This window comes from Labeo rohita, chromosome 20 (assembly GCF_022985175.1).
Source record: "Labeo rohita strain BAU-BD-2019 chromosome 20, IGBB_LRoh.1.0, whole genome shotgun sequence".
Taxonomy (NCBI): Eukaryota; Metazoa; Chordata; class Actinopteri; order Cypriniformes; family Cyprinidae; genus Labeo; species Labeo rohita.
In genome coordinates this window covers 23,459,402-23,531,490 of record NC_066888.1, presented here as the reverse complement: position 1 = coordinate 23,531,490, position 72,089 = coordinate 23,459,402, and the positions used below count along the sequence as shown (strand labels likewise).

At 34.9% G+C, this 72,089-nt stretch overlaps 2 protein-coding genes across 4 annotated transcripts; one reads left to right on the top strand and one right to left on the bottom strand.

Annotated features, from left to right (window-relative positions):
* Positions 1 to 24,192: 24,192 nt before the first annotated feature.
* cnih3 (cornichon family AMPA receptor auxiliary protein 3) lies at positions 24,193 to 56,753 on the bottom strand. Of its 2 annotated transcripts, none has more exons than XM_051137847.1 (6): positions 56,206 to 56,753; positions 51,178 to 51,246; positions 44,098 to 44,145; positions 32,349 to 32,461; positions 31,015 to 31,158; positions 24,193 to 24,569 (listed from the first exon to the last, which is right to left on the bottom strand). In XM_051137847.1, the coding sequence occupies exons 1-6, from the start codon at positions 56,281 to 56,283 to the stop codon at positions 24,542 to 24,544; spliced, it is 480 nt and encodes a 159-aa protein (XP_050993804.1). In that variant the 5' UTR covers positions 56,284 to 56,753; the 3' UTR covers positions 24,193 to 24,541. The 2 variants fall into 2 exon arrangements, with proteins under 2 accessions (XP_050993804.1, XP_050993803.1); XM_051137846.1 differs by having other exon boundaries at positions 31,015 to 31,162; positions 32,350 to 32,461.
* A 1,185-nt stretch (positions 56,754 to 57,938) lies between these two features.
* LOC127183281 (spermatogenesis-associated serine-rich protein 1) lies at positions 57,939 to 62,590 on the top strand. Of its 2 annotated transcripts, XM_051139216.1 has the most exons (7): positions 57,939 to 58,008; positions 58,489 to 58,611; positions 58,995 to 59,119; positions 59,318 to 59,485; positions 59,712 to 59,823; positions 60,506 to 60,568; positions 61,633 to 62,590. In XM_051139216.1, exons 1-7 carry the CDS (start codon positions 57,998 to 58,000, stop codon positions 61,754 to 61,756), a joined length of 726 nt encoding a protein of 241 aa, XP_050995173.1. In that variant the 5' UTR covers positions 57,939 to 57,997; the 3' UTR covers positions 61,757 to 62,590. The 2 variants fall into 2 exon arrangements, with proteins under 2 accessions (XP_050995173.1, XP_050995175.1); XM_051139218.1 differs by lacking the exon at positions 60,506 to 60,568.
* Positions 62,591 to 72,089: the final 9,499 nt, after the last annotated feature.

The window sequence follows — 72,089 nt, the reverse complement described above, 5'->3', positions numbered from 1 at the left end:
AAAGTGTACAATTATGAACGATTTAAAATTATTAAATATACAGCATTAAACAACAAGCATTTGTGTATATGCGGTAATTAAATTCCCCTTTGTTTCTGTTTATACATTTTGTTACAGCCAACCTTATATTTGTGCGAGATTTATGAACGCTACATACAGCCGTTTCAGGAGCAAACAATACAAAGCAATGAATAACAACTTGACTCTTTGTAAAACGATATAGGGAGTCTTAATGCTTTGTGACTCCATTAAAAGCTGATTAGCACCACCGAAATGATGCCCGCAGCATATGTTTGTCCTTTATCCTCGACCGTGCTCCACACTGCCCCTATTCCACACGTAGTTAGTCAGTCTACTAATGTGCTGTTGCTCCACAATGAGATGGAGCGTCACAGGGAGAGATAATGACAGTCTGCTCCTGCTCTCCATTACCACTGCTCCGCCTCTGGGGACTCGTGGAGGAAATTGTATGCAGAGTGGCTTGCCGTCTGACTTTAAAGCTGCCGTACTCGGCCTTCTGCCACTTTCGATCCCACGGATAATGACATGATGGCTGTGATCAAACTTTTCATTTAACTAGGATCTGTATCGCAGAACTTTTCAAAGAGGCTGTGTGTTTGACTGGGAAAAGAGAGGCTGAGTGTTGTGAAGTACATTGTGAAATGCTGTGGAGGACTATTAGTGTAACCAGATGAGACAGAGAGGTTTTAGATATGCTAGATATAGACATGGGGTGAATAACAATACACGTCCATCCTAAATACTATGCGAGATCAAAAGTGTGTTGGAAATCACAGTAGGATTCAATGGAAAATTACATTTTTCTTCTAGTCTTATTATATACATTACTCCAAAAAACTTTCTCTTCACAAAGTCTGCATTTATTTGATGATAAAACCCAGTAAAAACTGATTTTGCCCTTCCAAATTTTCTCCTTTAGTTTTCTCAATATTGTGGCACTGAATACGAGTGGTCTTTAAAAGAATAAAGCTCATGTCATTGTGTTAGAGCAGATCACAGAAAACACTCTGTTTATCCCTTGGAAGTTCAATATAGACTAACCGGATGGACAGTAAGTAGAACTGGAATCACATAAGCCCTTGTCCAATGTTATCGTTCTTTCCCGTGAGATCCCTATTAAACCACAGCAAACCTCCTACACAATCAATGTGAATGGGAGTGAAGAGAAGGCTCACTTGAACATCTCGCCAGTGATCAATGTGACCTGAGAACAGAGGGATGAATCGATAGATGATGATTTCTGATCCATCAGGGAAATAGCTGGAGTCTTTCCACCCGCTTCCTGCCCACCAACCAATTCGTGATCAGGTTGATTTTGCTGTGTGTCAAAAATAATCTGGACTTTTTCTTCTGGCACAGTAAAGGAATAATAGAAAAAATAAAATGGATGCTTTTTTTTTTTTTTTTACCCATTATTCTTATTATTAAGTTATTATTTTAATAATTGTAATTAAACAATTAAATATGCATTTGTTTTACTCTTGGAAAAAGTATTATTTTTCTTCTTCTTCTTCTTCTTTTAATATTGTTACTATTAATGGCAATAATAACAGTAATACTTATATGAATAATAATAATAAAAAAATAAAATCTTGTAAGTAAATAATTAAATATGCATTTGTTTTACTCTTGGAAAAAGTATTATTTTTCTTCTTCTTCTTCTTTTTCTTCTTCTTCTTCTTCTTATTTAATATTGTTACTATTAATGGCAATAATAACAGTAATACTTATATGAATAATAATAATAAAATAAAATCTTATAAGTAAATAATTAAATATGCATTTGTTTTACTGTTGCCTACATTTGCTTTGAAAAAAAGTATTATTATTATTATTATTATTATTATTGGCAATAATAACAGTAATACTTATATGAATAATATCAAATCTTCTTGCCAAATGAAACGGAATTGTGGAAATTTAAACTACTCTCAATATTGTTGCTTGCTGTTGATTATTATTATTATTATTATTATGTAATTATAAATTAGATTATTTAATAACAATAATTAAATGAATAAATAAATAAGTAGTAATTAAATACATTTTGATATGAAAAGCATTGTATTATTATTATTATTATTATTATTATTATCATCAATACTTATAAAAACATTATTATTATTATTATTATTATTATTATTATTATTATTATTATTATTATTATTGTATTTGCAAAATAAAACTTGTCAAAATTCTTATTAATATATTGGTTATTATTATTATTATGTAAATAGAAAGTAAATTAATGAAAGAAATAAATAGAAATTAAATAAATTTAGAAAAAGCATTGTTGACAGAACGTGACAGTGTTGCTATTATTATTATTATTATTATTGTTGTTGTTATTACAATAATAATATTTATAAAACAACATTATTATTATTATTATTATTATACAATTATGTAAATATAAATGAGATTATTTAATAAATAAATAAACAAATGTAGTAATTAAATACATTTAGAAAAAGCATAGTTATTGACAGAGCGTAACATACCAATAATTATTACAATTTTTATTAATAATTATAATAATAATAATAATAAGAAGAAGAATTCTTAAAAAAACAACATTACTATTATATAATTATGTAAATATAAATGAGATTATTTAATAAATAAATAGTAATTAAATACATTTAGAAAAAGAGTTGTTATTGACAGAGAGCGTGACAAAACAATAATTATTGCTAATTAATAATAATAATAATAATAATTCTTAAAAATAACAACAATATTATTATTGTTATTATTTACAATTTAAAATAAATTGGATTAGAAATTTTAATTCTTATTAATATATTGGTGTTTTTTCATTATTATTATCATCAAATACTATATTATTATAATAATTATGTAAATATAATGAAAATAAATATAAATAAATAAACAAAAATAAATAGTAATTTAATATATTTGGAAAAAGTTGACAGAGCGTGACAGAGTGTTGCTATTATTAGTAGTATTATTATTAATAGCAATAATAAAAACAAATACAACAATATTATTATTTGCAAAATAAAGCAAATTTGTTTATAAATGTAATGTCTTATTAATATTTTTGTTTTTGCAATTTTGTTGTTGCATATTATTATTATTATTATTATGAAGCAACAACAATTTTAGTTTGCAAATAATTACTATTACTACTACAACAACTAATGTAAATGGCAAAATCTTTTTAACCTTGTCTCAGGGATTTTTTTTTTTTTTTTTTTTTTTTTTAATAGATACATTGTGAGTCGATAGCTTATCCTCAAATGCCATGATTACAGCTGTATTGCTTTAAATAGATGTTCCTCAAAGTCTAGCCTCATGCACCTATACATGTACTCTGGCTTATTTGAATGCTCCGTTATCTGCCCTGAGAGAACATTGGCTTTCTGCTTCACTAGGCCCAGTCATTACAACAAAAATATATCCTGTGGATTGAATACACTTGACTGCTCACATCAAATTGTATCCCTTTGTCCAAACACATAAGCGCATAACATACCCTCAGAACATGATACATATTTATTGGCCCATCCCTCTCAATCAGCAGACACTGCAATGTCACTGCATTAGTCTTATTTAAAGCAAGTCTGGAAATTGGGGCAGGCTCTGAAGGGTGTATGGTGGGGGGGGGGGGGGTATAAACATCAAACAACGCATATGATCCAAAAATCAAACACTTTTTATACACTCAAAATCGGATGTCAGATGGATGCGTCATGCTTGATGGAAAACTATTCGCTGCTCCCTTCCTGACGGGCACTAGTGTTTGTGTGCAGTGGGATGCAAGACATCGATGATAAACAAAAGAAGCAAAGAAAATGATCATTTCCGCATACCACTGATAATTGCCTAAAGCGCAGCACTAAGTATAATTAATATGTGGAAATAATAAAAGCTCATGTTATTAATGACAGAATTGGATTAGAGATTGCTCATTCAAGTCCTGCAACAAGAAGGCCATCTATTTATACTGTTCCCTCAGTAAGCTGGCTTTAAATCTGCAGGGAAACCTACACACAGACATATCGCATATTGTTTGTGAGAATCCACTGCTATAGAGAAGCCAAAAAAAGCACCGGTTCACTGTAGAAACATGCTGTTACTTCAGATAGTATTAGAGAAACAATGTATGGTGAATGGTAACAATGGCACTCACATTTTTGCGGAAAAAAATGCACAAGCTCTTTAAATGAGCGTTTTTGGTCTCTCTTCAGAGATCTTGATGTTATTGACTGTATCCAATAATCAATAATGTTATAATATAATAATTAGAGAGCAACACAATCACTCAAATCAGGGTTTTTGACACCCAAAATGTTGTTTACAGGGTTGCAAAAATTGCAAACCTCATATAAAATGAATAGAAAATAAAATGGCTCATATATTATTTAGTTTGACCCCCTGAGGGTACAGAGAGTTTCAGGCCATCCTTTGTACTGTACACTCTTTCTGCAGTGTTCTTTATTAGAATCTATGGTTCCATGTAAAACTTTAACATCCATGGAATCTTTCCAAAAGGTTTTTTTTTTTTTATTTTTTTTTTTTATTATTTATTTATTTATTTATTTATTAGATTATTCAAATTTGTTTCACACAAAAAAAAAAGTTTCTTTTAAGAACTGTTCGGAACCTTTATTGTTAAGACTATTGTTGCCAGTTGCCCAGCAAGCTTTGAGACTTGTTGAGTACTTATACTCATAGAGTTATGAGTATAACACAGGTGTGTTCTAAGGTACACTGTAAAAAACAATTTGTTGAGTCAACTAAAAATAATTTGTAACCTGGCTGCCTTAAAATTTTAAGTTCAGTCAACTCAAAAACAGTTTATTCAACTTGAAATGTTATACTAAGTGACAACTTAGATATTTGAGTTGAATCAACTTAAATTTTAAGGCAGCTGAGTTACTTACCCATCTGTTAAGTTTAACAAACACAAATATCTAAGTTGTTACTTAGTACAACTTAACATATCAAGTTGAATAAACTTATTTTAGTTGACTGAACTTAAAATTTTAAGGCAGCAGGGTAACAAATTATTTTAAGCTGACTCAACAAATTTTGTTTTTTATTTTTTACAGTGTAGTTACAGCTCCAGAATTGGGTTTTATGTTGCAGTTTTTGTATGTTTTACCATTGTTGAGCTATCTAGTCCTAGTATTGAAGTGCTGGTTTGTAGGGCTCTGTAAAAAATATTGATTTCTTGATTTAATCGATTCTCATTTTTACGAAACAATATTGATTCTTAAATTATGTTTTTTGAGGAAAACAGTCCAGGATTCTCCATATAATGGACTGATATGGTGCCCTGAGTTTGAACTTCCAAAATGCATCAATCAATCAATTAGTCTAGCTTGTTTTCAGTTAATGAACAGAATAGTGTAGCGTACCATTTCTCAGTGGTAGTGTAAAAAAACACCCTTTTTTACCTTGTCAGAATCAGCCCTTTTCAGAGCAAGCCGTTTTTTTGCGTTTGCCTTTAAATTCTAATGAGCTCTGCTCACCCCGAAAGTAACGTTAATCCTCTGCATCTTCAGCAGCTCAAATGTCAGGAGTAAATGACGTCTGCTATGTTCATTATTACATTTAACAACAGAACACTATTCTTGTCTTCCCCTGCACCGGCGTCGAAATAATGGCGGTCGGAGTGTTCACAGCTCACTCAGGGTGGGTCTAAGGTGAGACGGCCGTGTCAATCAGCTATCATTGGAGCGGCCTTGGTCGGTGTGACGTCACACAGACAAGATGCTGAGAATGGCTTGGTTTAAAAAGGTGATATTACTTATAAAGATTAAAAAAAACCCACTGCACTGTAAAAAACAATTTGTTGAGTCAACTTAAAATAATTTGTTACCTGGCTGCCTTAAAATTTTAAGTTCAGTCAACTCGGAAAAAGTTTATTCAACTTGAAATGTTAAATTATACTAAGTGACAACTTAGATATTTGAGTTGAGTCAACCTAAAATTTTAAGGCAGGTGGGTTACTTACCCATCTGTTAAGTTTAGCAAACACAAATATCTAAGTTGTTACTTAGTACTACTTAACATTTCAAGTTGACTAAACTTATTTTAGTTGACTGAACTTAAAATTTTAAGGCAGCAGGGTAACAAATTATTTTAAGATGACTCAACAAATTGTATTTTTTATTTTTTACAGTGTGGGTGGATTTTTATCATTATAGAGTGGTTGTGTACGTACACATTTATGCTCAAACAACATGTAAAAGTGAGTTTTGCATCCGATGACTCCTTTAAATATAACATTTCATGAAAGTGATTTCAGTATAAACTTTACATGAAAAGTTGATGTTTGAAGATAAAGGTTGCAAAATTTTCTCAGATCTCGATAGAATCTTAACTTGAGTGAATCTACAAGAGAAAACTGAAGAGAAAGCTGCAAATCTTACCATTTTTGTATATGAATTTTATTGAGAGAGGCATCTTTATGACGTTCTACTGTGATGAATAATGATAGAATAGAGTAGGGATTTATTTGTTGTTTTGTGGCTAGGAGCAGCAGACATGAGGAGCTCTCAGATTGATCTTCATGCACAGCCTGAGGAGATCAGTATGAGACTGCAGATGCCACATCCAGTACTAATTAAAACCGTTAGTTGCTCAAAGCATGTGAAGACTCGCTATATGAATATTGCTTTCTCATCGTCACCTACATTTTTGCTCATGTTCCGAGACATTTTTCATCATATGCATGTTCCTAATACAAAGCTGTTATAAAGTTAGATAACTTGTGCAGTAATTACACTGCCTTGTTTTGGAGAAATTCAGTATCATATATATCCTCCATGGAGAAAGCAGTCCCAGAATGGATTAAAAAACAGCACTGCTTTTACGCTTATTCAAGAATCATACTGTTAGCTCAACAATGTGCTAACATGAAATTCTACTGAGCTGAACTGAGTTGAGTCCTATGTTTAGAGCACTTTCTATATAGCAGCATCTAGGTTTTGAAAAATAACTTGTTCTTTTGCTTTCTTTCACAAGTGTTTCGCAGTATTGAATAAAAAATGTGCAAACAACAAATTTGACTCTTGGCCACAAAACCAGTCATAAGTAGCATGGGTATATTTGTAGCAATAGCAATTATGTTTTTTAAGGAAAACATTTCAACATTTTTCTCCATATAGTGGACTTCTATGGTGCCCCGAGTTTGAACTTCCAAAATACAGTTTAAATGCGGTTTCAAACGATCCCAAATGCGGTTGTAAACGATCCCAGCTGAGGAAGAATGGTCTTATCTAGCGAAACTATCAGTATTTTCATGAAAATAATACAATTTATATACTTTTTAATCTCAAACACTCATCTTGTCTTACTCTCACTGAACTCTGTTTTTTTTTCCGGTTTATGACAGTTATGTCATTAAAAAACTCATAGGGTTCAATATCGTCCTATTATCGCTGTTTTACCTTTTTTGTTAAGGGTGTTTGATCTTCTTTGCGTGTTCACTTTGCATAGACTGGGTCGGTACTTCTGCAGCGATGTACGATGATTTTGAAAAGATTTTTGAAGTTGAGGAAGAAAATACGATTGGAGTTTTTCGACATACCCTATTTATAAGTATTTAAATTGGATTTTTTAAAAATGAAAATAACCAATCGTTTTGCTAGATAGGACCCCTCCTCCTTGGCTGGGGTTGTTTACAACCGCATTTGGGATGGTTTGAAGCCGCATTTAAACTGCATTTTGGAAGTTCAAACTCGGGGCACCATAGCAGTCCATTATATGCAGAAAAAACCTGTATATGGAGAAAAATCCTGTACATTTTTGTTCTGGAAGTGGAGTTCTCCTTTAATTTGTGGGTAGTAACATGCATTGCTAAGAACTTCATTTGGACAACTTTAAAGGCGATTTTCTCAATATTTAGATTTTTTTGCACTCTCAGATTCCAGATTTTCAAATAGTGTCTCGGCCATGTACAAATCTCAATTTAAAAAATTGACTCTCATGACTGGTTTTGTGGTCCTTGGTCACAAATTGTACATTACACTTTTTTAAATGAGGCCCAGAAAGTCAGCTTATTATGAATTTATTTTTTTGTTTAGAGAATGATCAGCTATTTAATTTCACGTAAAAACCCACAGCAATAGTGCTGAAATGTCAGATAATCTTAAGGTAACAATGAGCTTTACTAGAATTCTTATACTTTATACTTGAGTTTGACCGGTTAAAGATGCTTTAACTAAAGCCTATTCGATGTGATGAATAATATTAGCAAATAAATAAAAAGGTAATTTCTTCCTTAGCCAAAGTCATTACTGACATAATGCCACTGAAGAAACTTCTGAATATGCTGCATTGTTTGAAGACAAGATTAATTCGAGATCCTCAGTAATCTAATTCTCACCCTGACCGGAGGATTGTGTCAGTTGGCAAGCACATTAATTCTTTCCCAAAGCAATATTACACTCTGCCCCATTAGACATGCAGCTCAAACGGCATCAATAGCATATTATTTATACTGTAAAGTGAAATTTGTGTGCCTCAGACATACAGTATGTTGTCCATGGCCCTTTCAGTGTGCCTGCATTCATCAACATGTCATGTCGGGAGCTGTTGCCCTATTCCCTGGCGAGTACATGAATATTTAGAAGCAGCCTGGGTTAAGGCTTTAAGGCAGTAATAAGGTCATTTCCCCGGCATGATACCACCCCCTTGTGCGTATGTGTGTGTGTGTTTATCTGGTAATGAGGTTGACTACTGTCTCTGACGTGGTGTGCGAGTTTTTAAAAGCCATATATACATACCAGGGATCCACAAAGTATCCTTGTACTGTTCGGCAGAATGAGTGCTTTTTGTTTGGCGGTGGGAACAGAGCAGTAGGGGAGCGTCATTAGAATATTTGAAGGAGCGTGTAAGCCTCAATACAGGATTGAACGGCAGATGCTCAGCCTGGTGCTTGGATGAAATGGAGGGTAAAATATTAGATACTGAGTTTAAAAGGTGGATTAATTGGTGATTTGGTTAAAATTGAAGATGAAATGAAGATTTAAAAAAACAGGTATTGGGTTAAAAATCCAAGTAGCATTTGGTTTGGAATCTGATTTAATGCAGTGTTGTTATTGTCACTTTTATTAATTAAAATGAGGCTAAAATAAAATATAAATATGAAAAATTAAACATTAATATAAATAAAAGGTATTTTATATATATATAAAAAAAGTAATTAACTAAAAAAATTACTAAAATGTAAATGAAAATACAACAAAAGCTAATTCAAAATATGCTATAATAGTGCATAGTTTAATAGCATAATACTAAAATAACACTAGTTTAATTGGTAACACCTTACAGTAAGGTTCCACTAGGTAATGATAGTTAATGTATTATCTAGCATGAACAACACATTTATTACAGTATTTATTAATCTTTGTTAATGATATGAAAATACAGTCATTCATTGTTAGTTCATGTTAGTTCACAGTGGATTAACTAATGTTAACAAGCATAACTTTTGATTTTAATAATGCATTAGTAAATGCTAAAATTAACATTAAGATTAATAAATGGTGTTGAAGTATTGTTCATTCTTAGTTCTTGCTAAATAAAGTAGTTGACTTATGTTAACTAATGAACCTTATTGTAAAGTGTTACAGTTTAAGTATTCAGTCTTGTGTTCAGTTAACTATATGCAAGATGGAGTGGAAGTTATATGAGTTTATAAAAGCACAGAAAAGTGTATAAAATGTATTGATTTTCATAATGGTATGGCCAGTTGTTTAGCCCATCTATCACAATAATAATAAACAGGAACACCTACTATAGTGACCGGTCATATGGTGAACTTCAGTTATAAATCCAGTCATATTCAAAATGCATAATCTACTTTATTTTTAATATATACACTATCTGTCAAATGTTTTTGAACAGTAAGATTTTTAGGTTTTTTAAAGAAGTCTCTTTGCTCACCAAGCATGCATTTATTTGATCCAAAGTACAGCAAAAAAACAGTAAATTTTTTAAATATTTTTACTATTTAAAATAACAGTTTTCTATTTGAATATATTTTAAAATGTAATTTATTCCTGTGATTTCAATGCTGAATTTTTAGCATCATTACTGAAATCATTCTAATATTCTGATTTGCTGCTCAAAAAACATGTATTTTTATTATTATACTGAAAACAGCTGAGTAGATTTTTTTTTCAGGTGTCTTTGATGAATAAAAAATAAAAAATGTTAAGAAGAACAGCATTTATCTGAAATGGAAATCTTTTGTAAAGTTTCAAATGTCTTTATCATCACTTTTTATCAATTTAAAGCTTCCTTGCTAAATAAAAGTATTCATTTCTATAATTTCTTTCCCAAAAACAACACAAAACAAAAACAAAAACAAACAAACAAACAAAAAGCTCCAAACTTTTGAATGGTATAGTGTATAATGTTACAAAAGCAGTTTGTTTCAGATAAATGCTGATCTTTGGATCTTTCTGTTGTTTCAACTTTCAACTGTTTTAAATATTGATAATAATTGTAATAATAAATAAAAATGTAAAATATATTCAAATAGAAAGTCATTATTTTAAATAGTAACTCATAATATTACTGCTTTTGCTGTATTTTGGATCAAATAAATGCAGACTTGGTTAGCAGAACAGAATTGAAAAAAAAAAAAAAAGACTTGTAATTTGTGTTGTTAAAATGGTTTACAAATGTCCATTAAATTCCAATCGAGGCTCCGGTAATTGCATGGTTCACTGTGCTGTATGGGTGTCATTAATCAGCAGAGGACTTTGTGTCCTGTAGGGGTGATGGGATGTGACATGTCACGTCCCGTGGATCAATCCCATGGATCAATACCATCACTACGGAGATATAGATCTCAATTTCACCGCCTGCAAATGGCAAATTAAGAGAGGCAATTTGACACCTCCCACTGTGCCTTAGCATTCCTGAATCCCCCTGTGGAAGACTGAAAAACTGCCATTGTAACACACATCGGTCGTTAGAAATGGCCATTTCTGTGCACTGCAGTTTAGCAGAGCGGTGTTTCTGTATCAGAGTCATTAACAGCCTGCTGCATGGCAGAGTAATTTATTAAAAGCATTTCAAAGGAGTTCTTTTTTCCCTTTTGGAAAGCTGAAAAATTGTGGGGCACAAAAGGGAGTTGAAAGGCTGGCTTGCGGAAAAGTCGTTCTAAAGAAACTCCCCCACATGATCCTGCACTCTTTCAAGCCTTTGAAGCTCCACGGCTGACATCACTGAGGCTGGTGCACACACTTGAATTATTCAGCTTTTCTGTCTTCGTTCCTTGATTTAATCACTCCCTTGCACTTATTGATAACTTTGTGTGCGTCACTGAAACCAAAAAATCTGTCAGAAAGTATCTGCACCTTTCCATCGGATTCCATTTTGAGCGAGAAGTGGGAGACATTTTAAATGAATCAAACAAACAGCGGGCTGTGACTGTGTGGGAGAGTGGATGGTGCAAGGACAAAAGCTTGCAACAATGGAGCTGCAATATTGATCCAGGCAACTCTTTTGAATGACTTGGAGTCATTGTATCACCTTGTTTATGTGAAGGGGAAGTGTGGGTATGTGTTTGTATGTCAGTGAGGTGTCAGGTGTGTGAGATGGCAGGCTTTGTGTGATTTTGTGTCATTTTAAGCCTTGAGGCTAAGATAGCATTTCCCTCTCAAAAGTTCAGTCTCAAATTCTTAATTTAAAACTAAAAATACACAAACAAAAATCTAATAATGTATAGTGTTAAAGCGATAGTTCACCAAAAAATGAAAATTCTGTCATTAATCACTCATGATCATGTTGTTTTAAACCCGTGAGACCTTTGTTCGTCTTCTGAACACAAGAAGATATTTTTGATGAAAACAGAGTTTTCTGACCCTGCGTAGACAGCAATGCAACTGACATGTTCAAGGCCCAGAAATGTAGTAAGGATATTGTTAAAACATCCATGTGGTTCAGCCTTAATTTTATGAAGTTAAGAGAATACTCTTTGTGTGCAAAGAAAACAAAAATAACAATTTATCCAACAATTTCTTGTCTTCATTCAAAAAAAGCATGGCGAAGACTGACACAGAAGAGAAGAAATTGTTGGATGAAGTCGTTATTTTTATTTTAGCCTGTTATATTTTGGATTGGATTGAAGATGAACAAAGTTCTTATGGGTTTGGAACGACATGAGGGTGAGTAATTAATGACAGAATTGACATTTTTGGGTGAACTATCCCATTTAATAATTGTATTATACATAGGACAGCTGAATTATTTACCTGTTTTTCCAGTGCAAATAGTGACAGACAGTACAGGTCATTGAGTCATTCCAGATGAGATGTCAATCTCCATCTCTCAGTGAAACTGCACCTGTCAGAGAAATGTGTAGACAGTTTAAGGTCATGGAGGCACACCACATGCGCCCAGTAATGTCTTCTGTGTACCCATCATGATTAAAGAGCATTTCCTAACCAGCCTTTTCTCAATACAGGTCTCAGATATCACTATTTAGATGAATTGCAATGATGCCAATAACACACATCAGTGGAAAAAAAGGAAAGTTTTTTTCCCACAAAAACTGGCTCGTCAAGCCAGCGAGAAACTCTCACACCCTCGCTTTTTTTGTCCCTCAGTGTTTCTAAATTAATCTCTCTGCATTTTACTAATCCGGTGCCACCAAATGTATTCTGCATCACTCAAGACATTCATTCGACCTCAATGAAAGCTAAGATCCCCCCTCTGAAAGCTGCATTTCCTTCAAACCAATTGATGAATAATGAGTGAATGTGCAAATGTGTTGGTCTGCTGTTGCTTTTAATCCAGCTGTAAGAGAGGCGAGAGGCAGAATCCAGTCGGTGACTCATCATCATTATCTACATAAACATGTTCTCAACATCATCTGTAGGAAAAATTAGTCCTCAGAAATTAAGCATAGATAAGGAATGCTTACTTTATGGATTGAAGTATGAAGGCAAAACTGAGAACAGGATTATGTAAAGTTATAGACAGCCAAGAAAAGATCCATTAACGACTAAACTTCTCAGTTCTTTTTCATATTAAGCTGCATATGGCTATTCAGTTTGTAGTCCTAACACAACATTTTTCCGAAATGTTTTAGTGGGAAATGCTTTAGCATTTTTTTAAAATGTTGCTACTTGTTTTAATACATTTAGAGAATATTCAAACGCAACATTCCCATAATGTTTGCAAAATGCTAAAATAGAATGTTCCCTTAAGGTTAAAAAAGAAAATACGTTTAAAAACTTGGACATTCTGAACGTTCAGTGAACATTCCAAAATTACTCACTGGGAATTAGGGCTGCAACAATTTCGAGTATTCGATAAAAAAAAAAAAAATCCTTGACTGCATTTTGCCCATGTATTACATTAAACCCATTTAAAAATCATCATAATAAAGCATAATGCTATTAAGAATTCACAAACGCTACGATTAAATTAAATAAATATATGGGATGCAGGTTTAATATATGCACTTTATTTACATGCGTGTAATAAAAAATTTGTGTCCAAAATAATGGTTAGTGACAGCCCTACTGGGGATGTTAGCAACCCAATCTTAGAGTATTTTTTGTTTCTTTGTTTTTGTTTCTTGTTAAACAGAAATTACACTAGTCATTATCACAAAATACCCTTCCTTCAGAGTGATTCCAGATCTGATCATACGGCAAAGTGTGTTGTGAAAACGCTAGAGAGAAAGAGAGCTCCGTAGATGATGGTTTTGACCAGGGGAATTAAAATCCTTCTCTTATCGTTGCTTTGAAGGCTGAGTTGTTTGTTCAAGCTCAGATGAGTTTTCTGTGCTGGGGTTCGGTGTGGACATGGGGGACAACTGCAGATCCCCAATAGCTGCTAACATAGCTTACAGCTATTTCAGGAATTCTTCAAGGCCCTCCCCAGCAGACAATTTGTTATTAGATTTGTTTATGAGTACAAAATCCCTGAATCGGTGCGGTTATGAGGACAGAGGTCTAACTCAAGAGCATTCAGGGTGTTTTCTCAGAAGAGGCAAGGCAGGCAGTGCTTCGTCAATAAAACTTGGATGAGAAATAATTGACAGTACAAAAAAACATACTGTGACAAAACAAATATTATGAAATTTGAGCTCAAATAGTGTAGGAAGTGTCTCTTTTGTCTCCCATAAACTCACTGTGTTCATATTATTTTTTACGCAAAAAATAAGTAATGTTAATATAAATATTCAGTATTATTATAATATAGGTTGTGTATATGTGACATTCAGTGCCTTGCGAAAGTATTCATTTTTTTTTCACGTTTTATGTTGTAGCCTTATGTTAAACTGCTTTAAATTACTTTTTTCACAGATCAGTCTACACTTCATACACCATAATGACAAAGCACAAAACAGATATGTGACAACACTGCAAATTTATTAAAAATAAAACAACAAAATAAGTACTTTGCATAAGTATTCATATCCTTAACTCAGTACCTAGTTGAAGCACCTTTACAGCCTCAAATCTTTTTTGGTATGATGTAACAAGTTTTGCACATCTGCATTTGGCAGTTATCTGCCATTCTTCGCCTCACCTCTTTACCTCTCAAGCTCTGTCAGGTTGGATGGGGGCAGACACACATTTTCAGGTTTCTCCAGAAATGTTTGATTGGGTTCAAACCCAGGCTGTGGCTGGACCACTCAAGTACATTCACAGGGTTTTCTATAAGCCACTCTTGTTGTGTGCTTGGGGTCATTGTCCTGTTGGAAGGTGAACCTTTTGCCCAGTCTGAAGTTCAGAATGCTGTGGGACTGGGTTTTCATTAAGGCTTTCTCTATATTTTGCCATAGGGTATGAATACTTATGCAATGGAATAATATAAGTTTTTTATTTCTAAAAAATGTCAAAATGTGTTACAAACCTGTTTTGTGCTTTGCATTATGGTGTATGGAGTGTAGACTGATGTGGAAGAAAAAGTCATTTAAAGCAGTTTAACATAAGGCTGCAATGTAAGAAAACGTGAAAAATTGAATACTTTTGCAAGGCGTTGTATTTTTCTGCAGAATATTTTCCATGAGTCAGTGCTTTAAAGCAATGGCTAAACGCAGAGGTAAATGTTTTAGAATATTAAACAGGTGCTAGTAGAGAAGGGCATGGAGAATTTGAATGTGCATCAGTGCATGAGGAGGTGATGTTTGCTTGCCAGCGCCTTGTCTGTTCCCCTCTGCTGGCCAGTCTTCAGCCCTTAGTTCTGGGCAAGCTGACAGAGAATTATTTGGACGGTGGGCCAGGATACCACCTCATATGAATATTGAAAACCAGAGAAATCCCCACTGCCATATTTCTCAGTGACATCCAGAAGTCTAAAACAACTAGTAAAATTGCTTTTATTTTTTTTTATTTTTTTTAATTTTTAAATAATAATAAAATAAAATAAGTAAAAAGTAAATAAATATTTTCTAGCATTTCATATATTTTAAATGCACTCATTTAAGTACAATTTTCACATGACTATCTATCTATCTATCTATCTATCTATCTATCTATCTATCTATCTATCTATCTATCTATCTATCTATCTATCTATCTGTCTATCTAAAAGTTTAGATTAAAATCATAGTGAAAAAATATAATTATAATGAATTATTTCAAATATATTTCTAATGCTCAGTAAAGCTGTTTATTTGATAAAATAATTGCTTATTTTATTAAAAACACAAATTAAGATATTTTTGATGAAATTTAAGAACTTTCTAACCCTGCATAGATGGTACTGTCGTGGATGGTGGCAGAGACTGTCAGAACAGAATTGTTGAATAAAGTTGTTGTTTTTGTTTTCTTTGCGCACAAAAAGTATTCTTACAGCTTCATAAAATTACGGTTGAACCACTGATGTGGACTATTTTAACAATGTCCTTATCCTTTCCTGGGTTTTGAATGTGGAAGTTGCGTTGCTGTCTATGTAGGGTCAAAAAGCTCTCGGATTTCATCAAAAATATCTTAATTTATGTCCCGAAGATGAACAAAAAACGTATGGGTTTGGAACGACATGAGGGTGACAAATTAATGACAGAATTTGTATTTTTGGGTGAACTATCCCTTTAAATTATTAACAGTTGTGCTGCTAGGAAAGGACAGCATTTATTTAAAACAGGTTAGAGAGTGTATATATACACTCTAGTCTGTTCTGGGCTTTATTTTGCTTTCACATGCTTGTTTATAGCATGACAGAAGGCACAAAAATCATTTATAATCCGTGCACAGGTGTGAGCAGGAGCATTCCAAGAGTATGGCAGCCAAGAGATCAGACTGGCAGACTCATAGAAGGCCACAAACCATTACACAACACACACATACACACCTTATGCCATCCTTTAGTGAAAATTAAATCTGTCTGAACAAAGCTGTTACTGTAAATCCAATCAATACATCTCCACTTCAGCATGAATGAAAGGAAGCGTGCTGTTTCATACAGTAAAGGACATCGGTACAGTCTGCTTAAGTGCTTTCCTCTCCATCGCCCTCCTACATGCTGTGCAGGTGACAGAGGCAGTCAAAGGACGAGGCTGAAGGTTAAGACAGAGTCAAGAGGCAGCACGAATTGACCATAATTAACAGAGTCAGGGAGACTCACGCATCTGCGCCGTCCTCCACCAGATTCACTGAGGCATATCCACACAGGAGCCGGAGCCAAGAGCCCAAGATTAATGCAAACAGCCACTCTCGTTATAGAGGAGCACGTCTGTTAGCACTGCTAATTGTTATTAATAGCTGAGAAGACTGAGGAATGTGTTGAGATCGAATCGAAGGCCTCATGAGAACATTTTATAATTTTGCTTCTCATGCCAGCGGAATTTTCTCCGAACTGCTCATTTATTAGGAATCGTATGTCATTTAGCAGGTCCAGACGGAATCTGTGTATATATATATATATATATATGTGTGTGTGTGTGTGTGTGTGTGTGTGTATGTTTGTGTGTGTAATGGTATACATTTGTCACTGGTTTATTTCTGTGGATGTATTTGTTTTTCTGACTAGAAAGTCTACGTGCTCTGACTACCCCGGTAGTTTAATATGCACATCCTCATGAGTCAGACGTCCCTAGTTTTTTTGCTTTAGGTCACTGAATAACCCCATGCACCCACATGCATTTAATAAAGTCAGATGGCCGATTCTGCCCTTTCTCAACCCACTGGAACAATATGTGGGCAACTGAGAGGCGATTTACTATAACTGGATTACCCTCATTCACACTTGAATTAGGGAATACTGTATATCAAAAGAAAATCAGCCCAATTCGTAACTGTAAGCAATGTACATAAAATTACTGCAATAAAAATGACATTGATAAATCTGTATGTATGTATATGTATTTATACAGCAGTTCTGTCTGGTCCTCAAATCTGATTGGCTAAGAGGAGTGCGATATTCTAGTGATATTGGAACCGTTTCAACGATTGTATCACTCTGCTTGTGGTATTTCTCACAGCGAGTGTCATGGCAGACGTCCAAATACACTATAATTTTAGAAACAATACTGTTTTTGTGTCACATAATGTAATTTTAAAGGTTTTTAGGCGAGAATGTACTTGTTTAGACTTCAAATATGGGGTTTGTTAATAAAAATAACATCTATTCATCTAGATGTGAGCTCCAGGGGTGTCCGTTCAGCGCTCATGAACCCGCCAAGAGCAGCCTTACCTCAGCCAGATCTTCTGGAATTTGCCACTGATTCTGATGTTTCCGTAGTGGTTAAACAAGAGATATAATTCATTTTGGGTTAATTTAATGGCAGCCTTTGGTCTCATTAATCATTATTTGTTCCAGAGCAAATAGTTTTGGCTGAGGTCAAACTCTCATCACGTTATATTTTATATAAATTTAATGCTGTATATCAGAGCGTGCTGCCTTTGTACCTTTGACTGAATTGCCTAGCAACTTCACGATACTGTTTTTATGAGTGAGTCAACAGTAAAGACTTTTATATTGAAAGAGAATAAAACAGGGTTGTAGACAAGGAAGTTATTTTTACTTTCTGCGACACCTTGTAAAACAACAGCGTGGATTGCATGGTTAATGTACTACTGAATACGTTGTTCTGCTTTCTAAACCATGGAAAAAACATGTGGAAGCTGCTAAATCATATAGAGAAGGAAAGGGTGCAATATTTTGACAAACTAAAGTTAATAGGTGGTGTAGATACGTACAAGCAGTATTAAGATATTAGCTAAATATCTCACCTACCTGACTGGAAATGATAAGAACACACACAAATGTTGTCAAGATTCTTGCCATGGAAATCCTGGTTCAGTTTGGCCAACCTTTTGTTCCTCAGACAGTTTTTTGGTGAACATCAATGGGCGATTGATGGCGTGTCGTGAAAACACTCTATACACTGAGCAGCGCTGTCATTGGAAATCACCCTTAACAGATGAAAGGATAGCATTACAAAGATAAAGCTTTCAAACTAATGTTTTATTGTGAATATGAGATTGAGCTGAAGAAAGAATGCTGTATCAGATGCAGGTAATCACACTCGCTCAGTCCATCTCTCTTTCATAATACTCCACATAATACAGTGAGCTTTTAATACACTAATACAATAAGTGTTCAGTGAAGCAACTCAGTGTTCCTTCATTAATACTTCTAAAGTGACATTTTTTTGAATTAGTAACGGTGGTTTGGGCTCAGATGTTAAACTGTAAACTTCTGATTTGAATCTGTGGTGGAAGGAAGTAGTTCTGCACAAAAGAGGGTTTTAAAGACACTCCGCTGTTATTTCTTATGTATTTACACACTCCTGCCTGTTGTATAAATGCAATATCACACTCATAGCTGTGCGAAATGGCTGTATATCGGCACAGCTGTGATTCTGCCTCAAATGATATTGCTTATATATGTATGTGAGTGTGTGGGTGTGTATGTCTTTACAAAACTATTCTGCCGAATGACAATATTAGAGGATTTATAAATACAAAGTCAGATTGTTTGGCAGAGAGAGTTGTTTTAGCTTGTTTCAGGTTAGAGAGCTATACAATAGGAAGTGCCTTTGTATTGTGTTAAATGGGTTAGATTGTCGAGATCTCAGGTTTGGCTCCGTTTTTTAAGCTGGTGGGAGGAAATAAATGTTCTGTGCAAACAATAGAGAGGCCAACACTGCGCTTTCCACCTGATGGTGTTGTTATCGCCTTTCTACATCCCTACTGGCGTGTTTCGAAATGGATTTTTAGATTCAGACACTGAGAGCTGGGGAATCATCGCAGAGGACAACATCCTCTGATGTCTGCTCAGAACTCTCAGCATCATTTTTTAGTTTACTCAGTGGACCAATTTATGCATCATATACAGGCATCGGTGTTGTTATCTAACTAGAAAGGATCAGAGTTTGCTCTCTTTTGCAAGGATCAGCTTTTATTTTCTCGCATTCCTCTGAAATGGTGCTCATCTGTCTTTAACAACCCGAAGCTATGATTCACAGGCTGTAGCTGAAGCTTGTTGACAGTCAGCACTGTTAGTTGAAAATACACCCAATAATAGGGCAAGAGAACCCTATGGATTTTTTTTTGTAGATTTAAAAAAAAAAACATAAAAGTTTAAGATAAAAAGGCAGTTGACAGTTATATTTAGTTAATAGAAAGTTAATATTGACTAACTTACACTACCAGTCAAAAGTTTTTGAACAGTAAGATTTTTAATGTTTTTTAAAGGTCTCTTTTGCTCACCAAGCCTGCATTTATTTGATCCAAAGTACAGCAAAAACAGTAAAATTTTGAAATATTTTTACTTTTAAAATAACTGTTTTCTATTTGAATATATTTTAAAATGTAATTTATTCCTGTAGTTCCTAGGCTGAATTTTTAGCCAGTCACATGATCCGTCAGAAATTATTCTAATTTCAGCCGATTTGCTGTTCAAGAAACATCTGCAGTTTAATCTTACTGTTGTAGTGTATATTTTACTCATAATGCCGTAGATGTTATTATTACTTGCTATTGTTATATAGGACATGGGGAAGCATAATAAGCTTTATTGGATTCTTTATCCTGTTTTTAAGGATTATCTGGTACCTAAGAGGCTGAAGCCTATTAGTAAGTCAAGAACAAAATCTTTGTGAACAGCTGCCAGATTAAAAAAAACACCAGCACCTTGGCGACTGTTTTTCTCTTGGGTAACTATTAGGTTTTATGTTGTGTTGCCAGAATGCTGGCTAGATGTGCCAGCAATCGCCGGCTGTGCAAAGTTTTGCAAAAAGCTTACACAAGCCAAACTAAACCAATATGTATGCGTTTGTTTGTGTGGCCAGGAAGCAAGGTGAAAAAGTCCTGAAAAGACAAGGCAGGTAAAATCCATGCTCAGCTGGCCTTCTGGGTAATCTGTGCTGACAGCCTGGGCATCTGAGAAACCCGGCAAGCTGACAGGTTGCCCATCCAGCACTGTGTGGGGGACAACCACACTTGTCAAAGCATATAATGTGCAAAGCTCTTCGCTCGAGGGCAGGGATATTTTCTGAGTGAGGAACACATGGAACTCTTAAGAGCAAGGATACTTCATGAAAACGATTATTTTCAGCAAACTGTAGTTTGAGATACGCAGCACAGGTTGAGCTCCCATGAGTCCATTTAAAGCCAAAGCCAAAATTCATCACTTATCTGGTGCCGCAGCACACTGACCAGGGTCAAAAATTGGTGTCGAAAGGGTGGCAAAAAAGCTCTTTGAGTGCCAAGACCTGCAGACATCTGATGACGTTCATTTCACGGCTATAAGTGGCAAAGTGTTAGATCGCTGGCAAAGGGAGCCGCATCCTTTACAAACTGTAATTACGGAGCATGTGGCAGTGATTTGGACGGATAGCAGGTGGAGCAGGAGGACAGCCTGTCACCGATCTGTCAGCCAGTCACTGCCACACAGGGCTTGGCTCCGGAAAACGCAGATAATAGTCGACTTACGAGCGGGAGGCGACGTTCCCTGAAGAGGAGACATGTGAGAGACGGGGGCATGTGTCAGTCCGAGGTGAATGTTTTTCAGAGAGTCACTCCGGGGTGAGGATTCAAATGAGGAGATGTGAGAAATGCTTTGTGGGTAATTGAGTGAAATAACCACATATGGATCATGAACCGCATGGCTGATGAAATTAATATGATTATGGAGTGAAAAAATAAATGCCTCCAGTGTATACTCTCTAAAAAATGCTGGGTTAAAAACAACCCATTTTGGGTTATCTGGCAACCCAGCACTAGGTAAATATTGGACAGAGCACATGCTGGGCTATTTTGACCAAGCTGATTGTCTTAAATGTTTATACCAAACATGCTGGGTTATTTTAAGTTAACTTGTTTAAAAATTATTATATTGCTGGCTTAAAATGGACTGAAACTTATAAAAAAACAGCAATAATCAAAAGATGAACATTTATTATTAAGCAAGAACACACCCTGGTGCAAAAACCAGCATATGCTGGTTTAAGCTGGTCCTTAGCTGGTTTATGCTGGTCCTTTGCTGGTTGATGCTGGTCATGTTGCTGGTCAAGGACCAGCATAAACCAGCTAAGGACCAGCATAAACCAGCAAAGGATCAGCTTACACCAGCATCAAAACATACCTAACCAGCATCCCAGCATCAAAACATACCTACCATAATAGCCATATGCTGTTTTTTTCACCAGGGATGGACAACATCGAAGACAAACTGAATTTATTTGGGTGAATACAGCATAGTATACAATATTTTAACTTGTTTAACAAGCATTTTAGACATAAAATTGTAACATTTAAAAGTAGCATTTTAATATTAGTGTATTCAACCGTTCTTTTTACTGGAATAGCGCTAATTCTCGTGCCGGTGTGTCACTGAAATCTGAGCCGGTGAACAGCTGGGCTGCTGTTCACGGGGGTAACTGTGAGCTTGAGACCGTGGCCTTGCGTTTCACTCATAGCTAAAAGATGCTGTGAATGACTCCAAAACCTGACCATAAACAAACAGTACTGACACTAGAGAACATCAAATTAAATTAAACTCAGTACTATAATGAATAAAATCCATTTATTTTATGTAAGGCAAAAGGCGTTTCTATTATGTGAAGTGACCACTGCTGACGCAGCCGACTGACCTCTCGTCCTTATGTTGCATTGCGTAAAATAATACAATTTACAGTAAAGAGTTTATAAATGAAATAAAACCACAAGTTTCCAGGGGCATCAGAGCTCGTGTTAAAGGGCATGCCAAATGAAGCCTCGATTCGAGGCTTGTTAACGTAGAAATCCCTTTCGTAGAAGCCTAACTTTCTGTCCAGTCATATGTGCGATTCACTTTGCGTGTCCTAATGTTCGACCCCCAGATCTTACTTTGCCAGTACATTTTCATTGGGATCTATTTAATAATTACATTCTTAAATACCCAGTCATACAAGTAATATGAAGAATACAAATTATTTAAGGAAAATTAAATATATGCCATATGCAATTAATATATGTGTACATTATTCTTTTATTACATCATATTAATATTTGTACTGGCAAACCTTTATTTCACTGAGGAAGTGCACCACGTCGGCGGCGCTGAGAACCGCTCAAAAAGCCAGCGTTCCAGGAGTGCCAGGTTTTCACAAAACCTGCCCAACTGCTACTCAAAGCTAGCCCAGAAGTAGCCCAATTGCATTTCGAGGGGTTGTCCCTCAGGACAAATTGCGTTCGGGGCGTAAAATACATGTTTTTTGGCAGGATTCTCCTGGTAAAACTACCATTCCAGGGTCTAAATATTACAGTATTGGGGTCGCTTCAACCCGCGGACATGAAAAACAACCTGCAGCAACAGTGTTAAAGTAACACAATTTTGGCAACACAATTCTGACTGTGACTCAGTAGCTGGGTTGTTTCATCGGACACAGGCTTAACCCAGCAGTTAGGTAGAAAAAAAAAATAGCCCAGCATTAAAAATGACCCAGCAGCTTACTTACAGAAAAACTACCTGGATTAAAAATATTAAAAACAGCCCAATAAAATTACACTACAAGTTGAACCCAGCATTTGGGTTAAAAAATAACCCGTCACCTGGGTAAATATATGAAAAACAACCAAATAAAATGACCCAACAGGCTGAGCCCAGCATTTGGGTTTAAAAAATAACCCAGCATTTTTTAAGAGTGTGCGTGTGATGCATGCATAAGAAAGCACTTGTAAAGCACAGTTTTAAAATAGTCTGTTTTATTTCATATACAAATTTCGTAACTTGAATGGGTGAACACGTCCACAATAAGGATATAGAAAATGTTTGGTCATCATATGTGTAACTACATAAGGCATACAAAAGACAGCAGGCTACATGACAGCAGCAGAGTATAGTACTGCTGGGGACTGGTATTATTATCCCCTACACGGCAATGAAAATGATGTAGTGTGTCTACGGCTATTTTCAGTACTCTGCATTATATATGGTGCTCATCCAAAGCATCTCGTAGATGTCTTGAGGGGTTTATGCTTATATGCATCATGTGGTTACTCTAGATGGTTAGCCTGACTGATCCAACACTGTTAGAGTAAAAGCTGTAGAAAGTAGTAGTCAGAAACACTGATGAACAACTGTGTGTTGGAAGATCTTTTTTTAACAAACAAAAAAAGATAGATAGATAGATGATAGATAGATAGATAGATAGATAGATAGATAGATAGATAGATAGAATAAACTAAATATCTTGTTTCAGTATTGCTGACCTTGTCGTATAACAGTAATACAGTTAATATAATAACGATAATACAAAATGAGAAAGTGGAATTTGTAAATCATGAGCTGTGGTTTTAATTTCTTCCCTAGAATGAAAATCTATGATCGTTTGATGCACTGTAATATACTGGAAGACTCGTACTGGGTATATAAATATGACTTTTTTTCCACCACAACCAATAACTGTATCTATTGTGCAAACTCATAACAACCTTGTGCAAAATTGTGGAAAATTGGCTCTTGTTTTCTATAATAAAGCCTCGATATCAGCATTTGTAAATATAAAGTCCAAAAACATCTCAACCGACACCAATACACAAAAGCATTACACAAAGTTCTCTATGTACACAAGTAATGCAACACATACGTGTTTCATATTAAAAACGCTTATTCTAGGAGTGCACAGATACACATAAAATATATCACAAAAGCTTCTCACACGTAATCAAACTCAGTGGCCTAGTTGTGTGACTGGTAAAAATAATGAACATTCTCTGATCAAGCTAGCTATAGTTTCCTTTCGTTTGTTTTATCCCGACATGAATTTGAAGCTACATATAGTGAGTGTAAAGGTTGGCAGGTTTTGTGCCTCAAAGTGGTAAAGGACATGTTGTGCTATGCCTGAGACAATCTGTGCAAATGTTACTGTGAGCTTGTGAAAAGCGCGTCACACCAGGTCCATGAGACATCTAGGGCGTTGAGTCAGATCTGTAAACAACACTGGGTTCTTCTGATACTCTGGGAAGATGGGGTCAAGTCTTCTCTGTGGGTTCAGACACTGCACTGTGTTGAACTTGTGTCTCTTGTTTCATCCAAATGTAGTTTTCGGAAAACTGTCTTATGAGCAGTGTTGAGAACTCTGTTATGAGGTCACCAAGGAGTAGATCATACTGGAAGACAGAAAAAACAGGCATTACTGATATTGTGTACAAAAAGTTAAAAATCAAAAACTATAGAGTAAAACCTGATGAATTCCAATGACTGTTGTTCCAAATCACTAACAGCTTACACAAGATCTTGGTTGTGGGCCATTTTCAAAGTTATTTTGATCTGTTTATTTGAAGGTGGCAAATGAGCTATTTAAAATGCCCACAGAAGAAACATCAGAAGTGGTTCATCACGTGCACTCATAATTTTTTATTATAAGCTATGATTAATTAAATCAGTCAGATTTCGGAGTTTATGATTTATCTTAAAGAAACATCTGCTAGAGATACAATGAGATTCATAAATAACAATCCAAACAGAAGAACAACCAAAAAACCAACTAGATTTCTACATTTTCTGAAGAAAATGAGTGCTTTCTTGTGCAGAAAGTAGAAAGATTGAAAGATAGACAGATGGAATTAATTTTGAAGGGGACATCGGATGCGAAATTCACTTGGTACATGGTGTTTGCATATAAATGTGTCTTAGCAGTGTGTGGACACCAGTGTTAATTTTAAGATTTAGTCTTAGTCATAGTCTTTTGGCTAAAATGCTGTTTGGTTTTAGTCATATTTTAGTCATCTGAATTGTTTTAGTTTTAGTTATTTTTAGTCGACTAAACATTATATTTTCAGTCGACTAAATCTACAGTCTACAATTTATTCGGCTGAAATCGAATGGGTTTAGTAACAGTGTAATGCATTTAAGCATTTCTCAAAAATTCCCAAACTCATTATATAGGTTTAATATTAAGGTATTATCATGATAGACACTGATTTAATGGTACCAATGGTTATACAGGCTGATTATGCATTCTTTATAACAACTTGTTTACCACATTCTTCATTCTTTCAAGCAGATACATTTATGTATATAAATAAATTTAGATTAATTTTTATTAGGTCTACTAAGTGATTCAGTAAGTCTTCACTAAGTCTTTCTTTTGTTGCTTGATTAACATCAATGCCACAGACAATATCAACTAAATTAGGCTGCTGTACCTATTAAAAAAAATGAGTGCAATATACGGATACATATTCCATATTCTCCCAACTGTTTACATTCACCTAAGACGTAACCGAGTGTGTTTACGTGAATACTCATCAAAATGGACAATTCCACATAATATTGTATGTATTTCTCTGTTTATGTGATGTGAAAGAGTACTTGTACTCTTTGTGAAAGAATTGTTCTCTTTTGTGTCATCAAATTTATCCATATTTCTCCTCTTTTCTTACTCCCAGATATTGACATTTTTAAATGTTTTATGAGACTTGCAGCAAATGTATGCTAGCTTATGTCCTGCCGGATACAGTTTAAATGTATGCATCTAACCTCCTAACCATGCAGCAGATTTGTTCTGAATTAATCTCTTTCCAAATTGGCCCTCCCTAACATTTTTATCTAATTTTGAGGATGATGAAAATTTCAGTAGATTTTCGTAATATTCATTCAACACGAGTTTAATTTTGGTAATGTCTCATTTTCGTCGGTGAAAAAAATGTTGTTGACAAAAATTATTCGTCAGTGAAATTAACCAGCCTAAAATGATAAAATCCATTCACTATTTTTTTCATCACCAAAAAACCTAAACAGTCTCAATTATAAAGCCGTTTTGATTTTCGGAGCAATATGATGTTGTACTGCCGAGGCCCTGCCCACGACCGCTGATGGACTGTCCTGTATTAGCATATTCCCGCACTCAGCCAGTTGTACGCAGTCTGCTATTTTCTCCACACTCAAGCAGCTGTAGCGACAACGTCTCGTAAGCAATGCAGGTGTTTTGTAGTTGGATGTAAAAGTGAACATAAGAGTCAGTTTTTCCAGACATCAGAGTTTTGTTTTTGATGGTAAGACGCCACCGAATACACAAAAAAACAAAAGAGAGATGCTGGGTGATCAGTAGCTCATTATCATTTAAAGATACATGCACTGAAACAGGTCACTGTGAACAGATCTGTTTCTGATAAGGTAAAAAGGGTGTTTTACGCAACCACAGAGAAATTTTAGCCAAAGTATGTTGCAGACGTTTCATGAAGACCCTAAAAAATCATACTAACTTGTGGAAAATGGGCATCCGATGTCAGCTTCAATTAATTTCAGAATATTTTATTAACTCCATTCCAAACATCACCCCCATCCCATGCACTGAAACGGGGACTTCTACCTTTTTTTGAATGTTTTATGAGACATGCAGCAAATGTATGCTAGCTTATGTCCCACCGGATCAATAGGCTATGATACAGTTCAAATCACCAAACAGTGTAAACAGTCTCAATTATAAAGCTGTTTTGATTTTCTGAATAATATGATGTTGCACTGCTCAGGCCCCACCCCCACGACCACTGATGGACTGTCCCGTATTAGTATATTCCCGCGCTCAACCAGTTGTACGCAGTCCGCAATTTTCTCCACACTCGAGCAGCTGTAACGACAATGTCTCGTAAGCAATGCAAGTGTTTTGCAGTTGGATGTAAAAGTGAAGTTTTTGTTTTTTGATGGTAAGATGCCGCCGAATACACAAAAAACAAAAGAGAGGGGCGGGGTGAGCAGTAGCTCATTATCATTTAAAAAAAACACTGAAACAGGTTGCTGTGAACAGATCTGTTTGTGATAAGGTAAAAAGAGAAATTTTAACTAAAATATGTTGCAGACATTTCATGAAGACCCTAAAAATTATACCAACTTGTGCAAAATGGGCATACGATGTCAGCTTTAATTTATTTCAGAATATTTTATTAACTCTATTCCAAACATCACTCCCATCCGGTGGATTGAAACGGGGACTTCTCCCTTTACGCACGTTACTTTCTGATTCTGTGAAATGAGCATGTGCCTGTGGGTTCAGTCATTCTGTCAGAGAACGGCTTTAATTAGTTCATTTCTCCCTAGCTAACAACAAACACAAAGATGCATTTTGTCCTCGTATTATCCGGCTGAAACCGCAGCATTCATCCTCAGCTGGTGTAGGCATGAAAATATAAGGCGAGACTTCAAAGCAGCTGACGCTATGGAAAATGACAGCCTCACCAGCTTGAGGATCACTCCGGGCAGGTCATGTATGATATGGATTGTATTTATTTAGAATGCACTGCCATATGTTGATGTATGTTGTATTTCTGTGCTGACTTCACACTAGAGGCCATTTATGTCATGCCAGAATGCTGTCCACAGGCATTAATACATAATAAGGGGTTGCCCTGATAAAAACTGCATAAGCTGTTCTTGGCTCGCTGTGTCTTATTATCTTCAGTGTGTGGGGGTTGGAAAAGTAGCGGCGTGGATCCTTTTATATTCCTAATCTTTTTTAAAAAGAAAGCAGATCTATTCATTCTCTATTTATGCTGCATATAGATTTAACTTCATCAGAAAGTGCTTTTTAAATGTTGAATCTCATGATTTTATTCAGTGCACACAGCTAAAGTCTCATCTCAAATCTAAAGATATTTTAAAACAGCGTCTGCGGCTTATCTGTATCCTGAAAACACGTTTTCAATGTTTGTGTTGAAAGTGGAAGATCAATGAAAAATGTATTTCAGCTATGATCATAGATATGATCCTGATGGAGCCTGAGGCGAACAATGTTCCTAATGCCTTTGCAATCTTTGTGAGGCTTCAACACATGAGAACTAGTATTATGTATGTGCCTAAATCTCTCTCTTTCACTTCAATCGGAATGGCACACTCCTTTCTTGAGTCATTAGGTTTGAATGGTGTTTAGAAAAAAGAAACGACAAACCTACTATTGTAATTGGATGGGTGATGGCCTGGTGAGCTGATATTGGATTTGCAATTGATTTGTAAGATTGATTTGTAAGAGGGAGAACAACACTGTGGTTATTACGAAGGGTTGGAGTACAAACGAAGTTTGAAGATCAAGCCACAGGGGTTAAACAAGGCAAGACAGGCAAATGGAAGCATTCATCAAATCAGGGTCAGTCTAATTAAAGGGATAGTTCACCCAAAAATTAAAATTCTGTCATTAATTACTCACCCTGATGTCGTTCCAAATCTGTAAGACCTTCGTTCATCTTCAGATCACAAATAAAGAATTTTTTTTTGAAATCCGAGAGCTTTCTGACCCTCCATAGACAGCAATGCAGCCACGTTCAAGTCGCAGAAAGGTAGTAAGGACATATTAAAATTGTCCATGTGACATCAGTGATTCAACCTTAATTTTATGACGCTATGAGAATTTTTTTGTGCACAAAGAAAACAAAAATAATGACTTTATTCGACCATTTCTTCTCTTCCATGTCAAACTTCGATGCACATTCACTAAAGTACCACACTCTGCATGAAACCGGCATTCTGAAGATTTTCGGGAATGCGCGTCCACAAGTGAAGCATTAGAGATGAAAAAATTGTGGAATAAAATCTTTATTTTTGTTTTCATTGCGCATTCTCGTAGCTTCATAAAATTAGTTTAACCACTTATGTCACATGGTCTAATTTGTCGATCATTTTGTTACTTTTCTGGGCCTTGAACGTGGTAGAACCCTAGCTGTCTATGAAGGGTCAGAGACCTCTCAGATTTCATCAAAAATATCTTAAATTGTGTTTTTAAAGTGAACAAAGGTCTCACGAGTTTGGAACAACATGAGGGTGAGTAATGACAGAATTTTTGTTTTTTGGTAAACTATCCCTTTAAAGGGGTCATCGGATGCTAAGTTCACTTTTACATTTTGTTTGAAAATTAATGTGTGTTGGCAGTGCATGTACAAATTTACCCTATAATGGTTTTTAATTAATCTGTAAAAATAATATCCCCTTTTTCAAATTGAGCCATTCTCAAATGCCTGTCGTTGTGGCGTTACACCCACAGAGGCCTCTCCCTCCATAGTTGATTGACATGAGCGTTTTACCTCAGATCAGCTGTAACAGTCCACCCTCTTTGTTTTCGATGCCAGAGCAAGGATGTAAGTTAGACAAGAACATCTCCGATTGAGCGCTTGAGGTGTTGTGTTGCTGGATGTAATAATGAACATAGTGGTCGTCATTTACTCCCGACATTTGAGCCACTGAAGATGCAGTGGATTACATTTGTTTGTGAATGCACCTCCTGATCTACATATATCCGTCTATGTTCGCGCGAATCATTCATGATCCAGCTTCACTTACAGCAGAAGTGAGTTTAAGGTTTTTTTTATTAATCTTTGCAATCGCCTTTCCTAATAATGTGCTAGTTAGCAAGTTTAGTGGCTAAATGCGGCTTAAGTAAACAGACTCGTCTCTCCACAGAGAGAAGAGAGGGGCGGGGCGAGCAGAGCTCATTTGCATTTAAAGCAGCCTCGACCAGAATGAGATGATTTTTGCAGAGCTGATTTTGGCAAGGTAAATAGGGTGTTGAGAATTTTTAACCAGAGTATATTATAGACTTTTCATTAAGACCCTAAAGAGTCATATTAACTTGTGGAAACCTGGCATCTGATGACCCCTTTAAGAAAGTAGCAATAAAAAGCAAGCAATTAAAGGTAGGGTCAAAGGTCAAAGTTACAGAGACCATTGGTGAAGACCCTTGGAATATGCTGTGAAGTAAGACCTGTGATGTTTCCCAGTACATGGCACAATTAAAGAGCAGGTGAAGTTTAAGGTGCACAGGATGGTCAGATTCACAGAATGGCATAATCACTGAGAAGAAAAGCTCCAACTCACTACCGCCACTCCTCAAGAGTGGGTGAGTACAAAAGGTGCTGGACTAAAAGGCTGTATTTTATAGAATTTCAAATAGCAAATAGGGCTAAATAATGTAGAACATGGCTGATGCACAATTGCCTTTGATCTGACAAAAGGTCATAAGGCCTGTTCGCTCGAAGGGTAAACCTTTATAGAATATGTGCGTTTTTATATGTGTACATTAACATTTAATGTGACGTGATATACAGTGTGGAGAAAAAAAGGAATACAGAAATTCTACCCAAAGGCATGTTGCTGGCGCCATCCAAGTGCATAGAGTCCTTGTCAGTTCAAATGCTTGTTTAAGTATACATTGCTACTATACTGTAGGCTTAAGGTATATAGCTTGTACTACACACAATAAAAGGCATATTTGGGTGTAATGTTAAAAAAATCTGTGAATACACTGCACATAACCCCATTAGTAGGCAATTAATTATTTCAGTTCACCCAAAAATGAAAATTCTGTAATTAATTACTCACTCTCATGTCGTTCCAAGCCCGTAAGAGTTTTGTTCATCTTTGGAACAAAATTTAAGATATTTTAAATGAAATCTGAGAGCTTTCTGACCCTGCATAGACAGCAACCCAACTCTACAATAGCAAAGATGATGACCAAAGATCTTACAAGTTTGGAACAACATGAGGGTGAGTATTTAATAACAGAATTTTCATTTCTGGGTGAACTATCCTTTTAAGTTTGGTTGAGACAGCTGCTGTGTACCTACTCACCAGTAGAGATAGTAGAAGAACGAGAGGACAAAGAATGACATCTTGCACCAGGCTTCTTTTTGGCAGAATTTGAGTGTGTCTCCGTTCATGACTGATGCTGGATCGTAGAGAAGCTCCTTAGTGTCTGTGGGGCTGTGAAAGTACCTGCCGAATATGGGAAAAAACACAAGCCGGGTAGTGCGTCTTGAAACATTAAGTGCACCCTTATTTTAGTTTTTTGTTTGTTTGCTTGCGTATTATTTAATTTAATTTAATTCATTATTTTATAATTATTTTAATAATTGAATTTTACTTTATTTTTATTTATTTATTTTTTTGTCTAATGCAAATGGTTTAAGCCTCTTTATTTTAAATATTTCTGTCAATCAAGGCAGCCTTTGGAGTTGGATGACTTAAATATCATCTGTAATTGTAAGACAAGGAAAAGCGTTACCCCTGGTGCAATAATTCTATTAGGGAAATCAAAAACAAGGAGTGGAGGCTTTAAGCGCATTAGGAGGAAAAACGTGAAGGAATTAGAGCAAAACAGAAAGCAGAACAGAGTGACAGTGCGTTATAGCAGCATCACTGGATCTGAGGAAAGAAAGGTAGATTTATTGCAAGAAAAGCAATAGATCTGGTAAGGATTGATAGTGAGTTCAACCAGCTAATCAGACATAACTTTATAACAATAATCAAAATCCATCATTACTATTGCACTAATTAAGTTTAGTCTTTCATCATTCTGTGAAAAAAAAAAAAATCTATCATATTCTGAGAATGCTGGCAGTCATTGACAACAGCTCTAAACATTCAGTATCAAACCCCGAAGAAAGATTTAGAGCTCCACTGCAAAATGACTGAAACTCATTTTATCCCAGTTATGATTTCCCCAGTTGTTTCACTGTGTGATGAAACATTCAGTCTGCTATTATTCATCTAGAAAAATGTAGAAGACTAATGCGCAGTGACAAGATTAGAAAGACACTGTGGCTAGAAGCTTTAATATAGGAAAATTAAGAAGGGGATTGATCGGAACATTGACAATAGTGATGCATGTAAAGCATCCATACTGATTTACATAAAAATATTATGTTTTTAAATACTTATTTATTTAATTATTTATAGCTCATCATCATTCATTCAGTTAAACTGTACTGTTAATAATGGCTTTTTATTTTTCCAAGTCTATAATTATTTGTTTTGTACTTGGAGGTATATTGATATCAGAAGTATTCCTGTTTATAGAGCCAAGGGCTGTTGCAGGGGCAGGTGTGATTTCTCAGGACAGCTGTTTTAGTGAAATCTGTCAGGCACATAGCTTAAGAAGAGTAAAGGCTGGTTCAGGTGCTCACCTCCATGTGTTGTAGAAGAGGAGAGGGATATTCAGGCCTACAGTAAGCCACTCCTGAGCACACAGGAACATGATACAGAAGAGTCCATGGATAGAGTACTCTGGAAGCACCAACTAAAGAGAACACAGATAAATAACTCAGTTTCTTTCCTTGGGTATAACAAGACAGTGCTCTGATTTAGGTCGGATTTTTGCAGGCAGATTCATTCTTAAAGGGACAGTTTGCCAAAAAAAAAAAAGGAAAATTCCGTCATTATTTACTCATTCTAATCTCATTCCAAAGTTATTTTTTTATTTTTTCTACTCTTTTTAAGAGTGACTAGGATATTTGGCCATGATTAATTTATAGAGAATAGGCAGAATATTTTGAATAGCTTTAAGTCAGGGTAGCAGCATATTTAATTTTTGGCAAAAATGAAAATGAGGCTGTGAGGGATGGAAGTACAGTGCATTTAATGTTTAACTTGCAAACTGTCCAGCTGATCAATTGTCTATTTGAAAAACATTTCAGTAGACAAAACTCAGAAAATTATGTGATCTAGGACCTTTATACAGTTTTCTTTTGGGTTAAATTTAATAGGGCATCTAATCTGATTAAGGTCTGTTGTCATTTTGAGTGAACTATCCCTTTAAGAAAGGAAGTGACTGTATTGAATTCACATCTGTTGCTCTGGAGAAATTTCAGGAATCAGTGAAAAATGCATTGGAGTTCTGATATATAAGAGAGAAGCACAGAATTGTAAATTTTTCATGGAAACTAAGAAAGAGTACTTGATGAAATAAAATAAATCAATAAAAACTTATGTGATCACTGGAGTTAACATTGTGAGTTTGAGGACATTGTTTCTAGGTTATGTTAGTTCACCTTCAGCTGAAGAAGAACAGGACAATTTTTGGCAACACTGCTGTGCCAGTTTGCTGTAAATGGACGAGAAAGGGGACTCTTAGGGCAGTTACTCATTTGAAGTATGTCTAATACCCAAAATACTTCAAATGTGTTGCCCATTCACAGTGGGAGTTCCTTTGTAGCAAAATCCCATACAAGCACTGACAGCTGAATAAAAACACAATAGCCACAGCAAACATCAAATAAACTTCAGTTAGACTGTATAGCACATCGATCACCAAGTATATATATCTAGGACTTAAGGCCTTGTAATATTGTAGCCATTAACTCCAGTTTATACCTGACGCAGACTGAGACTTGGCTTCAGTGATTCATTTATCATTTAAGACACAACATCCTAAGGCACAAAGCTTTCCTGTGGCGTCCTTTCACAGCAAGCTAAAGGAAATGTGGTTCAGGCCAACATTTACGCAAGAGGGCTCATTAAAGTTTGACCTGTCCTAGCTATTTAACCTTATTGGCGCAAAAGCCCAAAATATTCCTTCACTAATACAAAAATACCCTGGATATAAAAGGAAAACGATAAATGCTTTAGATAAAAAATGTCTTGTCCTGTGTAATTCCTGCGTGTGCACCACATTCTTATCTTCATAACAAGAAGATAAATTAAAAAATGTACAGAAATGAAAGAGTTTAACATATTAAGACATACATAGATTCTAACTATTACTCAAACTGTTCCCCTAGTGTGTTTATTAGCTTTAAGCTGAGGCTCATGGGTAATTTCCTATCTGAATTCTAGCTGAATTGTGAACTGCCGTTGGCAAAGCAAAGTTTCTCCTCTGAAACTGGCTAAAACTAAACTCAACTCTCCTCACTAGAATAAATGATATTCATTTATTCTCCACATGGGAGACTCTGGAGGGTTTATTGTTAGCATGTTGCTACGCTAATGCAGCACTCTATCAGTATTCTAATCAGTCTTATTATTTTTTATATTTATATTATTTACAATTATTTATAATCATCAGTATAATCTTAGTTTTATTATTTCCCACTGAACTTGTTGCATTCTGCATGAGTGTTTGTAAAGCTGCCTTCAAATTTGGCTTTACTTATCTTATAAAGCAGCATAATTAATTTATTTGGAACTGAGGGTGGTGATGAATGCTGCATAATTAAGTAAATATGGACTGGCAGCTGGGTTAGGAAGGGCCCATCTGGAAAATCAGTCTTTATCGGTTAGACTTCAGGGCTTCTGAACATCTGACTAACTATAGGCACAATATTTTGTCCTTCATTTCAGTAAACAAAAACAGCAATTTTGGGGTGATTTTATGTGTGATATATGTATGACATTAACTTTTAATCAGCAGGCCAGCTGCAACACTTAAACCAGCATTAAATATAAAATTGCATGAATAAAGCCATTTTCTGTGATCAGTTTGAATATTAAGAAAAGGAAACGCTGTCTATATTATTTCAGATAAAAAATAAAATTAGGGGTGTCAAGTAATCAGTCAGTTATTCTGACGATCAGTCGGGTAATCTGATAAATATAATTATTCTTTGTAGTAATTAAAACAGACTTAAGCGAACAATAGCCTTTAAAATTACTTAAAATACATATATAATAGCAACATTATGCAGTATAACAAATGACTGCAGAGGGTGCTAAAGGCCTGACGATTGTTTTTTCACTTTACTGCTTGAGCTAATCCTTGTTTAATATTGACTAAACAACATTTAATGTAAATATCCACCTAATCTTTAATATTTGGCCATTTCTTTATGACAGAAATGCCACAGCTGATGTAATTTCTTGAATATATGGACATCAAAATAAGTAAAGTGTAAACTCTGAGTGAGGGTTTAAACTTTTATTTTGAAATTGCGATGAACAGTTAGTGTATTAATGTATTCTCCTGTGTTTGCATAGGTTTGCAAATGATTTACGTTACAAATCTGATGAAATCGGGCGTGTTGTATTCCCAGATAAACATTATAATAAACCCAAAAATATGCAGGGATAACGTTTGAGGCGCTCCCCACGTGTAAATGATAACATATATATTGTAGTCTATATAAACCTTTTCCCTGCATTTTGCTGACCCTGTACACTTGAAGCCTCTGATGCATTCATTCAAAAGGAGCTAGTTTCTCCTAGATTGTTGCTATAGCTATATGTTAATTGTGAGGCTGTGGTCGACCACTCAAACCTAAGTCCAGGAGCTTTAAAGTGTTTTTTGTGTAACATTGGAAGTTGCCTTCCTATGGGAATCACAAGAGCCTCTTCAGAGTAATGTCACCTAATGAGAGGTCTGCTGTCTGAGTGCTTTTGACTGCGGAGTATCTTTAACATTCTGTCTTCCTCACTCCCTCTCTTACCCTCTGTTCCTATCAAGCTCTCACCAGCCTGCCACTACAGGTCTCTCCAATTAACACTACTTACTACTAATGACATGTCCCACCATTAGCGCAGATTGGAGCAGGCACCAAACCTGTAGATATTGCTTTAATGAGGCAACGTGTCTTGACAATGTATATATTAAGAATAGAGATGAAAAGGAATGGATAACATCGCTTTTTTGTGGTAGAGAACTAACCACAAGATTATAGTTGGTCGACATACAATACTTGTACGGTAACTATAAATAAATTCATATATGTTCAGGAACCATTCGCTTTCACATTCACTTATTACAATGACAAATCTGGCTGCACCCTCAGATTAGCACCAGCAAAATGTTCTCGGCCTTAGTAGATCAGAAGAGCCGCTAGTCTCCAATTACTGTCTTTCTCTTTCAGCAGCAGCCAATAATTAACTGCAGCAAAGAATTATACATATTTTCTCTTTAAAGAACACCTATCCCCATGACACTGGATAGCATATGAACTGGCTCTCCATTTATCTATTCAGACTGTGATTATCACCATTTTGAATACGATATGGCACAGCAGATCCACTCTTCCAGGCTTAATAATAATAATAATAATAATAAAAAAACATATCTGAAACACTAAAACAGATTATATTAATTTATTTCTATATTCCCAAAATATATTCCCAGAATTCTACAACCCATTATCCATTCATTTAGAATAAATCAGCATATAATATTAAATAGCTTAATAATAAACATAAGTAAAAAGTAATACATTTTTTTATTGTAATAAATTGAATTTTTAGAAATTCTACATCTTATATATAAATAATATTAAATATTTTTGTAGCACACTGAAAATCAGTGTAGAAACCATTTTCACTCAGATTGTTGGTCAATTTCACAAACACATTTTTATTTAAATGTGAAATTTAAAAATAAATATTAAAAAATATATATACTTTGTTATATTTGCAGCTTCTAAAAAAATGTATTTTTTACAGTGTAGTACATAATGTTGTTTTTAAAATCCTGTAAAATCCTTTCTGTCAGAATAAAACAATAGATAATAATATAAATATAATATCTACCATTGATTTATTGTTTTGTATTTCTACCTTTTTTTGTATTTTATTTTGTTTTATTTGTAACTGTTTGTAGCATTTGGGTATTAGAAAATTACATCATAAATAACATGTATTATTATTTATTATTAAATTAACTGAATAATGAATAATAAACTTATGAAAAGTATTTAAATTGGCATAGTAATGAATGTGAAAGAGTCTTAAGGTGTAATGTTAGCCAGAAGTTTACAAGAATATCTATTATCAACAAACAATATCTATTTTGTAGTAATAATTAAGCTGTGTTTCTACCAGAGGTGAACAGTAGTTAAGTATTTTTACTTTACTCAAGTAAATTTAAAAAATAGTGTTTTTCTTTGAAAACATCTACATTTCATAAATAAAAGTTGTTGTTTTTTTCACTTTTATACTTAAGAACAAAAAAATGTAGTATTTTCTTGTACTCAAGTAAATCTTTGAATTACTTTTACTTGAGTAAAAGTAAGAAAGTACTAGATTTCTAATGTAATTAAGAATTGAATAATATTTAATATGAAACATAGAGCAGTAAAAAGTACAATATCATGCTTTGGAATGTTGTCAAGTAAAGTTTTTTTTGAAGAAAAACATTCTGATAAAGTACAGACACTTGAAAAGTACTTTTAACGCAGAGAAAAATACTTCAGTACTGTCCCCCTCTGGTTTCTGTACAATCCTGTAATATAATTTCTGTCAGAATAAAACAATGCATAAAAATACAAATAAACTGAATAATAAATAATACATTTATTTAAAAAATATAAAAATTATAAGTAATCAATCTGTTATTAAAAGATTTATTTTTGATCCTTTCTGCATGCAATATATAATAATGTTAATTCACTAAGCAATCTAATTGGTAAAATATTCAGTGCCGAAAAGAACGTAACACTTCAATCAGACTTACCATAAAAAAAAACCCTATAATAAATATGCAAATGTAAGTCAACCTTGGGTAGAAGCGAATGACGTCAAGCTGGAAGGGCAACACTAATTGAAAGTTATAGTGTAAGATTGTGATTTTTAGGGCCAGAGTTAATTATACCACAGATCAACCGCAGCAGCAGCATCACTGCCACACCTCTGCTGAGAGCACATTGTCTCAGAGGCTGCTGACAGGCTAATAGGCCCCTGCTGCCCCCTACACACCCATGTCTCAGACCTAACAAGATGCATACAGAGACAAGATACTGTCTGATTACCAGCCAGATGTTGCTATTTTTAAAAGCCACAAAGGAGAATGCTCTTTTCTCCAGCAGCGAAGGGCCGGCTACAAAAGGGCTTGATAACAAAGGTTTATTTTTAACCGTGGTTTTCTTTTTGAAAAGTGTTTAGCATATACATCACAAGCTGATACATTCTCAAGCAAGTTTACATTTCTCATAGTACACGACCAATGTAGGTATAGCTCATGCAAATTCATTTGCGGGTTACGCCTCGGCAGCAGTAGTTTAGTAGTTATGACGGCTAGGCTGCCTTTAGCTGGGTTAGAGACAGAGAACAGTGCAACAAAGCCCCCTCCTCGTTCTCTGCCTTGAGCCCTTTGAAGGCAAATGGAGCTTTTCCTCCAGGCAGAGGCAGGATTTCTTACTGCACTCCCAAGTATATCAGTGTAGGGTGTGAAAAAGAAAAATCACATTCTCTGCTCTAATGAGATAAGGATTGCTGGGAAAAGTCATAAGAGGGAGAAACTACAGTATGTTTGGGGTGAAACACAGCAGTCTACAAATCTAAAATGAGGTTTGTTCTGACTTATGCTTGAAAAAGTGCATCTGAATCTCTTAAAGGGTTACTCCACCCCGGTTTTCATTCAAAATATCTTATACTGTATTCCGAAGATGAACAAAGCATTTATGGGTTTGGAACGACATGGGGGTAAGTGATTGACAAAATTTTCATCTTGGGGTGAAGTAACTTTGTTGAAGGCCTGTGTTGTCAATAGAAATATTGACAACACAGGGAATATATTGTGTACGTTTATTATTTATTTACGTGGAGTGTCTATTTAGACTAAGTACAAATAGCCTGCTTTGTTGGCAGAGGCTATTTACACTAACTCCGCCCACAAACTTGTGGTTGGACTATTCAACAAGCCAGAAATTAATGAGGGCTTATGGCGAAAATGTCACCAAAATTATCAAAAATGCCTCATAAAGTCAAGACAAAGGGGCAAAAAATGCCGTGCCCCATTAAAAAAGATGTTCACTTCCAGAACAAAAATTTACAGATAATTTACTCACCTCGTCATCCAAGATGTTCATGTCTTTCTTACTTCAGTCATAAAGAAATTATGTTTTTTGAGGAAAACATTTCAAGGATGTTCTCCATATAGTGTACTTCTGTGGTGCCCCCGAGTTTGAACTTCCAAAATGCAGTTTAAATACAGCTTCAAATGTCTCTAAATGATCTCAGCCAAGAAATAAGTGTCTTATCTTGCAAAATTATTGGTTATTTTCTAAAAAAAAATTACAATTTATATACTTTTTAACCTCAAATGCTCATCATGACTCATTTGACTTATTCTGGCTCATGACAGTTAGAGTATGTCGAAAAACTTCTCCAACTTCAAAATCGTCCTACATTGCTGTTTTACCTTTTTTTTTTTTTTTTTTTGTAAAGAGCGTTTGACCTCCTTTTTCATGTTCTGTTCACTTTGTAAACACTGGGTTATCACTTCTGCAGCGACGTAGAACAATTTTGAAGTTGGAGGAGAAAATGAGATGGGAGTTTTACGACATACCCTAACTTTTATTGAACTGGAATACACAGAGTTCACACAGAGCTAGACAAGACGAGCATTTGATGTTAAAAGGTATATAAATTGTCAATTTTTTAGAAAATAACCCGTCGTTTTGCTAAATAAGACTCTTCTTCCATGGCTGGGATTGTTTAGAGCCATTTGAAGCTGCTTCTAAACTGCATTTCGGAAGTTCAAACTCAGGGGCACCATAGAAATTCACTATATGGAGAGAAATCCTGAAAAAACATAATTTCTTTATGACATTTTTTCTTTAAGACTTTTGTGCAGCGTTGAGCCTTATAACCAATCAAACGCATTACTGTTGAACTTCGGAATGTTTTGGCCAATCAGAGGTGCTTAGATTAGTCAGCGCTGAAAATACACCAATCAGCTTAGATTAGTAAGCACTGAAAATGCTGGAGCTCTTGATGAGGGAATTCCCTCATCATAAACAACAAAGTGCAGATACGATGTAAATAAAACAATAATTTCATAGCTTTCCAGCTGCTGTGATGTCTGTTAGTCAAACAACAAAAGAAAAAAGAATAAATCTTTAAGGATTAATTTATATTTAATTAAAAATTTATTGTAACCAATTTCTGTATATTTCCAACTTGCTGAAGGGAACAGGTAAATAGGTAAATTTGTTAAAATGGGTTTATGTGAAGATTGTTTTAAGTTCACTTAAATTAGAAGTACATATCTAGAGTCTAAAAACATTTTTAATCAAAATAATCTGAATAACGCTTTTTTTTAATCGCAGAGAAAGGACAGTCTGGTAAAATGTGTCAGTACGTCCTCTATTTCACTGTAAAAATGAAAAAGAAAAAAAAAAAAAAACACTAGAGGCTCTTTCACTGATGTTCAGGCAACCTGTTTGAAAACAATCATCATTTTGCAATTCCATTTGGTGCAAAAAGTACACTGTTCAGCTCATTGTGATCCTCTGAGAAGATCCAACATCAGATCTCAGACCCTGGTTTCAAAAAAATCTCATCAGATGTTTTATGCTCCGTCATATCTCGAATTATGTGTATCAGCATGTACCCGAACATCATTAGGATAGTTTCCAAAGAGATATGCATAGCATACAGGTCTTTTATGAATGATCCTCTGCCTTTCAGTTCCACCTTGTCATTTCCATTTATCGCAATTTCTGTGCAAATGCCTTTGGTGATGAATGTAAGTGTGAAGTGGAATGATGAGAGGACAGAAATGTTTGTACTGCAACATCAAAAAGCAGCTTCTCGTTTGAAGAACAAACACACAGCGTCGGCAACCATAGGGGATTACGCCGCACTCCCCCAGCGCACACCTCTGATTGGCTGCCTGAATATTGACCTTGACCTTCAGAGTAACAGGGAAAAGCTTAGCTTAAGAGAAAGACGGGGTCAAAACAATGATGGTAAACTGCAGGGACAGAACTTCACAGCAAAATGAAACTATTATTATTCATAGATACAAAGCCACAGAGCGGAACTGTTAAATTATACGGTGATGATATAATTTATAATGTACTCAGAGCCATATTTTTTGGGGCACAAATACAAGGTAGATTTGAGAAGTTTTAGATTTTAACTGTGAGTAAAGTTATGTAGGGTACAATGGGGTTAAAGGCGCCCCGGAGTAAAAGGCACCTTTGATATTATTTTCCTCTAAACCACTAGATGGCAGAAAAAACGTGGCGAAGCACTTTCCAAAACATCCACTTTTCAACATACACATGCAAAATTGTCTGATGCTTGACGCGATCACAGGCAGTAGAGCGAAGTCGATTCTGTGCTTAATTGATCTAATATTTTGATGTTTTAAAAATGTTGTAGATTTAAGTAGCAAATGAAAATCACTAAAATTATTCAATATATCTTAAGACAAAGGTCTTCTTAATGATTTACAGTTTTTTTAAAGATAATTAAAACAGCACTTTTTAAATAACGAAAGAATATGTAAAAGTATGGTATTTCAGCTAAAAGACACAATAATTAACATGATAATTAATAGATGGATGACTTCTCCATTTGTTGACATGACATTGTTAAATTCAGATGGTAAATATCATATATTATGTTGGGTGTCCATCTTAGAGATATTCACCATAATTAGAATGAAACCATTATATTTAAAAACATGCTATTAATCATATAATAAAATATAATTAGTTTTTACTACTGTACATCTATACTGTATGAAATTATTATGGGATCTCCTTCAATGCTTTCAGAACCTTTACATTTGAAAAAGATTTTGTTTCTGTATTTTAAAATATGTTTTATATTAACCTTTTAATGATAGTATATTTATTGAACAAAAAAATATTATTTTATTTATCAAAATAAGCAGAAAATGGTACAAACTTTGCTAAAGTGATTGTTTTGAACAAGTACTGACTTATACATTATATTAAAAAAAAACATTATTTTAGCTAAAGTATTTGTATCAATACTGTGTGCCTTTTACCCCATGCTGGTGAGTAAAAGGGGTAAACACAAGGGGTAAAGGCCCCCCTTGCCACCTCATACATTTATGAGATTTTTAAACAAAATAAAGAACTTGTATGATTTATTTTAACACAAAATCTGCCACTCTATTAATGTTCAATACAAATGTATGTATTTTTCTGCAGTCATACACTTTTGGCACAGTGAAAACAAAGAAACTTATTGACCTCAAACACTGTGTGTGTGTGTTACAAACAAATACGATAAGAATATGTATAAATTACAAGTGTGAGGTGTCTGAATTATGGATCCTGAAAAGATGTGTTAGCAGTTGTCTAAAAATATGCTTGCGCTTTGCAAAGAAGCTCTGCGTGACTCAGCATAAGTTTCTCTGACTGACTTTAAGTCAGTCAAACAAACCTTCATTCCTTTCTTGTTTTCCAGACGTTTTGGTGAATACACACAAAATGACACAGATGTCAAAAAATGACATTCATACCAGCCTAACGAAAATTAGAGACTGCATGTTTGTTTGTCAGCTGTGAAAAATACTCTGCACCTTTATGGGAGAAAATAAATGATCTCATGCTGCCTTTTGTCACCTCAGCGCTGAATACCTGTGAGCAAAACTGAATGTCTCATTCTGGAAAGATGCACAATCCACAGATTCACTCGCTCTGCAATAAAACTGTCTCACTAGCAAAAACTCTGCTAGGTATATGTTTATTCTCCCACGCGCAGATATATGCAACTCTCTTATTTGCTGAGTAAAGAGATGCCATCTGTTAGGACTACCTGTTCAGAATAAAAATACACTGTTATTTGTTTACTCTCTGGCTTAATTCTCACAAATTATCACTGTGCTCATATCAGTCAAAGCAAAGACATTGTGGCCCATTGGGAAGTGATAAGAGCCTTAAGCTAATGTTTACAACCAAGATAATTAATAATGATAATAAATGACAAACCACATGCCCTGTGTACATAAAGAGGAAGGGGGAAAACAGAGCCAGCTTTAAACACTAGCTGTAAACGTAACTTATCCAATCACTATTTAAAGCCGTAAACTATTTTCTAAATGGTGTGTCTGTAAAATTAAAGGCGGTTCAGCTCAAGTACATATGAAGTCTATTGAACTCTGCTTGGATAAGTGTTTTTGTAAAACAGTGTTTTCTTTTACATTTGCAGTCAGGTGAAACTGAGTGACAGCAGAAACCTTTTCTACTAGGTGCACATGCACACGGAGCAGCTGGGACTCATGAAAGCGTTCTGCTGATGTTGGCACAATATATATATGGAGCATAACAGGTTCTGGCCCCCTGTAACAGTGCTTGGATTCAAATGTCCAAACAGCCACAATGCGTTCAATTATTTTTGATTAATAAATCCAAATCACAAACTGAGACCACAAGTTAAAAAGATAAAGAAAGTTCCTAGTAATAAACTCAAGCTTGATTAGTTTTAGCATAATGTTAGCAAAAACTAAGGCGGACTTCATAAGCTTGTGTAAAAAATTAAAGATTTTCCAAATCAAAAAAATAACATAAAATACAGGTTTAAATATAAGACTATAAATTACAGATAATAATATAACATAATAAAATAAAATATAATATAATATAGTATAATATAATAAAGAAAATGCATTTCCTTATATTATAATGGTCTATATTTTAAATTTTTTAATGTATATTAAAAATATACAGAATAATATATTCTGTTAATATATTACAATATATCAAATAATACACACAGTAAGGTATGTGTATATATTGGAGTATACTGAAAAATATAATCACTGATTTCCCATGTTGTGTATAATCTATAATTATAATATAATATAATATAATATAATATAATATAATATAATATAATATAATATAATATAATATAATATAATATAATATATTATGATGTTTTTTGGGGGGGTATAATTCTATTATACTATAATATAATATAATAAAACATATAGAATATTTTAATAAAATGTATTATGTCACACTATAAATACATAGAAAGGGTCATTGCTAAAATGTAACCCTACTGCTCACACACTCACTCATTGATAATGTGTTTTGGTTCAATTTTACTATTTATTATGATTATTTTAGACAAAAGGAAAATCTAAGTGTAAAGTACAGTACATGTCCCTATGAATGTTTAGTAAAGTGGTCGATCAGTATGGGTTAAACTTTTAAAATTCCCCCAACAGATAAATTGAAAAAAGTTACATACCTTTCTCAGCAGGCAGCAGATCCTTTCAATATTTCGCAGTCTTTCGCGCTGTAAAGAGAAAAAAATATCTTTTAAATCTCTGATAACACCTAAATTGAGAGTCTTAAGGACAAAACTATAGAGGCCACGTCCTTCATCAGCTGCTAAAAAGTAGACGATGCATCAAAAAAGCAGGAGTTGTGGAGAAGATTTGAACTAAGCTTAAAAGTGCACATGCATTCATAGGTGTTTGTGGCACAGATTTGACATGCACTGCTGCCTAAGGCTCTTGTCTTCCCCAGCTCCTGGCCAGTTTTCCCTTGCAAAAACATAGAGCACTACACACTGGCAAGGACATCAAGGGACTTGCATTTAGAGAAACAACTGCCAAGAGGAGGAAAAAACAGCAGGGAGATTGTTGAATGGCATGTGAAAATGGCATATGGCGATTACATCCAAACATGTATGTTTTGGGGGGCAGGAAAAGTGGCGGTACTCTCCAGGGACAATGTTTCAAGATCTATTTTTATATTTACACTCCTAGACATAGTAGTTCATGTTTTATCATTTAATCACATGTGTGCAGTGAAATAAATCTAATTCAACAGAGATCTCAATGCAAAGTATGATTTAAAGATTTAAACCAGGTTAGAGGTTTTTTTGCATCCTGAATTGACTTTCTCTGCATGCAATTTTTTGTCATACATGCATTATGGAATAATTGTACATGTTTGAAGGCACAAAAAGCAGCGGAACCCAATAGGAGGCATGAATGGATGTATGCTAAGGCAAAAATTAATCTTACATGAGTAACACAGAAGAAAAACTACATATGCCACTTGGCGGGTGGAGTGCAAAGATGCTGTTTTCTAAGTCTAAACATACATATTTGATTGCTATTTTTTGAATTCACATTAACTTCATTCAACTCAATGCATTATTTACACTTCTAGCCTGCACATGTAAATAATTAAATCATTTGTACTGATATTCACTGATCCACAGAACCACCCATAGTGACCAATACAACACTCCTACGCAGCAAGAATACTCTCTTTATCAGAAATGGCCTTGTTAGTCAGTTTAATCACAATCTGTAAAATTAACAGTAAAACAGCAGCTGTGGTTGCCAGAATTGTAGCATAAAAATAAGGTATAAACCTTTTTAGGTTTTATGGTTTTAACTTACATTTAAATAATGTAATTCCATTAACTGATATAATGTTAATGTACCAACCTATTGAAGCACTAAAATCTGTTTTGTTTCTTTGTAATACACCAATATCCACCAAACGCAGTTGCTGATGAGAAAGTCACATGATGAACCAAAGCCCATCACAAGCAGCTTTTAAATATTATTATAGAAGGTGCACAGTGTCATTCACACAAACACTAAACATCGTCATGGTAACACACATGAAACTGAAATAATGCAATAAACATCAATTTAACAACATTAGATGTAACACACAACCCTAATGTACAAAACTAATAAGATAAAACTAAGAAACTAAAAAATGTAACGCAGGGAATTCTGTGATGTCAATTTACGGTTATTTACTGTAAATCGTACATTCTTTTTCACTTCTGAAAACGGTATACTACCGTAAAATTACATGGAATGTCCAATACAGTTTTTCACTGTATATAGTAGGGCAACTTACAGTTATCTATTTAACAGGTTTTTACTGTAGCATTTTTACAGTATTTTACCATTAAATTCACGTCAGTTTTTACAGTGTATACACACAAAGTAATGATGATGCTGTATTCTGTTCCTAGAATGTTTTTACATGTACAAATGTTTTTTTAGACAGGGAAAAAACTGAAATATGACATAATCTTTATTTTATTTTATTTTATTTTATTTTATTTTATTTTATTTGTCCAGGCTCAAATAATATCCTGTATGATATGTATTATTTTTGTTTAATAATATAATATAATATGATATAATATAATAAATTCAATTAATCACGATTAATCGCATCCAAAATAAAAAGTTGTTTATATATCATATGTGTGTGTGAACTGTGTATAGACCAACACATACAATATAAATTAAAAAAAATATTTACATGTATATATTTATATTTATATAATTTATATTATATATAAATATATTTAATATCTAAACATAACATATTTTTCTTAAATGTATTTATATATACACATAATAGATATACACAGTACACACACATATATTATGTAAACATCATAGATGCAATTAATCGCAATTAATCATTTGATAGTACTAAATATAATTAATATAATATAATATAATATAATATAATATAATATAATATTTACTAAAACTGTTTTACTATAATTATCCTGTAATATATTTATCAAAGACACAAATAATTCCTCTCGAAAAACAAACCAAACTGGTATTATGCTTGTTTGCTGAATTTGTGAAAAATAATTGATATGCAGCTATTTTCCCAAAGTTTCCTCAGCGCATTTTAAGCAGTTTTTTCAAGGCTTTGATTGGCAACCTCCCACTCTCTTGTTCCAGCACACAGCTGTGTTTCAGAGATTACACCAAACATCCATGAAAGTTACACTCAACTCTCTGACTATTTTTGGAGCGCACCTCATTTTAGTTCATCCGAATTTTCTTAAGACATTTTTTCTCAACAACCATTCCTCCTCAACAACAGCATGCAAATATATTCCACTGGCAGCCATAGCGACTGGAGATAACTGCAGCCATATCAGCACTTTTAATTAGCAGGCAATTAGACTCAGCTCCCTTTGAAATATTCGTCAGCACAAATTCTGCCTGACAAGTGCTGGCATACAGTGTAAACAATATATTAAATATAGGACAAAGAGTCAATACAGCAGTGAGAATATTATGTTCTTGAGCCATAGAATCTGGAACAGACAAATGGGTAATCCTTGACGAATATACAAATGCAAACACAGCTCTAACATCTCTGTAGCACAAATAATATTCAGCGATGGCATTAGAAGTGCATAAACAGATGTGATCGAAAGCTGAACTTCTGAACAAATAACACATGCCATTTGACCCTAAAAGAGACCATCCGTATCCAATTCAAAGTGGGCCTTTGTCATGTGACCTCTACTAAGGTGGATGTGGTAGATAATATTGTTACCATAAGTTCTGAATTAGCTAATGTCTTAGTAATGTTCCTGTAGCTCAAATCGCTCACATTGTGCATGCTGACAAACATCTGGATCATAAAACTCTTGCCGTCATCCAAGCAACGTAATGATACCTCTAATTTAGTGTTGTTTTACATTGAAATCAGCCACATGCATGGTAATGTCTGTCTAGAACATTAGCATGATAAAATATTAAAAGCTTGCGCACATCAGGCAGCGCAGCAGATACAAATTCCGTCTAATGAGCTCATAACGTTAACATGAAAGATGCCTCGTTTCAACACATAAAGAAAACTCATCAAGGATTATTAGAGAATCCTATAAAAGAATAGCATCAGAAGTGTTTAATTGCTGGAGAATTATGTCTTGAATGCCTTCACAGAATTAGCCGGGCAGCAAGGGCAGTTAAATGTGATGGTTCTGCTAGCTCTCACTCTTTCATTTATGAGAGATATTAAAGTTTAAAATGTTTAACCCTCACTAAATTTTGTAAGATTTATGCTTAAAACAAGAAAAACACTATTTTCCAAATGGGGTAAGAAAAGCTCAAGATGTATTCTGTGTTATCTTATGATAATATCTTTAGCAATTTTGGATCACAAGTTGTTTCAAGAATTATTTAAATATTATTTAGATTTTGTTTACATGAAAACAAGACAAAACTAGGGTTGCGAATTGCGAATAATTTTTAAGTAAATAATTACAGTTTCCTGTTCTCAATTCATGTCAATTAATTGCATCTAACTTAAAAATCTGTAATAATAATTACACACTGATCCACCGTATCAACATAATCATATAAAAGAATCAAAATACAGAAATTATATTTTGCATATTTGTTTAATAGCATTTTTTTTTTTTTTTTACTATCAAGGGCAGTCTCACCTATATCTATACCGATACCAGGAGTGTTACTAATACTGCTATTATTTACATGTATTATATATATTTTACTATTAATTTTTGCGTATAACTAGAGGAAACACTATTTGCCAATGGGGTAAGCAAAATAAACTTAATTCAAGATTCTATATTTTGTTTTATCTCATAAAAAACGTTTACTACGATATGGAAGCCTGTTTCTGAATAAAAAAAAAAAAGGTAATTGCGACTTTGCAACTAACAATACTGACGTTTTTTTCTCAGGATTGCGTGATACAAACTCCCAGTTCTGACCTTTTTTTCTCAGAATTGTGTGATATAAACTCGCAGCTGGAGTTATAACGTCAAAAAAGTAACTTTTTACTCAGAACTGTGAGTTAAGTCAGAATCGTGAGACATAAACTTGCAATTCTGAGAATATATCAGTCTTTTTTCCCCTCAGAACTAAACTTTATAACTCGCAATTTCGAGTTTATATCTCACAATTCTGAGAAAAATACGAAGATACGAAAATCATCAATTCTGACATTTTTCATTTTTTGCAATTGCGAGTTTAGAATTGTGTGATATAAATTCGCAATTGTGAGAAAAAAACTCAAAATTCTGAGATATAAACTAACAATTCAGATTTTTTTTTTTACAGAACTTTATTTAGAACTTATTCAGAGTTTATATCTTGCAATTGTGCAATTGTGCAATTGTGCGCAATTCTGAAAACCTATTAGTCATTTTTCCCCCTAAGAATTGGATTTTATAACTTACAATTGCTGGTTTATATCTCACAATTCGGAGAAAAAAGACAGAATTGCGACAAAAAAAGTCACAAGAAAAACTTAAAATTCTGAGAAATAAAGTCGAGATATGAACTCACAATTCTTACTTTTTTTTCTGAGAACTGTGAGCTTATATCTTGCAATTGTGCCTTTTTTTCTCCAAATTAAATCGCAATTCTGAGAACATATCAGTCTTTTCCCCCCCTCAGAACTGGACTTTATAACTTGCAATTGCAAGTTTATATCTCACAATTGTGTGAAAAAAAACAGAATTGCAAAAAAAAGTCAGAATTATACATTTTTATCTTGCAATTTTTACTTTATTTCTTCAAATTGCGAGTTTATATTCTGCTGTTCTTACATTATAATCGCAATTGCAAGTTTATATCTCACATTTGTGAGAAATAGAATTGCAAAAAAAGTCAGAATTATACATTTTTATCTTGCAATTTTGACTTTATTTCTTATAAATTTTGAGTTAACATTCTGCTATTCTCACGTCATAAATCGCAATTGCAAGTTTATATCTTAGAATTTTAAGAAAAAAAGTAAGAATTGCGATTCCGTATCACACAATTCTAAGAAAAAAAGTCAGAACTGCATGATATAAGCTTGCAATTGCAAGCAAAAAACTCAAAATTCTGAGATAGTCGCAGTTCTGAGAAATACTGTAAAGTTGCAATTCCTAGAAAAAAGTCAGAACTGTGAGCTAAAAACTCACAAACCTAACTTTTTTTCTCAGAACTGTGAGTTTGTATCTTGCAATTGTGATTTTTTTTCCTGGGTTATTGGGTCAGAATCATGAGATATTAACTTGCAATTCTGAGAACATATCAGTCTTTTTTCCCACTTCAGAAATGGACTTTATAACTCGAGAATTGCAAGAAAAAAAGTCTGAGTTTTTATCTCGCAATTTTGACCTTATTTCTTGCAACTGCAAGTTTATATCCTGCTATTCTGATTTTATAAATCGCAATTGCGAGTTTATATCTCACAGTTTTTAAAAAAAGTTAGAACTGTGAGATAGAAACTCATAATTTACAAACTCACATTTTTTTTTTTTTTTATTTGGTGGCAGAAACAGGCTTCCATACTATCAAGTACTATCAAGGCTAGTCTCACAGTTATTTATACCAATACCAGTAGTGATGCCAACACTGCTTTTATTTTAGGAAGAAATTCATGTTTACATCCAGTAAAGCATGGCTGATCACAAGTACATGCTGACTGCCCCGTTTCAACACAAACAGCATAGTAAAACTTTAGCGTACCTTCAGAAAAAAACAAAAAAACAATTCTGCATTAATTGTGTGAATTACTGCATCTATGTTAACTGCATAAGTTAATTTTCAGACCTAAAAACTACTCATAAAAAATCATGTTGCTGTCTGGTTACAAAACGCACATTAATACCAGGTGTAAAAGGAGCCTGAGGGACTGAACACAGTGACTGCGGCACTACTGTGCAGACTAGAGTCATAAAGGGAGCTCCAATGAGAATCACAGGATGAAATCCTAACTTCCTCCCAGCTGAAGACTGACAGAAGCCACCAATTAGCCAGGCAGGGTGTGAGATTGACTTGACTGGGTGGTGAGATCAGCTAGGAGGCCATCAATCTTTTAGCACCCCCCCACCTTCCAGATCCTCCATAGCTCCCTTCAGTCTGACAGAAGGGTGGGTGACATATAGAGCGTGTATCTCTTACTTTGACACTTTGTTGGGAAGACAGCAATAAATTACGACTACAGAAGTTGTGCGAGGAGCAGATATGTGACTCAGATACTTTGTCTACATGTCACAGTGCCACTTTCTGAGCAAGATTTTCCGACACGAAGTCCAAACGACCAAAAATATCTGCATTCGCCTGCACCTCTTGCTTTGTTTTCTGTCACTACGTAGCCTGGCGAGGTATCAAGCACACACATGTAAATTATTCTGCTATTCTGGCATCTAGAATGACAATGTTGTTCTAAACTTTTGGATAACAGTTGGTGTATCCAAAAAGCTGGAAAAGTTGCCTCAGTTTGAATTAATTAGCGAGATTAAAGCTGCCAGGGCCTCCAGCAGAGGAAAGACAACACATAGACAGCTGCTCTATGGATTATTCATGCAATGCTGCGGATGACAGGAAATGTTTCAGAGTTTGGGGTAGGCAACACACCTGGTGCCTGCAAAAGATCAGAGGGCTTGCTTAAGTATATTCCCACCATAAACAAATAAACCCATGTGTATACAAACTCTTTCATTTCCATGAAAGTGCAGGAAAGGGGAATGAAGCAAATGATCAACTCCATTATTTGCATGACTTACCGCGTGAAGTGGATTGCCCTGATCGATCGGCACCTTGAAGTCTGCCTGAAGCTCATCAAAGGCTGTTATCTGAAAACCCAAAGAAAAAAGGAAACACGATCATTATCGTTAGGCTAGACTTGTGGATTTGCTGCATTTATATATCAGGAATATCATGGTGGAAGCAGTGCTTGATGTGACAAAAATTATACAGATTGCAAAGGCATATGAAATTATCCCCTTTAGTAAGTGCATTAGAGCAAATAGGGTCTCACGGTGCCTCATGGCTATAGCACATGCACAAGGCAAGAGAAGCCTAAATTAAAGTTAGATCAAATTAGACAAGCTTATTTCCCCTGTTACAGACCAAACTGCCCTCTCCTCCTACACTACCTCTCCCGTAGTATATCAATGCTCTCTCCGCTCTGTAGGCGACATGAGCAGTAAAAATGGGGTTTGATTTTGACTGCTTTTCTGCTTGGCTGTCAGATAAGCGTGTGTGAGTAACCGCTACATAGCCAGAAAAAAAAAGCATTACGTACACGTTTTAAATCTGGCCATCCTTTAATAATCACATTTAAATTTGCACCACGAAGGAGGGAATCACTGAACCATAGAAGCTACACAAGTGACATAAATAACTGAACACTTCTCTAAATGTTGATGAAGCATAAAAACCACTTAAAATGGGTTAATTTAAAATAAGGCCAGGTTTAAACCTGACAGCAGCGTATGAATCTTAATCACAGTTGTAAGAAATTCTAAATGTTTTTGCATATGCCTTCTAGACAGTTAATCAACAAAGAATGTAACATGTGCACATTGCATCCATGTGGAAACATTGCTGTTTTGTTCCCTATGTGACATCAGTTTACCCATCTGGGGATTATGTTGTATTGAAAAAAAGAAGAAAAAGCTGAGCTGAATGGAGAACTGTACTGTACTTTATATAACTATACTTGTAATGCACAAAACAATAATTGTTGCTCCACTGTTTAACGTTTAAAATTAGAAGTGATTTCCTCAAACATTCTCATATTTATCATGATTATGATGATGATTATGACACGTTGTGTTTTGCTGCTTGATTGCCTGCTGTACTGTCTACAAATCATATCATGCTTGACTTCATCCATCACCTCATTCTCTAACACTGACCCAATACCCATTATTTCCAGAATTGTGTTAATATCAACTTAATCCTCTTAGTGGTATTACTCATGATTTTGTATTAGTCTTTCCTAATACTAGCTATGACAAAACCAACATATACTCAATATCATAACTCTGTTATGATAACAGAGTTACAATACTATGCAACCTGGTCTCATGGCGAAAATGTACCTGGGGGAAATTTTCGCAAGGCGTGAAATACCAATAAGTACATGTCACTACAGTTTTGAAACAGAAATGTCCACTGAGTGGCACTAAAAGGGTACAGATAAACATACATATGATATGTTTTAAGGTAAAGGCTAGATGGTATACAGATGTACTGTACAATAATTACTGTTTTTACATTATTGTAAGGGGTAGGTTTAAGGTTGTAGGTGTAGACTTTAATAAAACACAATCTAATAGGTAGAAAATGTGATTTATTTAATGTTTTTAAATGACGGACCATCTGTACTACACCTAAACATACCCGATAGTCTATAAAAGCGAATGTGACGTAAAACGCAATTTCAAGCATGCCGTTTTAGCTTGTTTTTCAATCTCTCCTTTTTCAGTTTTGTTTATCCTGAGTCATGTTTTTCACAGGATTCGTACCCAAGCAGGGTTGCTAGGTTTTCACATCAAAACATGCCCAATTACTACTCAAAACTAGCCCAAAACTAGTCCAATTGCATTTTGAGGGGGGTCCCCTGTTAAAGAACGTGTTTGGCGGGGTAAAATACGCATTTTTGGCAGGATTCCCTTTGTAAAATTTGCATTACTCTGGATAAATAACACGTTTTTGAGGCTTCAACCTGCGGACATGAAAAACAACCTGTGGCAACAGTATTAATGTAGCCCTATTCCGCGGGAAAACCATGGACTCGGCAACACTGTACCCAAGGTTTCCGCAGTCCAATTCAGTGCTTGCCTGAGCTACCGAGCAAGCTTGTTACGTCCGGCTTTGTGTCCATTTGTGCTACCCTTTCATGTACACCTACCACAACCCTAAACCTATCCTTACTATATTAAAAATACAGTGTTGGTAGCATAATCGGATAGGTAGCATTATTTGTCAGAACACCAGAAGGTGAAACATATGGAGCTGTAATCATAACTGTGTACGAAAACGATTAAAAGTGCTTGCTGTTTTACCGCCTCTAGTGATCATTTCTTTTGGAAACTGCAGTGATATGTACTTATTAGTACATATTTTGCAAATATCTCGCAAAAAACTTCCCCCAGGTATGTTTTTGTCATGAGACCAGGCTTATACTATGTTATGACCTCAAAACACTTTTACCATAGTGTATAATTTGTAAACTAACACCTTTTGATGTTTGCATCCCAACCAGATTTATATGTATGGCTTTTCTGATGTTGTGAACTTGCTCAGAGGCACGCCCGGTAAGCATTGCACTTGTGATGCAGAGCGCTTCAGGTACAACCGAATTCTGTGAATCGTGACTCATGATAAAATAGCTCAAAGACTTGTAGAAGCAGGCTTTATCATTAGATTTAGAGTAGGGTTTAATGTAGGTGGTGCGTTATTTCAAATGCAACCTGTTTTTGTGAATGTAGTACATTAAAATCTAGTCTGTATAGCGAAGATGTTTTGTTCTAATGAAAAGGACTGTACTTCATATACTGACATTATCCAAGTCATTTTTGCCCATGCAAGCCTGTTTAACAGTTCCCCTTGTAGCATAATCAAGTTGCCCTTCGATGTTTAAGAGCTCTTCGAAGTACAGTAGCTTGAGGGCTTACTGAATTAAATGTGCCACAATTAGGATGACAGCTATACATCTCAATAATACATTTAAACTTTCACAGATGAATGCACCACTGCATTCATAGATAATCTGTTAAATACTGTTCTAAACTGTGCCTCTTTGCCAGACGTTTGTGGGTACTTATGTGTTGGTTTCCAATGGCTGTGAAAGTGGACTCGAAACATCTGCTGAGGGAGCTTTTGACTCTCAGTGTTAGTTAAGCTAATGTGAGGATCATTTCCCCTCAGATGTAGAATAACACACAAGAGGAAATATGCAGATTAGGCATCCCTTTAGATCCCTTTGAAAAGGACGGCAGATAGATTCCGCAGTGCTCATAATCTAAGTTGAGATAAAGAAAGATAGACTTAGCAGTTTTTGAAAACATTCGCTTCTGCAGTTCGGTTTGGCACCACTATTGCATAAATTACACACTTCATTTTTTTAAAGATACTGTAAGCGATTTTAAGGATTTCGCCAGTTATTATTCCAATATTCAGTGTCACATGATCATTCAGAAATCATTTTAATATGCTGAAGAAGAAACATTTCTTAATATAATCAAGTTATGCATTCCTAATGTTTTGTGATACATTTGTTTCAGGATTCTTTTGATGAATAGAAAGTTCCAAAAAGTAGCATTTATTTGAAATTTAAATCTTTTATTTATATATATATTTTAAATGTCTTTACTGTCACTTTCGATCAGTGTGTCTTTTCTGAATAAATATATGAATTGACCCCAAACTTTTGCTAGCAATAAATAAATTATAAATATTATATAATAGTAGATACTTTGCCAGTTTCTTTGTGGAGGGCTCTTAAAAGCGTGAAATGTACTTTCATAGGATATTGTCCCTGTCTGCTGCTTTTCACACCACAGCTCAAGATAGTCCCTTGGGATTGTGTGCATTTGTGTGATGCCATCAACCAATAAGTACTGTCAGCATGATAATTGTATATATAAATAAGAATTTATGTGCGTTATTACAAACAAAATCAGTTAGCTGAAGGGCACTTAACAACTAAAGTTCTACTGATATTCAGAATGTCCCAGCACTCAATAATTGTGGTTTCATAACAATAGGTCTTTTTTAAAGCAGCAGTTTGATATGTCTGGGTGACATACTGTACTCCAGCATGGCTTAAAAGGACAAATGAGGAAGCTGTCTCATAATGCATACTCTAAATTCAGTGCATTCAACAAAAAAACATACTGTACGATATGTAACAACCTACACTCAAAACCTAAAATGTATTCAATTCGCTGACGTGAAAGAGGGTCGACGTGTCAGGATTTTCCCATTGTGAGAGGATCAAATTAAGTCTATTAAAGATTCAAAAGCTGAAACCGCTGAGGACAGCATTTCTGCCTTCCTCACACAATAACTGACAAATAAAAGGAACTTCTTTTAGAATAAATGAAGGACAGTTTTAGGGATATTAGTAATAGATCGAGATGAATGATGGGGTCTGGGTCAAATGTGATGTCCTCATAATTACCCCTTATTTAACCCTTGAGGCTATGATGTCTGTTGCTATGCAAAAGCAAGCCTAGGGCAAACGACTGTGCTGACCCAAATCTAGAGCAGTCTTGCAGTGCTGTGAATGTGAGCGAGTGCTTTAATGCAGCTTTCCTCAAGGAAAAAAAAAAACAGTGTTACACCTTGCATAAAGTGCACAGACATAAAGGACAGCGTAACATCAAAACAGGTCAGGCACAAACTAACACTGACTATGGCTAATACAGTTGAACTGTAAGGGGGTTGAATGCAGCTATGTGTTTCCTGAAATGGATAAAAACGATCTGAAACAACCCACAAAGGTGTTTTGGCTATTAGAGTGGTGGGAAACCCAAAAAAGGTGTGCTAAAGACTAAGCTGGTGCCACAAGTCAGGATATGCGCAAATACTCTCACCCAAGTCTAATTTCGGGTCTAATCAATTGACACTCATCAGTGACTTAGTTGATGTAAGACATGCTGGAGACATGCTTAAAATCAAAGAGGCTTTGATCTGGTGATGGACAGTTTTGTCTGATGCAGCAACCTCTGCTCGAACACATGCATGCCATTCTGCAGCAGTATATTTTCACAAAGCACGTCAAAGATGCAAAGACTTACATGCCAGATCGCGAAGAAGATGAGAGAAGCGCAGAGGACAAGGGAAAGCATATAGCAAAAGGCAGCGAAAGTAAACATAATTGAGAGGAAACTGGAAGGAAAATCTCCAGGAGAGAAGACGGTGCTCGAGCCAAACTGGACTGAATGAATGGAAGCAGTTACGGGGCACGCAAGAGGGAGAGCATCGTGTTCTTCATCAAAATATTTGCAACAATGTGTTGCAAACCTCGGCTTCAGTTCAGTGCAGTCGCTTTGCCATATTCACGAATGAATACAAGAAAGTCCAGTGGTGTGTCGATTTTGCGCGAGTTGCAGCACTGTTGCGAAGTCCCTGTGAGATCAAGGCATTTGTGGACGGTTAAGCAAATGATGCGTTAACATTGTCCCGTATGGTGTCGTCGGCAGTGATAGTCCATTTAAAGATGGAGATTGTGCGCGGTGACGACTTTGGAAATGCACAACTTTGAGTTAATACACTGACACTGGTCCTGGCGATCAGTTCACCTTCCCACAACGAAGGCGCAAGAATATATGCCGGCTAACAGGTGGATTTAAAGACCTCTCTCTCTCTTTCTTTAGCTCTGTTTCTCTCTCTCTCCAATCAGACACTGGGTCAAAGCATGTCCCACAACATCACCTGCCATTACTTTTTAAAACAGCGACATTTACACTTCATGAGGTGAAATAAATACAAGTGTACCATTTAATTTAATCACATTTTCACTCAATACCCCCCAAAAATACCCCAGTTGCCCTCACACCATAATTCATATAGACTGAGTTATAAACAGAAATATATAGCCTATAAGTCTGTATATTTTAAGGGATCACAACTAGCTATGTTCTGACAGGAGGAGATTCATTTTAAAAATATTCCTCTTTTATAAGGTTTCACAGCTATAAATAACACTTTCAGATATTTAAAATTAGTTAATATCAAAGTCAGCCCTCATCCTGACAGGCCACTTTCCGTGTTTCATCTGCGTCGAGTTCAGAAACATCACTCTGGCTCTTATAATTTTATAGTTTTTTATATTTTAAATAATTATGCATGTTGCATAAACTTTAAGTCCATTTCCTCTAGCCTGTTATGTTCCAGTATAGCCTACTCAGTAAACAGTACGAAGTATCAGTTCAAGAGCAGACTGTAATATACGTAATATTTAGATTATACAATGCAAATATTAATATTATATATAAACCAATAGACACCTGTAAAAAAAACAATGCACATCATTACAAAATTTGTAATGGTTTTACTGGTTATAATGGGACTTGTATCAATTTTTATGGAAACTGTAATAGACCCTGTAGGTTAGGAATTGGTCGCCTTCTATTGGTAGAAGGCCAATCCTAATGGAATGTCCTAAAACACACTGCAGAAAACCTTTTTTGAATGGTTTTAACGTTAAAAAGTTGATGGTTGGTAATGTTTGTAATGATGTTTGTACTGGCATTTGCTTTTTTTCAGGATAAGTAATGATAAATTACCCTCTTGCGCCATCTTGCGTTTAAAAACTCTAAAATCAGGCACATACTAATTATGATTTGACAAAATTTTATGATGACACAAATAGATCCACAGAATTGCATGGCTAAATATGACTAAATAATGCATAGCATTAAGTAAGTCAATAATTAAACATATATATAGGCTACACGATCAGTTTACAGTCAAACTGTTTTGTTTATGTTCTCCCGGCAACGGATTATCACAATTAGTTTTGTCTACAGCCTTTTTAACTCTCTGTATAAAGACCATCACTCCCTATGAACGGATCAATAATACAAAATGGACAGGAGGTAAGGTTTTCAGAAGATATTTAGTCCATAGTGGAATATACAGTCTAACATTAATCTTTTATTTAGGTGATATTATCGCATAATATAACACTTAACTGTCTACATTAACGCTGAATTACATTAACGCCACTACATGTTTTACCTCGTAAAGTGTTTTTGAGAGAAAAAGAAAGCTGAATTTGACTTTGAAGCTGATTTATTTTATGAGAAGCAGGATGCAGTGGTAAATAGACATATTGAAATCACATGACGATACACAGTATCATTTTTTAATGTGTGTAAATAATTAAATCAAACTAATTAGCTTTTAATTAGCACTATTTCTGAAAATCTTGTGTATCTTTTTCGCAGAAATATTTGTTTAGTTACAACACAAGAAATGTAGGCCTACATTTACTACGTTGAAAAAGTACTGCATAACAGATCATTCTCTTTACGTTTTTTTTCATCCTTTCTTCCCCTTTTCTTTTCTTGTCACAGTGAAATGTCACAGTCATACACAGATATAAAGAAACACACAGACTTTGGTGACTCATTCTGGAGTTTTGGAAAAGAGCAGGACTTCAAGCCTCACATTAGACACGTTGAGCCTGTTCTCACTGAGTAACTATTTCATGAATCAGTTTCTCTCCCATGAAGTATTAAAAATTGATTCAACTGCAGTTGAAGTTACTTGTGAATGACAGCTTTTCAATTTTTTCTTCAGTGTTTGAAGCAGTAGAAGCAAAGTGTCAAAGTTTTCTTGCGTAACCTGAATCATAAATTTTGAATCATTTCGAGTGGGACACATGAGAGACTCTTGAGTCTTAATTTTAAAGCTCTGAGGTTTCAACATTGTAGTTGATTGTGAGACACTTGTGCTGTGTTTCTAGCCATTGTCAATATTTCAAATGTTCAAGTTAAACATAATGTCTATGTGTAGTCTATGCTTTTATACTGATGAGTTTTTAATTCGCACTAAATTAATATGATATGAATGGTTTTAGATGTGACCTTGACTGGAAATCCCAGTTGCGCTGGATACCTGAACCTCGATACAGTGATGCCCTATTTCCACACATCAAAGACATAAAGTTTCCCAATGAAAGGAAACTGATGAGATCCTTCCCACGTGAGTCAGGCTTTGATCAGCAGTCTATCTGTTCAAGTATTAATAAACAGATCTCTAGTGGCAGCTGTACATGAAAACTTTCCTATGACTTCATTAGTGTAATCACTAAGGCTGTAACATCTAAGACTCTACTTTTACATCCTTCTTTGGAATTTGTCATTAGATTTTAAAATCTTTTATATTTATTCATCCATTTAGAGGCTAATAGGGTGTCCGCATCTGAGTGGAGCTTTTATCCAAACTTCGGACAGCCTAAGACCTATCACACTGGAAAGAGATGTTTTATGGATGGTATTAATCATACGAGCAACATGAAATGCATTTCAGAGAATTCCTTGGAATCATCCATAGGGAGGAAAAAGCAGGGTAAGAGCTACATTATCAATGCTAATAATGTTACTCCCTTAAACTGTTCTTAGCTATTCATATAAAGAGAAATTGTATTCAGTGTTGTGTAGTCAGTGCACCCTATGTTGCTTTAGCTTATTGGTAATTTATCATTTTTTTCCTAATATACAGTGCAAAGTTCAAAACATTTGTATTCTGAGAGACATTCAGAACTTTAATAAACCATATCTTCTTGTTTTTTTAGCCACAGACAAATGCAGCATCTACCCTTCAACAAAGGTCAGACCATTTCTAGTTCCTGAGTACAGCTCTGACTTTCACAAATATGAATCATCACTGCGCACAGCCACTTTTGGGTAAGCACCATCATGCTTTAGAACATAGTAAGATAGACTAAAAAGATAGGACTGTAGCCATGTTTTATCGCAAATTAATGAACATGAAAACACTCTTTGTTCCACTTTCTATGAAGGGATATATCAAAGTACGACATTTCAAAACTCCCCATTAAAACTGAACATACAAACAGCCGACAGTAAGAACCTAATGATTTAACAAGACTAATTAACAAGAAAATGTGTGGATTCTGTTAAATCATATAGAGGACTTAGTAAGGGCTTAACCTAATATTTGCACCTACCTGACCAGAAATTATAAGAACAAACATGAATGTTGTCAATATGCTTCCCCTGGAAATCCTGGTTCAGTTTGTTTTTTGCATTCTTGTTATAACTTTTGGCAGTCTATAGCACTCCAAATGTTTTTCGCGGTCCAACTGATTAGTACAGCCCAAAACATAACAATAACTGACCATTTTCAGCAGCAGTAATCAACAAAATAGTTTCGTTCAGTTCAGTGGCATTTTTTTACGTTCAGTGGTGCCAATATGGCAGGATTGATGATGCATTGTGAAAACACTCTATTGATTTATCAAGATAAATTAACAGGAAACATCTGGAAGACAAGGGTAAGAAAACAAAACTTTAAAATAAGAGCACAGACACCAATACTTTTCTTATTATTTGTATATTACTTCAGGTCCAGGGCTTTCGCTACATTTAAACCCTTTATTCACCTAAAACCCCCAACAAAAGACATCAGGTAGGTAAAAAAGAAAAAGAAAAATGTATATATATATATATATATATATATATTATAATGGTCTGCACCATACAATTTCATGGATGATAAGAAATGTCTATGGAATTTCTTAAAGGAGAAGTCCACTTCCAAAACAAAGATTCACATGTAATGTACTCACCCCCTTGTCATCCAAGATGTTCATGTCTTTCTTTCATCAGTCGTAAAGAAATTATGTTTTTTGAGGAAAACATTTCACGATTTTTCTCCATATAATGGACTGCTATGGTGCCCCGATTTTGAACTTCCAAAATGCAGTTTAAATGTGGCTTCAAACGATCCCAAATGCTGTTGTAAACGATCCCAGCTGAGAAAGAAGGGTCTTATCTAGTGTACTGATCAGTTAATTTTATAAAAAATAATACAATTTATATACTTTTTAATGTCAAACGCTCGTCTTGTCTCACTCTGCATAAACTGTTTTTGGTCATGACAGTTAGGGTATGTCGAAAAACTCCCATCTCATGTTCTTCCCCAAACTTCAAAATCGCCCTATATTGCTGTTTTACCTTTTTTTGTTAAGGGTGTTTGATCTTGGGTCGGTACTTCTGCAGCGATGTAGGATGATTTTAAAATGATTTTTGAAGTTAAGGGAGAAAATACGATTGGAGTTTTTCGACATACCCTAACTGTCTTGAGCCAGAATACACAGAGTTCAACAAGAGCAAGGCAAGACAAGCGTTTGAGAATAAAAAGTATTTAAATTGTATTTTGTTTATGAAAATAACCGATCATTTTGCTAGATAAGAGCCTTCTTCCTCGGCTGGGATCATTTACAACCACTCTAGGATCATTTGAAGCCATATTTAAACTGCATTTTGGAAGTTCAAAATCGGGGCATCATAGCAGTCCATTATATGAAGAAAAATGCTGAAATGTTTTCCTCAAAAAACATAATTTCTTTACGACTGAAGAAAGAAAGACATGAACATCTTGGATGACAATGGGGTGAGTACATTATATGTGAATCTTTGTATTGGAAGTGGACTTCTCCTTTAAGATGTATGTACTGTATATATTTACAGTCCACCGTATGCGGAGAAACATAGAAGTCGTGCTCGAGAGGAGGACATTCTTGAAGTCAAGAGGTTGAGCAGCTGGAGACCAGCTCCAGACATTTATGACAGGACAGTTTTGCCGGACTTCTAATTTGGAAGGAGTCAAGCCATGCATATATATTTATTGTTGATATTGTTAGTGTTTTCTATTTTGTTAGATGTATTTGTGACCCTGGATCACAAAACTCAGTCAGTTTTTTGAAACTGAGATTTATACCTAAATACATAAGCTGAATAAATAAGCTTTCCATTGATGTGTGGTTTGTTAGGATAGGACAATATTTGGCCAAGATACAACTATTTGAAAATCTGGTATCTGAGGGTCGAAGTTTTGATATATTTACTGTGGGAAATGTACAAAATATCTTCATAGAACATGATCTTTACTTAATATCCTAATGATTTTTGGCATAAAAGAAAAATCAATAATTTTGACCCATACAAAATTGGCTATTGCTACAAATATAGCCATGCTATTTATGACTGGTTTTGTGGTCAAGGGTCATATTTTAGTTTTATCAGAGTGTTGAAGCAAATAAAATAAATTTTCTTTCCTTCAAAACCACCTTATGCCTTTCCATTGAGTGTATATAAGACTATTCAGATACTTATGGTTTAGCTCTGAAACTGCATATTGGAAGGGGTTGAATCAGGACAAAATGCCATAGGCTACAGACAGTGAAAATAATTTGACCTTTTCTTTGCCTTATTAGTTGGAGGTCCTTCAAATAGATTTTCCGTAATTCCCTGACAAAGACAAATGAAGGTCTTTTCACTGTGCCAAAATTTAATTGCAGAATAGAATAGGAAACAGTTAAGTATGATTGTGCAGGGAAGAAGTTTGTAATAGTTAATAAAAGACATCATTCACACCGAGTATGATATAATAAACAAAAGTTGTATTGTAGTCAGTTCATTCGTGCACTGAATCATGTAAATAACTGTTCATAAATTGTTATTTAATAAAATGAGGATCAAACCCAATTTGCTTGAAAGCTTTTTAAAGAAAACATTGGTTTTAGTTGCTATTGTAAGAATTTCTGTGGTGGACCATCTGTTGTGTTTTTATCTGTGGGAAGTTTTGCTGCATAGTCATTGTCCATGTGGTTCATTCAAAGGGCAGATGAATAATACCCAGCATTTTACCATTGGTATGCATCTATACTTTATCTGACCTAACACAGCACACTTTTATCCTTGACTTGTATCACAGTTATGCAGTAGAGATATGATATTGTTTCACTCTGATAATGTTATAAAATTTCCATAAAATCTACCCACAGGGTTATTCCAGCTCACAGTGTCATTCATATTTATATAGACCACAAATTTGGGGATCATTATGGAAGCTGTTTAGTCATTTTAGCCCCCAACTATATGTGTTAGAAACCTTTTAGTGAATGCCATTTATTTTTGCAGTTTGCAGTTTTCTCCTATCATTAAGGGTCATTAGGGACAATTAAAGTAATGAATGAGAACGTGAGACGGGTTGAATAGCATTTGTCTATTTACTCCAGCCTTGTGCAGATACCTTTTGGGGGTCTGGGACCGCCTGCAGCAATTTGGCGTCCTGAACCTTACACAACACCTTACAGGTATTACCTTATCTGGTGCAAACAGGCCTGCCTGTTTTCTAGCAGTTGCCTGGGAGACATTTCAGACCTGCTGCATCACTGCAGTGAGAATGAATGTAAGGACCTTTTGTTTTGTCAGGTGTTTCTGTCTCCTCAAGAGAAAAGCTGTTGAGTCTAAGTGCACAGATAGAGATCTTATAGATTCACTCTGAGTAGTTGATTTTCTATGCCATTTTCTAGAGTGTGTAACTGTATGTGAACATATAATAAAAGTCATGATCCTAATCTGCATACCAAAATCTCAGATAACCAGACAGTGATTAATGTTTTATGAATCGGTAAAATATTGGCGTCGAGGACACTGTGACCCCGGAGACTGTATTCTACACCATGAGTTTTTAAAAGCTTAGCTTAAACTTGTGATTTACAGTGCCTTGCGAAAGTATTCATACACCTTCATTTTTTAATGTTTTGTTATTTTGCACCCTTATGTTAAACTTAAATTACTTTTTAAATTACTTTTTTTCCACATCAATCTACACTCCATACACCAAAATGACAAAGCACAAAAGAGGTTTTTAACAACTTATGCAAATTTAATAGAAATAAAAAACTTGATTACATTGCATGAGTATTTATACCCTTTTCTGGGACACTTGAAATTTAGCTCAGAAGCGCTCAAATCACTTGTAGATGTTACTACACTTTAAATGGATTTAAACTGTGGTAAATTCATTTAAATGAGTATGATTTGGAAAAGCACACACCTCTCAGAAAAGGTCTAACAGCTGAAAATGCATATCAGAGAACCAAGACCTAAGGTCAAAATAACTGTCTGTAGAGCTCAGAAATAGGCTTGCATCAAGGCACAGATCTGGGGAAGAGTTCAGAAAAAACTTTGCTGCACTAAAGGTTCACAGAAGCATGTAGGCTCTATAATCCATAATGGAAGATGCTTGGAACATCTAGGACTCTTCCTAGAGCTGGCCCCCTGGCCAAACTGAGCAACTGATGGAGAAGGGGCTTGGCTAGAGTGGTGACCTGATGGTCACTCTAGTTGAGCTCCATGATCATATATGCAGATGGAAGAAACTTGCAGAAGGACAAACATCACTGCAAAACTCCACCAATCCGGCCTTTATGGCAGTGTGGCCAAACTCAGACACATGAAAACCCACATGGACTTTGCAAAAAAGCATCATGTTTGAAGGAAACCAAGCACTGCTGATCATCTGCAGAGTACCATGCCAAAAGTAAAGTGTGCTGGTATCAGCTTCATGCCGTGGGGCTGTTTTTCAGCAGCAGGGACTGAGGGACTCATCAGAGTAGAAGGAAAGCTCAGTGCACCAAAATATTGAGATAGCCTTAATGAAAACCCAGTCCAGAGCATTCAGAATCTCAGATTGGGCAGAAGGTTCATCTTCCAACAGGACAATGACCCTAAGCACACAGCAAGAGTGGCTTATAGACAACTCTGTTAATGTCTGGGCTTGAACGCAATCAAATATTTCTGGAGGAACCTGAAAATGTCTGCCAGCACCCATCCAAGCTGACAGCTTGAGAGGTAAAGAGGTGAGCTGAAGAATAGCAGATAACTGCCAAATGCAGATGTGCAAAGCTTCCTGCATCATACCCAAAAAGACTTGAGGCTGTAAAGGTGCTTCAACTAGGTACTGAGTTAAGGGTATGAATACTTATGCAATGTACTTGTTTCAGTGTTTTATTTTTAATGAATTTGCAAAGTTGTCACAAATCTGTTTTTATTGCTTTGTCTTTATGGAGTGTAAACTGATGTGGGAAAAAAATAACTTAAAGCAGTTTAACAAAAGGCTGCAACAAAATGTGAAAAAAAAATGAAGGGGTATAAATACTTTTGCAAGGCACTGTAATTAGTGCTCATAAACAACTGTTGAGATAGTATTCTCAACTGAAAGGAGTTAGTGGATTGGACCCAGAAACAGTTCCTTAAGTGACAAATTAAAAAGCCTTTATTCTCAGCTGTCTGGGGACTGATATAACAATGCAGAAGTATGATCTGTATTTTTAACAACACCTTTTTGCGTCATCTGACGAACTGGACCTGTATCTCCAACTGCAACATATGAAGAAAGAGAACACATTGTTCTTTTACATACTACCACATTGTAACTATACAAAACTGGGTAAAAATTATGGATTTGTAATTTAACATGATTTATTCCATTCAAATCATTAAATCAGTGCAGTCGAATAAGTCGAATTTCAAAGCGATTTGTAAACTAGTTTATTGAAAAGAAGCCGCTCAAAAGAATGATTCATTCACAAACCGGATATCACTGGGGCTTTTTCACTAATTCAATATTTACTCTCAGCTCCTCAACTCATTACAAAGAACAAAGGTTATTTTTTCCTAAAATTTAGTTACATAAAAAGTAAAATATTATGTTTTTGGATATACTCAAGTTAAAGTAAAAATTTCCCAAAATGAAAATACTATTTATTGTCATTTATCTCATGTAATTGCACCAGACTTTTAAAATATTCCCTTTAATAAATAAGGAATTAGAATTTCATAAATCATTTACTTCACAATTTATTTACTGACCAAACTGCTGAGGATAATCAACACATTAATGTTGGTTTAAAACTGATCCTGTTAGGTTGTTTGAGCCAAAAAATACGAGAGCTTACATTTAGTTAATATTTTCGGGAACATTACGAGATCTAATTTTTATTCATTATAAGGCTTTGTGAAACTTCACAACTTTTAAATTTGACAGATTTGATCGACAGACATATCAATACCAGATGTGACCCTGGACCACAAAACCAGTCTTAAGTCGCTGGGGTATATTTGTAGCAATAGCCAAAAATACACTGCATGGGTCAAAATTATTGATTTTTCTTTTATGGCAAAAATCATTAGGATATTAAGTAAAGATCATGTTCCATGAAGATATTTTGTAAAATTCCTACTGTAAATATATGAAAACATAATTTTTGATTAGTAATATACATTGTGAAGAACTTTATTTGGACAACTTTAAAGGTGATTTTCTCAATATTTTGATTTTTTTGCACCCTCAGATTCCAGATTTTCAAATAGTTGTATCTCAACCAAATATTAACCTATCCTAACAAACCATACATCAATGGAAAGCTTATTTATTCAGCTTTCAGATTATGCATAAATCTCAATTTTGAAAAATTTACCCTTATGGCTGGTTTTGTGATCCAGGGTCACATATATTTGTTCACTGGTCCATATGGTCCTGCATTAGCTATAGAGCGGGACGGGTTGACATAGCCCCGCCCCCACTCTATGCTTCCGAGACTTCCGGTTCAGAAATAACGAGAATAACACGTGTAGTAAACGATAAAACTGTTTGCACTACAAACCAGTGTGTTCATAATTAAGATAATACGTTACAATAATATGGTAAGACACACCAATTTGCAATAACAAGCAGCAAAACGAACTGTTTTGTACAGCAGCTAATAATAGCTGAACGTGGTTGAGACCGAAAGCCAGAGCCAAAAAAACTTTTTTGAGTTTAATTTTCATTTTTTCCTTTGTAGTCACACCCCAGTCACCAGAGGGCGCCGTTTCCAGAGTTCTAATTCTTATACTCAGAAAGTGTAAAAGAGTTCTGTTAAGGTAAGTGAAGTGTTATTTTGTACAGAATTTTGTAGGTCTGGCCCTTCAGGGTAATCTAATTTAGTATGCATAAACAAGTCAGTATGCAATGTCTTTGGTGACAAGATGCAATAACACAGTGGTTAAAAACAACAAGAGTGATCGTTTGACTCCATTTGTGTGCAATTTTAAGCCAATAACATGTTCATTTGGCTGTGTATTTGTTTACCGTCTTAAGAAAGGTGAACTGAGGGTAAATCAAGGATTCCACTGGTGAAGCCCATTAGACTCATTTTTTGCCTATTCATGTTTAAACCGACTTTTTGATATTATGTGGAGAAATGATTTGATTTTTTTCTGACAGGCTAGAGTCTCATGACATTTCAAGAATGGCTTTCCTCCTAGTAATACTTTTAACATTGTGACAATCTTTAAAGCTGGTGACAAGCTCCCTTGAGAATTCCTAAGCTCTACAGATCACCTTTTGAGCGCATTTATGTCAAAAGGCGAAGACAAATCCCTGGCACAAAAGTGCACAGAGCGCATCAGAGATCTTGCATCACTTATAGCATACTAATTTGACGTCCTCTTTTGGAATGAAAGCATTCAGAATACGAGGGGAGCAATTAAATGTATCTCAAGCCCAAGTTTCTTTTTATAAATGGGACGAGTGGCATTCAATGCAGATGTTGCCACCAATACGTGTATTTCTTTATATATTCATCTTTTTATACTTCTTTAAAGACTAATTTAGAGATTTTCTGATTGGCAGGTAGTTGAAATGAGGTGATTTCTGTTCCAAACTAGGTGTGGAGTTCACTTTTTCATTGGACCGTCTCAGGGCCCCAGAGTGTATTGATTTACCCATGATCGCTCATTGATCCTTCGCCATCAGAGAAACACCCAACACAGCATTCTGTAAGGATTTGTTTCTGACAGTGGTACTGTTGTACGCTGACAGTATTAAGTAGAGTGCCTGCTGATTAACTACCAGCACTGTCTAAACAAGGCTACTGTACTGATAGGCTCTCTGGTTAAGTGCGGTCAAGTACTACTAAGGGACGATGGTGGTGGTCTCCTACTGTGTTCATGAAATACTAATGAAAGCTTTTCCAAATTTTAAATCTAATTTAGTTGGGAAATTGTCATTAGCACGGGTCACCAGAAGTCATAAGCTTAATTTATTCAGATTGAGTGAGGTCAGTGCAAACTCTAATGCATTTTAGTATTTACTCAGGCGTCTTTAAACAGATCATAAATTAACATGTCAACCTGACAGCTGTTTTTATTCTCTGATTGTGCATTGATTTGATAAGTGGAGACGGTGGAAATCATGCTACATTTCTATGAGACGTCAGAAGTTAAGTTGTTTTTATCAAAGCATCCACTAGATGACACTGTTCATTTTCTCTTAACGTTTGAGAATCAGAATCTCATCTCAATGGCAAAATGTAGCTTTCTGAATGCAGGATACAGTGCGAAATCATTTTCTTAATCATTATTTTTCTTATTTTCCAGTAAAAATATATTGAAACATCCTTGTAACTAGATGCATTTAAGACGCATTTTCTTTTGGAGCAGAACATATTAAGTCAACCTGCAAAATGTCTGAGATATAGAAGCTTGTTTCCATCATGATATAAAATAAAAAATGCAATTGCAACATTTCATCTCACAATTTGGACTTCAAAACTCACAATTTCAGAATTGCAAGAAATAAACTCAGACATCTGACTTTTCTTGCAATTCCTTTTTCTTTTCTGCCATGGAATAGAAAAGTAATTGTGATTTTTTTTTTTTTTTTTTTTCCTTCCTAACAATTCAGACTTTTTTTCCTCCCAATTGTGAGTTTATGTCTCTACGGCAGTGTTTTACTTCTACGTTAAAAAATAAAAAAATCTAAGATTGCAAGATTAAAGTCATAATATTTTGAGAATAAAGTTGAAATATTACAAGAATAAAATTTAAATACTATAAAAATAAAGTCATGATATTTCGAGAATAAAGTAGAAATGTTTTGAGAATTTAAATTGTAGAAATTAAAGTTATAATATTATGAGAGTTTAGCCTATATTGCGCATGCAAATGGCCTGGATTGAGAGCACCGGGGAAGTTAGACTTTATTCTCGTAGTATTTTGAATTTATTCTCAAAATATTTAGACTTTATTCTCAAAATATTTCAACTTTATTCTCGTAGTATTTCGACTTTATTCTCAAAATATTTTGACTTTATTCTCATACTATTTCGACGTTATTCTCAGAATATTTCGACTTTATTCACGTAATATTTCGACTTTATTCACGTAATTTTTACTTTATTCTTGAAGTAAAATATTTAGACTTTATTCTCGTAACTTCAACTTTATTCTCGAAATATTAAGACTTTAATCTTGTAATCATAGTTTTTTTTTTTCATAGTATTTTAACTTTACTCTCAAAATATTTCGACTTTATTCTCGTAGTATTTCGACTTTATTCTCAAAATATTTTGACTTTATTCTTGTAGTATTTCAACTTTATTCTCAAAATATTTCGACTTTATTCTCGTAGTATTTCAACTTTATTCTCAAAATATTTCGACTTTATTCTTGTAATTTAGACTTTATTCTTGAAATATTTTGACTTTATTCTCATAATTTCAGCTTTATTTTCTAAATATTTTGACTTTATTCTCGTAGTATTTCGACTTTGTTCTCAAAATATTTTGACTTTATTCTCGTAATATTTCGACTTTATTCTTGAATCATTTTGACTTTATTCTTGTAATATTTCGACTTTATTCTCGTAATATTTCGACTTTATTCTTGTAATTTTTACTTTATTCTTGAAGTAAAATATTTCAACTTTATTCTTCTTTATTTGAATGTGTGGTTCAGTACTGTTTTTTTATTATTATTATTTTTTTTAATAGAGTTAATCTATTAATATTAGTCAGTATGGTCCAACCTAGCTATCGGTATCAGTAAAATCCACCATCGGTCGACCTCTATGTGAGTTTATATCTCACAGTTCTGACCTTTTCTTTCTCAGTGTCACATATTCTGCAAAATCTCCTTTTAATGTTCCACACCAACCCACACATGTAGGAAGCAGCCTTTCAGAAGATCACTATCTTTATTCCAATTTCTTTGAGTGAGTGTTTAAATCAAATGTGCCACGGGCCTCGCAAAGTCAAACCCAGCTGGAGCCGCACCATGTGTCTGGGCACTGCTCTAATTTGTCCATCGCATGAGCCAATCTGTGTAGGACACTGTCTGCTGGATCAGCACTTTATCTGCAGCCCACAATGCTTGCAGAGCTCATGCCTCCTCTCCTCTATTGCTCCACTGTTCGTGTCTTTTGTTATTTTGCTCTGTTCTCCTGCATTCACTTATGGCCTGTGCTTTTTAATTTAGCTTTAGTGGTTAGTGGAGCCAGCAGTCAGCCCTCTGAATATACAGACTATTAACTTGTGTCCTTACACGAGCTGCAAGTTCACCTTGATGGAAATGCACTGATATAATCAATACTATACAGAAGCAATAGAATGCAGTAATTACTTGAGAAGTAGGCAGCTGAATTGAGTGCATTAGTGTTTTTTTAGTGAGTGAATCACAGTCGCCCTCGGTCACATTAAAATCCATGTGTACATTGACCCAGTGTGCATTGTGATAATGTTTGGATGAGTGAAAATACATTTGAAGGTGGTCTGTGACGGACTCTGATCACATTTAATGAAGGTTAATGCAAATAGATAAGCAATGAGGTTACGCTGCAAATAATGTACATCGCTTGAATCTTGACTTTTTTGTTGTTGTTATTCTGATCTTGTAAAGTGGAGAAATTCTGTACTTTTGCGTTTTGCTCAATATGCTTTTATTTATCAAACTATTTCTGCATTTTTTTTTCTCACCAAAAATAGCAGTTTAAAACTTTTTTTACCTTTTAAAGTCTGCATGAATTGAAATTTCAACCATTCTATTTTCTAGCCATCTTCTAACCATGTTATTGGTCTCATTGTGAGCAATTCATGTATGCATATGTTTTATTAAAATTTACCCTGTAATCTTTGATCAAAGTATTATAACTTGATCTTCCAGTGGAACGACAGACTTTTTGTCTACTGTTTTATAAATGCTGTGAATCTGGACATACTACTATTTTATTTTATTTTATTTTAATTAATTAATTAATTTATTTATTTATTTTAATTTTATTTAATTTTATTTAATTTTATTTAATTTTATTTAATTTTATTTTATTAATTAATTAATAGCCCTTCAAGATCTGTCACTACTTTGGTTTCCTTGTGACTTTGGCATCCTTGAGAGGATCATAAAGCAAGAAAATACAAATTAAGAAATAAAAAACAAGCAATTTGAATGATCTGATAATGTGTTTGGTAAATTATGGAAACGTTTTAGTTAACTCAACCTTTCATGGAATATGCAAGTGCTTTTTGAGTTTAATAATATTTTATTAAACAAGCAGTTGAACATATTTTGTGTTTTATTGAACTACATTATACATTTTGGCAAAAGCTTTTATCCAAAGCTTAAACATGGATGCAATGTTGCATTTGCATGCATAAATAACATTTGCAAATTGTATGACTTCTTACCCATGTTTATGAAATGGACATTTACAAATCTGCTTATTAGGTGCATGTGTAACCTCCCTCATTTAGTTGCTGCTCCTCTAGTGTTATGGGTGATAATGAGCACAGTGTGAGTGTGGGTGTAACAAGATTCGACTTCTCTCCGGGCCTCCGTCAAGCTATTAGCACATTTTGAATCACCACTCTGCATCGCTGGTGCTACCTCGGGAGCCACACTGTCGTCAGCATGCAGTGGCTGGTTGCATCAGGCCGTTCCTTGCTTCCACCTTCATCTTTTACTCACTGCACTTCCAGAACTCCCTGAAGGCGGCACATTAACTGTGTCCATAAGCCCAACTGGATGTGTGAGGACATGGAAGAGGTACCCACCCGTGTCTGGGCTGGCTTGAGCTAAGAGGAGGCCTAATGAAAATGCCCAGAGGAGCTACTTTCCTTCCCAAACACCAGTTTATCTCTTCTAGACTGTGAAACCCTTTTCCGCAGCACTTTTAAACTTAATACTCTATGCTTTAAGCCTAGAAGCAGCTGCGACGGCTAAGATCAGATTAGATCCGGCCGCTTTCCATACCAATGGTGTATGTCCTGTAGTGGAAACAGTACAGCATGGTGAATGCATGAACGTAAAAAATGTATACC

Excerpts from the sequence above, each read along its gene's own strand:
- cnih3 (XM_051137846.1), bottom strand. The coding sequence starts at position 56,283 with ATGTTTACTTTCGCTGCCTTTTGCTATATGCTTTCCCTTGTCCTCTGC. Across the intron at positions 31,163-32,349 it reads CCTCTTCTACAACACATGGA|GCAGGTACTTTCACAGCCCC; the intron begins GGTGAGCACCTG and ends TTCCCATATTCG. Across the intron at positions 24,570-31,014 it reads TTCTTCTACTATCTCTACTG|TATGATCTACTCCTTGGTGA; the intron begins GTGAGTAGGTAC and ends TCTGTCTTCCAG.
- LOC127183281 (XM_051139216.1), top strand. Across the intron at positions 59,824-60,505 it reads CTGCGCACAGCCACTTTTGG|GTCCAGGGCTTTCGCTACAT; the intron begins GTAAGCACCATC and ends ATATTACTTCAG. Across the intron at positions 60,569-61,632 it reads CCCCCAACAAAAGACATCAG|TCCACCGTATGCGGAGAAAC; the intron begins GTAGGTAAAAAA and ends ATATATTTACAG.